The sequence below is a fragment of the Ostrea edulis genome, chromosome 1 (assembly GCF_947568905.1).
Source record: "Ostrea edulis chromosome 1, xbOstEdul1.1, whole genome shotgun sequence".
NCBI lineage: Eukaryota > Metazoa > Mollusca > Bivalvia > Ostreida > Ostreidae > Ostrea > Ostrea edulis.
This window is the reverse complement of record NC_079164.1, coordinates 67105576-67161925: the sequence shown is the minus strand read 5'-3', so window position 1 is coordinate 67161925 and position 56350 is coordinate 67105576. Positions and strand designations below refer to the sequence as shown.

At 36.7% G+C, this 56350-nt stretch overlaps 1 protein-coding gene and 1 pseudogene across 3 annotated transcripts; both read left to right on the top strand.

Annotated features, from left to right (window-relative positions):
• The first annotated feature begins 421 nt into the window (after nucleotides 1-421).
• Nucleotides 422-1771, top strand: LOC125646570 (uncharacterized; annotated as a pseudogene).
• Nucleotides 1772-11115: 9344 nt separating this feature from the next.
• On the top strand, nucleotides 11116-52411 carry LOC125646516 (condensin complex subunit 1-like). 3 transcript variants are annotated; one of them, XM_048872861.2, is made up of 33 exons: nucleotides 11116-11242; nucleotides 15126-15264; nucleotides 15476-15551; nucleotides 16078-16136; nucleotides 18075-18250; nucleotides 20402-20550; nucleotides 22239-22366; nucleotides 23808-24079; nucleotides 25211-25333; nucleotides 25556-25630; nucleotides 26244-26378; nucleotides 26706-26796; nucleotides 27035-27185; nucleotides 27641-27769; nucleotides 28038-28114; nucleotides 28302-28411; nucleotides 28573-28826; nucleotides 30797-30881; nucleotides 31296-31432; nucleotides 32758-32975; nucleotides 33137-33301; nucleotides 33418-33698; nucleotides 34880-34994; nucleotides 35375-35498; nucleotides 35687-35842; nucleotides 36200-36377; nucleotides 37140-37234; nucleotides 39588-39668; nucleotides 39825-40008; nucleotides 41494-41659; nucleotides 42824-43021; nucleotides 43162-43186; nucleotides 51913-52047. In XM_048872861.2, exons 2-32 carry the CDS (start codon nucleotides 15147-15149, stop codon nucleotides 43182-43184), a joined length of 4329 nt encoding a protein of 1442 aa, XP_048728818.2. In that variant the 5' UTR covers nucleotides 11116-11242; nucleotides 15126-15146; the 3' UTR covers nucleotides 43185-43186; nucleotides 51913-52047. The 3 variants fall into 3 exon arrangements, with proteins under 3 accessions (XP_048728818.2, XP_048728809.2, XP_048728823.2); XM_048872852.2 differs by lacking the exon at nucleotides 43162-43186 and having other exon boundaries at nucleotides 51913-52411; XM_048872866.2 differs by lacking the exon at nucleotides 43162-43186 and having other exon boundaries at nucleotides 42824-43025; nucleotides 51913-52204.
• Nucleotides 52412-56350: the final 3939 nt, after the last annotated feature.

The following is a 56350-nucleotide window of genomic DNA, read 5'->3' as shown; positions in this document are numbered from 1 at the left end:
ACAATAACGATATTATTTTTATTACTTTAGGTCAGGCAAAAGGCTAAAGAAACCGTCTTTGGCCAACCCTCGTCATCCATTGTAAACGCTGCTATCAGAACTCATTCGGATCCAGAAGCTCCACCTGGCAGCAGATCGAACCCAGGATATCTCGTTCGAACGGCCTACCGTATCCGTCAACTGGATCGGCCGCAAGACCCATCTCACCTACAAGATGAAGTATGAATTCAATTTAAATAAAATACAAGATATCCGCATGTCATATCACTCGAGTTTAAACTCGGTCGATACTTTTTATAGTCATTAAATGGTACTTATTATATGCTATTGATGAAATCATGAATACTATGAGTAGACGTTAAATCAATATGATTTTGTTCAACATTCGCGAATTAAACTTTTTGTTTACTGTAATTGTTTTTAATTGTTCATATGGATATATATGACTTGATGCAAGAAAACTGTAAATTTCGTTCAATTAACATGTTAATCGTTCGAAAGAATTTATGACTAACCATTTAGAATTGTTTGGCAGTTGGACCAGGGTTTTTGCGCAGGTATTTAGAGGTGGATAACAAACGCCACCTCATATTCTACACGGACAGGCAGCTTCGTCTCCTATCAAGAGCAAAGACCTGGTATATGGACGGTACATTCCGCTGCGTTAACAATCCATGGAAGCAGCTGTTTTCCATCCATGGATTTGTTAAATCTGGAGACAGAATGAAGCAGATTCCCTTGGTGTTTGTTATCATGTCGGGAAAGAGAAAAGAGGATTATTACCAGGTGTGATATCATACCTGTTAATGAAACAATCTTGAGTATTCATATTCAATGTATTTTACACATTGTCAGTTGTCGTTCTGATAACTACTTGAGCAGCTATTTTGACTTGTGCATTGTGTATCTTTCAGGTCTTGAGGTTCATAGAAGTTTACCAGAGCGCATCTCTCTGGAAGACTTTGTAGCCGACTTTGAAGCCGCACTGTGGCAGGCCAATCCAGGGCTGTGCATTTCACTGGACACAAGCCGTGTTCAGGAAGGTCCAAGAGCATGGACTGCAGGTAACCTTTTTTTTTTTTTTTTTTTTTTTATAAAGTATAGTTAACAAAGACGTATATTATAAAGTATATATATTGTAAGTATGTATAATATTTTTGTGTATAATACACATTTATGTATAATACTTTTACAGACAGCTTACAACCAGAAGGACAAGGTCTTCAAATTTGTCAGACAACTCCTTGCCTTGCCATTCCTCCCGCCAGAGCACATCGAAGACGCGTTCCGCCATCTGGATGGCCGTGCTCCAGAATTATTGGCTCCAGTTATGGATTACATATACAGAACATGGATTCGTAGTCCCATATTTGAGATCCATCACTGTAGTGTCTTTATGACAGCCATCCGGACGTGGAGGGGTGGCACAACCGACTGAACACCAGTGTGGCAAGCAGGGGGCCCGTTCCATTTTACCACCTTGTATCCATGCTGTATCTTGAAGGAACGGACATTAGCTTTCAGGTGAAGATGGTGTCCGAAGGCAAGATGCAGCGGTACCAACGGAAGAGGACCCGTCAAGTAGAGGGGCGTGTCTTTAATTTATGGCACCAGTACTGTGACAGGGAGATCACGGCAACCAGCTCCTACAGGGATGTGCCAACATCTACGGTCCTCCTGCACAGTGATGCGTCTACCGGACGTCTTTATCATGCAAGTATTTTCCCTTCTTCAGAACTGCAGTGCCCTCTATTTGTAGCTGATATTCATATACCGTATATACTCGCCTATAAGTCGTATTTTGAGAAATTTTGGTCTTAATCTCTAGGTCCGACTTACAATCGAATTATAAAAAACTTGTATTTATTTTACAAACTACGATGACTATCATGATTATAGTTCACAAAAGTCTTCTCATATTATGTATCATTTATGAACAAAAATCGAATACTGTCGTCCTTTCTTAAAACAGAATTTGAAACAGAGGTAAAACAATAGAGCTTTGATTTGAAATTGTCGACAAATTCTGACAAAAAAAATTGTACCGACTTATATATACTTGGGGCAATGGCAAATTCTTCCTAAATTACCTTACAAAATACAACAGACTTATAGTCGGATCGATTTGTAGTGGAGTATATACGGTGATTGCAAAGTCACACCAAAATATGATTCCTTTCAATGAGCTTCCGTTATATGCATTGCAGGCTGATATTTTCAGTTACTTGTATTGGTCGGATGCTCACTAACTTTCATCAAGAGTTTCCGTTATATACATTGCAGGCTGATGTATTCCAATAATATACTTGAAGCTGTCTTTGTCCGACATTATTAGGCGTTCGATTCTCAAAACAGCAGTGCCCACTATATGTTTCCGATATTCATAAAGTTGCCAGGCCAGATAGTATATTCCGATAATATACTTGAATCTGTCATATACTACAGAAATTCATACAAACGTTTTCGGAAGCACTAAGTTCCAACAATACCTAAAAGTGTCGGATCCACAACGTGGATACAAGGTCATGATAAAAAAAAAACCAACCATACAAAGCACCAAAAATGACCAACAACACGGACAACCAGATTGTCAAATTTTTGGGACGACCTGTCCCTTCTTCAGGACAAACGAAAAGAATTACACAATGTGGCCAATATTAACAGATAATAATAACAAAACAAAAACTACATATAAATACACACACCCTAACTACACTATTTACACCGCAGACTATATGGGTTTTTTGTTTTGTTTTTAGGCTTGCCAATCAATGTTAAAAGGCGGAACGAATTAGGACATGTCCTATTCGTCCAAAGAGCTGATCCACAATGTACAAGTAGTAAAATCCCAGGAGGAACGAGTTAACCATATTACGTTGATAAATAGTAAAGTTAACTCGTACCTAGAGAGATTCTATTTTAACTATGCATTAAGAATAATTTACAGGGGAGTCATCTTCGACGAACATATGACATTCAAAGCTCACGTCGGAAAACTCAAAATTAAATGCTGCAAAATACTCAATCGTTCTGTTTCAGGCACAAATTTCGGTGCTGACAAACAAGCTCTTCTAATTGCTATACAAATCTGTTCTTAGATCAACATTTGACTATGGTTGCCAGGCTTACAACTCAGGTTGCAAGACCTATCTTCAAAGTCTGGACAGGATCCAAGCGTCGGCACTCCGAATTGCACTTAGAGCTCACCACAAAACAGACAAAAGCACAGTCCTACTGGAATCGGGAGAACTACCACTTAACTTACGCAGACACCAACTTTCTCTAAGGTACTGGGTTAGGGTCTCCTCTGACAAAACAAATCCTACAAATACATTATTGCAAGCACCACATACATACGCATACACTGACACCAAATCCAGTGAAATGTGGGGAGAGGATAGGAGAAATGGACCATTTGGCTACCAAATATGGAAATATACAAACACTTATGGGCTACCTGAGCCACCAACCAAACAATTGCTGTCAATGGCTCCATGGACTTTTCCTCCTCCTACAGTTTGCACCAATATCGGCAGTGCAATCACCAAAAAGCACAGTAACCCATTACAAATCAAAGCAATTGCACTGCAACACATAGACTACCAAGGGTTCCAAAAAATCTACACTGATGAAAGCAAAGAACCCACCACAGACAAAACGGGTGCACCAGCCATCTATGACCCCAGTGGTCCCTTAGAGGAGGGGTATAGATGCATGGACAACATCTCTGTCTACTCGACGGAGATGGTTGCTCTAATTGCTGCACTCAAAACACATTCACAATAAGGGATATCGGAGAACAGGAATTCTCAGTGACTCCCTTAGTGCACTACAAACATTTCAAACTAGTAAGCCAGCTCTTCTCAACACCATCCTCACCCTCTTGCATCATTCCACACAATACAATTAACACATGTCGGCATTCAAGGAAACGAGACTGTCGACAACACTGCAAACAAGCACTAGGTCATAACAAGGTTACATATGACATATCACTAGGGGTCAGAGAAATTTACAGCTCCATACATCGCACTATAATCGGCATCTACTAACAACAGCTAAACTCAAACACTAAACTCATAGCTAAAATCAAATCCAACCCATGCTCAAAACCTCTCAAATATCACTCTAACATTCACTACGACAAATTCATTACACGCTTGAGGGTGGGAAAAACCAATTTATTGGGCGATTTAGGTCAGTACACCAGGCACACAAACAACAAATGTACACACTGCCAGATCCCAGAAACAATCGCCCATTATCTTTTACACTGTCCACTTCACAACCACTACAGAACAAACCTCATACAAACACTACACGCAGCAGGAGTCTCTACCTTTGACCTTCACACTCTGCTAACCATATCCACCTGCAATATTAACACCATCGTACCAGCAATATCAAACTTTATCACATCCACAGGATATACTAAATATATCTAAGTGTGACTAATTGCTCTTGGCTTGAACTCCGTATCTTATTGTAGAGATGCCCCAGTTGGGGTAGGATTCGACCATTTGCTTTTGGTTGCATCTTCTCTCACTCTCACCATCCTCTTTCACCGTAGCGGTCTGTGTGGCGTTGGCACTATGTCAGGTCAGAATTCGTCTGCTGGCAGTGGTCGGGGCTTAACCCTGGGCCGGTGTTAAATGCCTCATAGATACGCTGCGTCACATCCATCCATACTCAATACACGCCCATCCCAACATCATTTATTTACACCCTCAACTGTCTGACACTCCTGAAGTAACACCTCTGATGACAGGAGTGGCTGACAGTTATACATTTTAACCTTTAAGTGCTACTGCAGGTATCAGTCACTTCTGCTAACTGTATTTTCCCGGCTATAACACATGCCCACCGCCATTAAAATTTATACACCAAACATATCACTTACCCATGGCAGTTTACGCTCATACCTTCACCCAAATAGCATACCCTTCTCAACTAATTATTTTTATATAGTGTTATAAAAAATATGTATTAAAAAATAATGATAATAATAAAATAATAATAATAAAAAAAATAAAAATACTAACATGCATGTCTTTCCTTAAAATAACACAAATTACAACCAACACTCAAACACTAAATCTTAAGTCCTTAATATTAAACTTCCCATTTAGGTCTATTATTAATTGATCTTAATATATCCAGGCATATCCTGGATTAAATATAGGATTCAGAATCCTATTCCCTGTATTATCAATAAGCGTATGCTCCTTAATAGGGTATAAAGCTCTCTGTATTATAGTTTAAATTAGACACACATACACTTAAATTTATCAAGTAAATCTTTATACAATAACGCATCGGTACTAGAGGCCAACTATCTATTAAAGACAGTGGTCTAACGCGTCTTCTATGGCTTTCTCATAAAGTCATGGACGTGCGAGCTTGGTCAACTCCATGTTAAACACTTTCGGCCATAAATACATTTGCACACACACACAGCTATCCTTCTGCTTTCGGCCAGTAACTAAGGAAATGTAGGCGACTATCTAAATTATTTAGACAAACTCGAGCACAGAGCTGGTGGGTTTCTGCACTGGATCCGATGGGGTGCTCCCTCCGTACCTCCTTTGCTGCGTCCTCAACACAACCTTCAAGAAGACCGTCTCCCCGATTTTACTGAGGGAGATCCGAGGGTCGTTCGACCACAGATGAAGAATAGCAAGTTATCTTCAAGAAGCCCTTCCCCGACTATACTGTTGGGATCCGTGGGCGATCGACTCTAGGAAGAGGAGATGGACCCATCCACCACCTTCTGGAGGACCTAACCATCCCCGGATCTTCATGAAGACCCGTCCCCGTTTCCAGGGGATCCGAGGGTCGACCACCATCGTCGCCTCGCCGCAACAAACCTAGTGTTGCAGGGCCCCTACTGGGCAGTCTGCACTATAAATCTACACCATCGTCAAATAATTTATAAGTAGTAAAAAAAAACTAATAATAAAAATAATATATGTATATAAATGAACACTATAAAAATAAAGTATATAATAAGAAATAAACAAACATTTAAAAAAAGAACAAGTTTAAATAAATGATTGATTGATTGAATATTGTTTTACGTCCCTCTCGAGAATATTTCACTCCGGTGAAGGGCTGCAAAATTTAGGCCTATGCTCGGCGCTTATGGCCATTGAGCAGGGAGGGCTCTTTATCGTGCCACACCTGCTGTGACACGGAGCCTCGGTTTTTGCGGTCTCATCCGAAGAACCGCCCCAATTAGTCGCCTCTTACGACAAGCAAGGGGGTACTGAGGACCTATTCTAACCGGGATCCCCACGGGATTAAATAAATAATGTGGACCAACTAAAAAAAAAAAATAAAAAAAAAATAAGCAGCCTAGGAAATCGAATCAGACATTCCCGTACTGATCATGTCTAGGGTAGACGTGTAAAAAAAAAAAACCACACCATAGAATCAAGGAAACTGATAAATGGGTTTACATATAAGCAATCGGTCTTGAAGGTCATACATATATGTGTGTGTGTGATTCTGTAAACAGAGAATTAAAAAAAATGTTTTAAATGGTCATAGTACCACTGTTAGGGACATGCATGATCAGACGAGTAGGTCTAGATGAAGCTTTAAATCTGGTAAGGGTTTAACCCGTATTCATCCTGGTGAGGTCAGTAGGTTTGTTGATACCATGCGGTTCAAATGACTTCAATCTGTGCATCCAGAATTTTTCCTTCTGCTTTCTTTCTGTATCTGACCACTTGGGTCATGATCAATAACCACTACTGTCATGTCCTCCCATCGGTGGTTATTGACATTGAAATGTGTAGCTACTGGCAAATTTTTATTGGTTCTGATAGAGGACCGGTGGTTGTTAACCCGTCTGCGAAGGTCTGTTGCTTCTCTTACGTATTACTTCTAACAGACATCGCAACTGATGAGATAAATGCAGTTATTGGTTTTGCAGGAAACGTTTCCCAATATTTTACAACGGCGACCTGTGACAGGACTGCTAAAACCCTCAGTGTCTGAGCTATATATTTGCATAATTGACATCTGAGGTCTGAGCATGTTTTGAAACCTTCATTGGGTAAAGGGTTATCCAGTTTAGTCCTTACTATCATGTCCTTCAGGTTTCTGGGGCGTCTTATGGATGCCATCGGTGGTTCCTTAAAAACACCAGTTTGTTGGCATACAGAATGGGCAGGTGTTTTCTCAGAATACCGTTGATGTTCTTGAGGGCGGGATGATACGTAGTGCTTAATGGAACCCTGTCATTTTGAGGTTTTTCTTTATACTGGAGGAAGGACTGTCGGCCCTGTCGTGACATCTCATTAATCGCGGACTATACCTTGCAAGGATCATATCCTCTGTTAGTGAGATGAGTTTTGAGGATTGTTCCTTGTTCTTGGAAAATGGTAGGAGTAGAGCAGATGCGCGTAGCCACACCCTTAGACACACCTTTGAAAGTGTGGGGTGGATGACAACTGGATTGAGGAAGAGGTGTTTTTAAAACACATATGCCTCCATGGTGCAAAATTGAAAAGGGTTATACACACACATCATTTAATTGAGAGTAGTATCATCAATTCAAAATATTGAGCAGACAATAGCTTCCTATGTCAAGAGTGGATTGACCATGTGACCTAAAAATCAATAGGGGTCATCAAACTCCTGAAGATGTACCAGTGTACCAAGTTTGATGTCTGTCAAGCAAAGGGTTCTAAAGATATTGAATGTACAGTATATTCCTATGTCCAGTTTGACCTTTGACCATGTGATCTGAAAATCAATAGGGGTCGTCTTCTCCTGAAGATGTACCAGTGTACCAAGTTTGATGTCTGTCAAGCTAAGGGTTCTCAAGATATTGAGCGGACAGTATAGTCCTATGTCCAGTTCGACCCTTGACCTTTGACTATGTGACCTCAAAATCAATAGATGTCATCTTCTGATGATGTACCAGTGTACCAAGTTTGATATCTGTCAAGCAAAGGGTTCTCAAGATATTGAACGGACAGTATATTTCTAAGTCCAGTTTGACCCTTGACCTTTGACTACATGACCTCAAAATCAATAGGTGTCATCTTCTCCTGATGATGCACCAGTGTACCAAGTTTGATGTCTGTCAAGCAAATGGTTCTCAAGATATTGAACAGACAGTATATTCCTATGTCCAGTTTGACCTTTGACCATGTGACCTCAAATTCAATAGGGGTCATCTTCTTCTAAAGATGTACCAGTGTACCAAGTTTGATTTCTGTCAAGCAAAGGATTCTCGAGACATTGAGTGGTCAATATATTCCTATGTCCAGTTTGACCTTTGACCATGTGACCTCAAAATCTATAGGGGTCAGTTACTCCTTAAGATGTACCAGTGTACCAAGTTTGATGTCTGTCAAGCAAAGGGTTCTCAAGATATTGAGCGGACAGTATATTCCTATGTCCAGAGTAGATTGACCCTTGACCTTTAACCTTTTGACCTGAAAAACAAAAGGGGTCCTCTTCATTTCATAACCAACCCACATATGAAATATCATTACGATCAAATGAATGGTTCTCAAGATATTGAGCGGACATGTGGTCTACCGACCGACCGACCGACAGGTGCAAACCAATATGCCCCTCTTCTTTGAAGGGGGGCATACTAAGATACAAATGAAAGTCATTGGATTTAGTGTGGATATTAAACTCAATTTCCCCCTTTCTAAATGTGGCTATGATATCCAAAAAGGTGTTATTTGAGGTGGAAATTCCCACAGTAAACTTGATGGAATTATGGAAAGTTTGCCATCTCGATATCATCTATGAAACGTAGCTAACTAAGGGGTTAACTGGTGAATAATTTATAAGTCTACGTTCCAGTCTCCCCATAAAGATGTTGGCATACGATGGCGCCATTTTTTGTTCCCATAGCTGTGCCACTAATTTGCAAGTACTGTTCACCATTGAACATGAAGTTATAGAACTTGAGGACATGTTCAAGAAGCTGAATGAGTGATTCGGTTGAAGGACATTTAATTACCCTATTGTTCCAAATATGACGGTAAATCTACCCCTTGCTTGTCGTAAGAGGCGACTAAACGGGGCGGTCCTTCGGACGAGACCGCAAAAAAATCGGGGTCCCGTGTCACAGCAGGTGTGGCATGATAAAGATCCCTCCCTGTTCAAAGGCCATAAGCGCCGAGCATAGGTCGAAATTTTGCAGCCCTTCACCGGCAGTGATGACGTCTCCATATGAGTGAAATATTCTCGAGAGGGACGTAAAACAATATTGAATCAATCAATTAATCTACATGTTGACGGAGATGTAAATCAATGAATTCAGAGATTTTCTCCGTGGGATGTCCGATGGCGCTGACTATAGGACGGCCTGGCATGTCTTTTTTTGTGAATTTTAGGCAGTAGATAGAATAGTCCTGGTCTACAGTTGTTATAGGACAAAGCGCTCCCAAAACATTGTCACCGATCTCGCCCTTGTTGTACATTTGCTGGAGGGTTTCGGTGATCTTGGTAGAGAACACTTAGTTTGGTTGGGGGTCAGACCGTCACTTTTTGTAAAAGCGTTCGTCTGAGAGCTGGCGATGAACCTCTTTTAAGTACTTGTCTTTAAAAATAAATCGCAAAATCAATGATGTATCTATTGGTCAAAACAATTTCTCAAAAATAACATCAAACCTATATAAGAGTTTGTTGAAAAAAAATAAGGGGGAGGGGGTGTCTTCGCCAGCAGAATGGCGGCTATTGAAGATGTTATCAATACCATTTATTGTTCATTTTGCACTGATTAAAACGTAGCATTCCACATTTCTCTCCAAATCTCACATTTCTTATATCTTCTAATCATTCTGATAAGGACAAGAAGAAGAAAAAAGAATACTATAGTGTATTTACCGGTTTAGCGGATTGAGTTATTGTGGTGACAATTTTAACAATCCACTGAAACTAAGAAGTAAAAAAAAAATATGGGTAGTTAAGTTTTGTCCACAATGTACGTGCACACCATCCTCTCCCTCTTGACATTATATAGTATTCCATGAAAATGAACCTGTGAATTTCGGGCGTTCTCTTGTCACGTTTGATTGGGATTATTCCAATGGATGCAGTGGACAGCAATATAGAAGTACAGAAAATAGCTGAATATACATTGTTAATTATATAACCTATATTTGAAATCCATAGTAAGTTGACCAAATCTATACCCTGTACCATACATTCATAAGATGTACTAGAGCAGGATTGCACGCGGTTAGGGGGCGCAACTTTTTGAGGCAGGGGGGCCGCCTTAAGGCCCCCAGCGGGTCCAGGGCGAAGCCCTGGTGGAGGGCCCCTCCCCCGGAAGCTCCTGGATTTTACAGATTTTATAGGGCTTGAAATATGTCTCATATGCAGTCATTTTGACTATTTTCTGTCATTTTTGATAAGGTGTTCAAAATTAATAAAATGACGCAAATTTGAAGGGTTTTTGGAATAAAATGTAAGTTCTCGCAATAAATTAACAGTAATTCAATGAATTAAAAAGATTTTGTCATTTATTTCTCCGAGAGTGGAAGAAATTATTGCTTCTTTTATCGTTTATATTTTTCTAAACAAAAGACCACAATTTACCTTAAATTTGGAAATTTTATGGGAGGGCGCCGACTACACCCCCCTTAAATCCGCCACTGTACTAGAGACACATGCATATATATGTCCTTGTAACGTTTCTGGATGTGCAAACATATCAAATTATATAGGAAATTCAACATTCTGTATTGAAATGTCAATACATGTATAATATTTACATTAAAAGGTGAAATATTTCAAACTTAGAATCTTAAGGATGAAGTTGCGTATATTTGGCTTATTAAAAAAAAAAAAGGTTAAAAAAAGCAAAAGCAGAATGTGTCAGGTTACGTGCATCGTCGCAAACCACGGGTTATTGTTTCATTGTGAAACATTGAATAACCCGTGTTTGTAAAATAGTATGACGACGTGTAGCACAGTTATACCACGGACACCTGAATTTCTATCAATAAGTCGCTCAATAAAGCCAAAGAATGAAAAATCCTACCCCCTCTATATATAAAGAGAGGGGGTAGGATTTTTAATCTTTGGCTTTATTGAGCGACTTATTGATAGAAATTCGGGGTACCTGTGGTTATACGAACGAATTATTGAAGTTACAGTACTTCCGGTTGGCGCATGCGCAAGAAATTTTAAGCGCAATATTTTGAAAGATGTCAATAATGTTTTGATGTCATGATTTTGTGTGGATCTGTTGACTGCATGAAAGGTAAACAAGAGTCCGGGTACTGTGATTATAACCCGTACAGTCTGTGTTGATATATATTCATAGAAAAAAACGTAATGGTATATTCAAACACACTTTATACGTACGCACATCCTCACTTGCAAATCTCGATGCAATATAGGCCTACTGATCACAACACTGTCAACAGCAATGAACATTCAACAGATCAGTAATGCGGTATACAATTAATGTCATTAGTTTTTGGTGAAACAGTTTATCGCATTAAAGACGACAATGTATCAATTATTGATGAGGTAGATTCCGGCCCAAAATGTTAAACTGTTAAAGAAAAAGTAGAATTTTCATAGTTTGACCACATAGATACAATTGTATGAAGATTCAGTTCCACATATTTTGTATTGACAATGGATACATTTTTATTGCATCATATAGAAATATTTGGTCGTGATATACCTGTTTTTCTGGATGAAGCTATACATGTATGTGTGTTTTGATATAGTAACATCGGTACATAAAATCACCGAAATTACCGAAGAAATGACCAAAATTTCCAATAAAGGGGCCGAAATTACCTTAGTGTATGTTCATCTATATACCATCTAGTCACACATCAAATTTCATGAAGATTGATAACAATTTGAAAGAGTTATTGTCATTAAACCGCTTAATGTGAAGTGTAAATACGAGTTATTTCCCATGTATTAAATATATTGTATTCATGGTATTGATTTATACAATAAAGTGTAATAAATAAATGAAATAAAATACTTGTCCTGAATTTTATATTGCCATTTGGAACTTACTGGTTAGGCCCTATTTATAATTCACTTACTGAGTATCTGTCAGTAAAGGGAAGTAACTCAGATTCACACGTCACAATAATCGGTTTTATGGAAACAATTCCTTCAAATCGTTACCAATCTTCATGAAATTTGATGTGTGACTAGATGGTATATAGATTAACAGATACTGGGGTAATTTTGACCCCTTTATTGGTAATTTCAGTCATTTCTTTGGTAATTTCGGTGATTCTATGCACCCTAGTAATATCACTTGAGCAGAATGATCAGTAGGGGTGCATCTTTTTACCCCATTGAACCCCCCAAAAAACCATAGAAACCTCATAAATATCCCCATAGAACCCAACAGAACCCCAATTTGAAAAAAAGTAAATCAAACTAACCCTAATTTATATAAAAGCTGAGAATTCTGCATTTTTTAAAATAATAAACAGCAGGGATCGAAATGAAAATCCACAGGCTAAAATGAAAACCTACAAGCTAAAATAAAAAAAATTTTCATGCTTTTTTAAAATCAATTATTTTCCCCCTCATTACTGAGCTTAGTGGGTCAACAGGCATCGTTTGGACAAGGCACTAAGTTACGCAAGTCATATGGTGCAATGTTTAGGTCTCTTAACCATCGTACCTCTAATCCACAACCTGTTTAACGCAGACCTGTCTAAATCCAATGTCTTCCTATTTCACGCCATGTCAGGGGTGTCACGAGTGATTTTTCAAAGCGAATCCCAGACTCATGGTTTATAAGCAACACGATCACGAGTGTCATGAACTTTTTTGATAATCGTCTACGCGGTGAGAAGTGCACCCGTGTCATCACTACAACCCGAGAATGAATTAATGTAGATAGGGCATTCTGATAAAATTGACTACTGGAAGACTTTATAAAATATAGACTCCGATTTCTTTTTAGATAAATGAATAACAAAAACTTCAAATTTGGAATTCAATTTAATCTCCCCTCTAAGTGAACAAGACTCGTAGCATATGTCTATATTTTTCATCATAACGCGATGTCCGACCTCTAAAGCATTTGTTTGATGCCGAGTTTCTTAAAAAATCATAAAAGAAAAATCCGGATAGAAACGGTTGTTGAAATCGGTCGTTTATGTAAGTATTTGTATGATTCTGGGTGCAAGTTAAGGAAAAGCAAATAGCGCATCACAGTATAAAACAGATACGATACCATCATGTTTTGTAAATCACCACTCGCTAAGATTTTCGAGTGCCCACTATTTTTACTTGCTATTTTCTAAATGTACTCACAATTTGCGAGTATTTCACGCTAATTTCGAGCCCTGAAACAGTATATTTATAGTACATGTATTATCTTGATGTCAAATTTTAAGGTATTTGATGTATAACAAAAGGATGATAAACAGTTTTGAATTATTTAAATCGACATGAATGTTAATTGTTAGATATGATGAAAGTAAAGAAAATCACAGACATTTACTAAACAGATGGATAATGTGATTCCAATGCCCCCTCCCCCCTCCAAAACTCAACCTTCATGTTTCGTTAGTGGGAGGGGATGGTGTGTTATAGAGAAAGCGAAAAAGATTACACTGAAATTTTTTTTAAAAAGAAGTCAAACCAAAACAGGGGAGAACACTTCTTCCCCCCCACCCCCCCACCCCCCACCCCCCCCGTATAAATCTAATTCCAATAAGAAAAATATTTTATGAGTTCTTTGGGGTTTCTATGACGTACTGGATCAGTATACATTTTGTAGAATTTTGTCACAATAACTATGGTTATTTTTGATATGATATGTTTTTATTAAAGATGGTAATAGGTACAAATGTCAAGGGGTGCTTGTTTTTTTAAATTATTTTTATTTCACATAAGTTAATTTCCCAACTCAATAGCATCATAAACTGTGTAAACTTAATTGTAATCATAAATGGAAATTAGTGATTGACTAGGAGGTATTGTAAACAAATTGACTAGAGTAACTATTGAATTGCATGTGAATTGATTCTTTGAATCCATCAATATTTTTAAAAAGTTCACAAAAAATATCTGGAATAATATTGGACTTTAAAAATATGATTTTCAATTTCTGGAAACAACACTGCTCTCTGTGCATTCACTTGTCTCCTGCAGTGGAGAACACTTGCTCAGATGTGTCATGGATTCCCAGATAATATTTGCCATCTTGTGGTCTTTTAAACTTCTGTACATAGTATGATACTCATTGTGTGCGTTGGCCATTATTGTTTGACATGTTATATGGATGAAAAGTGGAGGATATGTACAACAGTATTTTGGAATCTTTCAAATTTACTTTATTTGGTCAAAAAATGCAGTTTTAGTAGAAAGTAATCTAAACAAAACAAATTAACACCCCTGTGGACTCGAACCCACAATCTACAGTTCAGCAGTTGACATGCTAACCTACTGAGCTACTCAGCTAGTAGTGTTAAATCTAGGATCTAGAGAGGGCACACATATCATATGTTCATAAGGGCACTTTTCGTCATGGCAAGAAAATTTTGGGGCACTTTCATTGTATCATACTATGATAGTAATAGAATAATCATTTAGCCTCTTTAAAAGTTGATACCTGCTGCCTTGATTTTAAACTTTTCAATCAACCTTGTGAAATAAAGAACAATTGTTTATATTAACAAATATTTAAAAAAAAAATTATAGAGAAAAAAGAGCATGGAGCAATTAAAAAGGGCATGGTGCGGTGCCATGCTAGTTTGCTATAGATTTAACACTAGCTAGGTAATTAAATCTTAACAGAAGAGACAGATATTGCTGATGAAAGTGTCATGTAAGTCTCTCTAGACTTTTCCTGCTTTGTTGCTGAAATACATTCACCCTTCTAGCAGTGGCCATTCAGCTTATATACCCATGTTCTATTTAAAAATAATTCCATATAGACCTCTGTTCAACTTATTTCCTGGTTGATTGTTACAAAATGACTTGGATATTATGTACAAACTTTACTTTTTTTGTGTGTCATTGTGTGAGTTGATCTGGTTAAAACTTGACTATAATTCTTAACAGAAAGAACAAGATCACCTTAAATGAATGTCAGTAATTCAACATCAAAGATGCTTTAAAATGATTAAGTTTCTTGATTTTTTCAGAAGTTTAGTTAAGAACTAAAGATGAGTTTTGAGTTCATTATACCTGCAACCAAAGATGATCTTCTCAATAAGACAGAGATCAATCAGTTTGTGGTTGATGAGATCCTGTCATTTAGAGAAATTCCGGGTGCTCTACAAGGTATTGGTCATTTAATCATTTTCAAAGGATGTCTTTTACTGATATCTTAGTTTCTTATATTTTGAGCAACATATTGCTAAATTTATGATAATATATAGCTGAGTTATAAATAATTTAAAATCTTAAAGATAAATGTATGAAAACTGTTTCTTATCAGGTATATTTTACACGTGTCTACTTATTACGTTTTTTCTTCTTTTTTTCATCACAGCAATGAAAAGCAGTTTTCGCAGCACTGGAGCTAAATGTTTGCTGGAAAATTTTGATGTTTTGTTCAGCATACTTTGGTAAACAGTTAAGATACTTGTTACAATAACATTTTGATATGAATGAAAAAAAAAAGACAAAGCAGAGTTAAATTTGCTACAATATATATCGTGACCACATTCAAGATGGCTGGGAGGAGACTGTTTCACATATACACTGCACTTTCTGTTTCTACTTTCATGCTGTGCATTCTGTTTCTATTTTAATATAGAACTTTTAATACTATCCTATTGAAAATAAGTGTATATCCCCATAAATTTAATACATATTGGATTACTAGGGTGTACATCACTTCAGTCCCATTGATAAGATTGCCAAAAACAGACTTGACATTTAATCAATGTACCACCATAGATGTTAGCTTTCACTTTGTTCTAAGATTCATGCACTGATTTCCTTATGGCTACTTTTTACATCTCTGTTAAATTAACATGCCTCTGATCTGCTACCAAACTTTGTAAAAGTTCAGATCGTGTTTTATTGTATAAGCATGTATACACGTAGTAAAGATTGGAAATGGTACTGTATAAAATTTTTGTTTTACAGTTTACGGAAAGATGTGCAACCTGATTTAAAGGAGGGTGCTTGGGAACTGATTCTGAAAGGTAAAACAAATATTTCCTAAATAAAAGAGAGAAAAAAAGTTCTATGATCTGCCGCAATTATCAATTAACTTCATCAAATTTTGTAAGGTGAACAATGATTATGAGAAGCAACACAAATTTATTCATTGCAACAAATTAAGTTTTTAAATGAACACAAAGAAAGATATTTCATAGTTTCTCTATTCATATTTCAGGTGAAGTAAAATTTTAAATAAAATACTTTACCTGGGAAAACAAAATTGATTTTTTTACCACCTTCTCATGTTATATTTGGTTAGTGTAGAATAGAGAACCAGTTGATGGAGGTCTCAATTTCCAAACTCTGAAATTTTATTGTGGCCCAGTGGACTTTGCGTTTTCTTGAGTCACCTGTATGTAAATGTGTAGAAATACACAGCAAAGTTTATACATGTATTGCCTGAAATATTTGGAATATGACAAATTTTTGTGTACAGATGAATAAAGAAAATTTCACTATCTGTCCTATAAAGACAGTGAAGAATGCAATCTTACATAGCAGTTTCATACCAATTATTAAAAAATTGTATGAGACATTGTCACATAGTGCAAATCTTTGATGTATTGATCTTTTTTATTGCATGAGTTTTATATTACCCACAATCGAAGTTTAGGGGGGTGTGTTCTGGAATCACCTTGTCTGTCTGTCTGTAGACATGATTTATTCAGAGTATATCTTTAACACAGATGAACAGATTTGATTAAAACTTTGTGTATATTTGATATGAATAGTGAAGTTGTGCACCTGCTATTTTGATTTGAGTTTTTTTAACGTTTAAGTGAGTTGAGTTATGAATATTTTTTTCATTTTAAAGGGGGGATGTTATGTTGTACATTTTAACATCCATTTATTCTTCAATGAGCACAGATTCACTATTCCCCACCATCCAATGGGCCCTGTCCATGGGGTTTTTGGTCCTGTTAAGGCAGTTCTAGTTTTGTCATAAGCTATATTGTTTTACCCCTTTTTTAAGTTTTATTGGCCAACATTCAATATGTTTACAATCTATGTTACAGAAACGGTACCCCATTGCCAATATAATGGCCATCATTCCCTAAAAGAACATAATACGAAATATGAGGCGATCCCAAATTGGGTATATAGATTATAGATGAAATAAATTTATTGTAGTTTTACATATTATATGAATTGTATTTAATATGATCTGGTATAATTTACCGAGTGTTTTACTACCCTGAGATTGTGGAACTTGTTATCCCCGAATTCCGCACCGGTAATTTGTATTTATTGATATTATCTGTATATCAGTAGTTAGCAATCCCATCATAAAACCCATAATAAAAACTATGGGCAATCTCCACTCTCCAAGCAATGACAAATGGCTATACTTGCGCACATAGCACCTAACTAGGTTATGGTGTACTGAAAATGGTTTACATGTTGCACATGACATCAACAATCGAGCCGGGCATAGATAGGCTGATCAGCTGTCTGCTATCTGCTAAAAGAAAACTGGACAGGTTCATCTATTGCCAGCATGTCTGGGAAACAGATGAATAGATGGGTAAATAATGGGAATCGTTGATGTTTGTTTGGTATATTATGAAATAATTAATTCATATTCTTAATACTAGAGTCATCTATTTTGAAGGGTTAAAGATGTTAAGAGGCAGGAAGAAAATAACTTGCATATAATATACATATTTATTAGATTCATGCTTTTCCCATCATTATTGGGAGAAGTTCTGATGATCCTCAGATTTAACCTTTAGTAATAAACTTTTTATAATAATTCCTGACATATCCTTTTGCACAATGTACAGACTTGGGAAAACCCCACAGTTGCACAGGGGGTGCAGTATCCCCCCCCCCCCTTAAACGCAACACCTACTTGATGAATAAACACAGTTTAAGGTACATGTATGACTGAGATGTGTATAGAAATTAATGTGTTTCAGTTGGAAAGTCTCTGGCCACAGATGTAGCAAGTGCATTAGAGGACACGTCTCTAGAGCCGGGATTTCGTCTGTCTCACCTGAACCAGGTGAAGATGCTGTGTTACCTTCTCTGTCAGTACATGGAAATGTTTGAAGATGATAGCAAGGAGAAGTCTGACGTCATCACTACAGGAAAGGTGAGCACAGGAGTGGTCACTTTTATACGCCAGTCTAAGATGGGACATATTGTATGTTCATGTCCGTTCATCTGTCTGTTAGCTTTTTCGTATCCAGCTCATACACAGTAACTTTAAGTACTATGAGGCCTAGTGTTATCAAATTTTGTCAGCTGATGCATCTTGGAGAGAAGATTTGTTGCACTTTAGAGTTATAATCATTGTGTCATGATATGACCAAATATGGCAAAACCCTATCTGACTCATAACTGAACAATTATTTAGCCTTGAAGTATCAAACTTGTGTGTGTGCTTTATGCATCTTGGGCGGAAGGTATGTGACATCCTACGTTAAGGTCACGGTGACCTTTAATTAAGATGATAAAGCCATATACATGTATGTCTTAACCCTGTTTAGTTTGAGTTCTAGAATCAACAAACTTTTGTCAATTGGTGCATTTGTAGAGAAATGTGAATTGCAGCTTAAAACCAGGTTCATTAAAACGTAAAAATGAAAATTAAAAAACTATGCTTGAAGAGAGGTAATCTCTGAAAATATAAGAGTTCTGCAGTAATCTTATTCATAAATGATTACATAAAGAAATACACATTTTGTCATCAAGTACAGCTATATCAATATGAACAATTATTTTGTTTCTAACATAAATGAGATAGATATGCAATATTGTACTACAAAAATGGAAATTGAGTAATATACATTTATTGCATGATAGTGAGGGAGATATGAAGATTTGTTCACCCAAGAAAAATCATATTTCCCGAGGGCAATGCCCGAGGGGAATATGAATTTTCTTGGATAAATAAATCTTCATATCTCCGGAACATTCATGCAATAAATTGTTTATTATACCGAAACGAAGCAAGACTACAAAAATGTATTTGAAATTGGAGTCCGCTCATCTATACATTGTACGTACCTGAGATCGCCCTCACGGTAACACTGCGCCGTTAACGTATTAGAAGGTACAAACAACGATATACAGTGAAATGATAACCAGTTTTTGTATATCTATTCTTGAATGCTGATTGCTTGTTTTTGTATCAACCAAAACCAGGCGATTTGACTGTGTATCAGAGACCTGCATATTTTGTGCCTTACAAACTATGTAAGTACAATGACTCATAATTATTGTTTTCGTCACAATAAACTTCATCTACCTTGACGTTAAATTCATGGAAAATGTCAGAGACTGCCCAATGGGTGAAATACGATGGGGAAATATGATGTTTGAGAGGGAGATATGAAGTTTTGTCATTCCTGGCACGTGACTGACTTAACCAATCAGATTATGTGTTGCATAGTATTCTCATACTGGTGTTTTAAGGTTAGGGAGTTTAATTGGACATGCAAAGATCATTTTGATAAGAGTCAAAATTGTATATGTTGAGTTAAAGATTAATTAAATTAATGAGTATAATGTAAAAAGGCCATGGAAATGATTTGTCATTCCAATTATGGGGCATTTCTTTGTACAACCTAAACTTGTTAAGTAGTTCATATAATGTGAAAGGATAATCTAAGTACATGTAATAAAATGAAATATGTTTTGAAATGTAATTTCTGTAGTTATTTGAACATTTCTAGAAATATATTGTCAATTCAATTGCCACAGTCATCTAGAGACACTTAGATAAATAATCTTGAATGTTTCAGAATCTCAATTGCCGTAGTCATCTAGAGACACTTAGATAAATAATCTTGAATGTTTCAGAATCTCAATTGCTGTAGTCATCTAGAGACACTTAGATAAATAATCTTGAATGTTTCAGAATCTCATTTGGTAAGCATTATTATTGGTTAGTAGTAAAAGTTTACTTTGTAAGGAGTCAAATTCTTAAGCAGATTATTTTGTATTTGTGTATCAGGCTGTAAAAGAAATAGGTGAAATCTTTGTACCAAGGTTGACATGATTTTGTCCCATGCACACTGATGTGTTTATGATAAGTAAACATCTGACTGGTGTATCATGTGCCATGACCTTGTCCTTTATTAAGATAGAAATTACTTGTACAAGGCCAAAATAAATATATACATATATTGGTTTCAACTGCATTGGCAACTTTCTCCTTGGATTTTTTTTATTTTAGAAATAATGCTGTAATTATGCTCCCACATATTTGAGGGTTTACAGATGATGTTTCTCCTTTTAGGGCCGGAGTAAGAGCGCCAAGAAATCAACGGACATGGTCATTGATTGGGAGGTGGAGAGAGAAAATGGTGTCAAGGCCCTGCTTCATTTAGTGTCTCTGAACATTGTGAGACTTTGGGATCCACCCATAGCAGAAGTGGAGTTTGTCAAGTAGGTTTCTGAATCCGACATCTAGGGTGTTCTGTTATGGCCATTGGTTCTTTTGTTTCATCACATATAGGGTGAAGAAGTAGAGCTGGGAGGACAGAAAAGTGAAGATGGTGAAGCGAAACTGATATTGCTCCTATGTCTTTACATTTCCGTTTTTACTATTCCATTGTCATAGCTCTGTACATGAGGAAGTGAGTGACCCCAACAGACACCATAAATATGTGTGTATGTTAAAATCAAATGCATAGCAATGTGTCACAACATTTTCAGAAAATTTATCAAGTGCATGTATAGTTCATTATTTATAATTATATGCAAACATACAGTTGATTGGACTACCATATCAGGGCTTAACATTAACTTTAAAAAGAAATAGACTAGACCTGACGTTATTTATCAGCGGTTTTTTTCCCCCCTTATATAATTGGTACTGATAAACGGTACCATTCCCAATGCCAAAAATGGTTGCTTTTCCCAATTTTGAGACTAAAAATTCCCAATTCAATTGCCGAAAAATAGACTGCTGACATCGTAATTTACTTAGTCTGAAACATTGTACGAGTTAACTAAAATGTTCACTTCCGGTATTAAATCGAAAGTACAAATCATGGCAGTGCGCAGGTTGTAGAGCTTCGATTATTCTAAAAACGAGCTTACGACGATTCCTTATATCTCACAACAGGAAATATTACCGTAAAAAAGTTTGTAAAGAGATGAATACTTCTTGTTTTGTTCTTCCCCCCCCTTTCTTTTAGTTGAAATCATTTGCTGATACATTGGTAGAAAATTCCCAATTGGTTCGATTTTGACACTATTTTTCCCAATTGAATCGGTACCAGTGGGTACAAAAAAAGCCGATGTTTATGTCATTCTTTTCTCTTTCAATGCCATAAATAACACATTCTATATTGATCAATTATTATGTAAGTGTTGTCATCAGAATAAGGATAATGCCTGTATCTTTAAAGAATGAATATGTGATTACTTTCAGAATAAAACAGGTCTATCATATTAAAATGCCTTATCCAGTATTCATTTTGATTGTTGCACATATTTTGTTCCTTCGCTTATAATTGCCTTTATTCATCCAGAATTACATAGATTAGCATAACGTTTCTTTGCGATCCTGCGTAAAAACATGTTCTTCATTGTGATTTCTTTGTTTTTACAAATCAGTATCAGGAATTGGTAGAGATGTAAAACTAATAATACCAGTATATTTTCTATCAATTTCTTTATATTCAATCGGAAAGGAAGCCAATATAAAACATTTGTTCATAAAACTAAAAAAATTACCACAACAGTTGTCGTAAAGAAAATGATTTTCAATATGCCACCAAAGGGCATATTACATCTGAGTAGTAGACCATCGAAATTTATTGAAAACAAAAGCAAAACATGGTACGCGATAACTATTGTAAGTTAAAAAGTTACCGTGAACGTGAATGTCATCCTAGAAATTTCAATTATGTACTTTATATATGTTTTATAATTAAAGATTTGATATTTTGACACGACCAGTTGGGTTACCTTTACACAAAATAATCTAGATCAAGCTTTTTACTAGATTGAGTGGGTCGGATGTGTCTTATTGTTGAGCCCTGTATATGCTGGTAAAACCTATCCTAAATACAGAAGGTGACTTGTTATTTATGTGTTTATGAAGGAATTAATGTTCTGAATTTCAGCATGGTAACAAACCTGGTGTACAAACTTTTAGAGAATCCAATCATTGTTTATGTGAAGGCAAAAGAAACGAGGACTGCTATTTTTAACATTGTAGGAGTTATGGTCAAGCGCTATAACCATGGACTCAGTAAGTCGATATTTATAAATCAGTGACATAAAGTGTATATATTTAATATTGACAATTAGATTGTTCATGCATGTAGTGAGCAGAACATTGGACTTTACACACTCCTATGCCAAGTGAAAATGAAAAAAATAAATTCTTGGCATATTACAGTATATCGAAACCTGGGCAGGTACATGGACTGATAAACAGACATGAATTTCAGAAAACAAAACAAATGTAAATATTTTGTACATTTGTGTGAAATAGGCACACTTCAAAGAGGTCTATGCTTGCAACAACAAGTGCTTCACATGCACTCATATATACCATGTAATTGATCACTGAAGCTGTTCAGGTTGATTGATCTGTAGGACGTGTGGTGTGTCCCTGTTGGTTTTTTATGCTCTGAAATTTTATAGGGCCCCCCAAACAACCATGGAACTAGAAAAATGTACATGCATTGCAAAAGGGGCTGACAAATATTTTTTATTCACTTGCTCTACTAAAACAATGAAATACAAGAAAACAACACACTCAGTGTAAAACACATTGTTGTTTTGTGTGTGATAGCAGTAGTAGGGGATTCTCAGCAGAATCTGTTGTAGATCATGTTTTATATTGTAACAATTTACTCATGGCTGTGTTTCTTCCTAGTTTGACAATTCTTTTCCCACTTGTTTTATCGTACTTCTCTTTATGTTTGGACTCGGAAGTCGGCTCTTGTTCTGCACAGCTATTGTTTCGGTCATGAACATCAGTAATGAACTGTTTGAGCTTAATGTTAATGGTACAAAGTTTTTCTGTGGTCTTCCTTTCATTCAACTATGATCACTGTCTACTTAGTGCTTAACAGGGTTTATGTGTCATATTTCAGAAAGAGTCGTTTTGATGCAGATTAAACTGGTCCGGACTAGTATCAATTTATAATCATCAGAAAGATAACAGTTACTTAGAACTACTTTCTTTTACAATCAATATTTTTGCATGATTTTTTTTAGCTGTTTACTATCTTAAAATAATTGAAGTCTCTTGCCCATGGACAAGTGGTTATAAAAAATTTACATGTCCTACTCAAATATTTACTTGCCCTAGGTGTCGGGCAATGGTATTTGTTGGCCCCTGTAGAAGATGCTATATTCAATTTTGTTCTCATTTTGTGTGCCAACCTGCTTCATTAATTACATTGGGATCAGGATACAGTTATTACTGATGAAAATAAATTATGCCAGCTACTGAATTAATGCAGTTTAATGTCCTATTACAGTGCAGACATTTGTGATCATTTTCCAAGCTTCTAACGTAAGGGAAGGGGGATTCAATACAGATTTATCTTTAAATTGTCTTGTATGGGACCCACGAAAATCTACCCTTTAAGTCCCACATTCTGACAGTTTTGAACCTATTGGAACTTGTAATATTTTTTATAAACCGGAATATCTGATCAAACACTTGTGTGTGACAGGTGCGAGCCTGAAGATCCTGCAGCAGCTACAGCACTTTGAACACCTGGTCTCTCCTCTAGCTGAGCTGACTAATATAATCACTACGGACTACAGTAACAAGGGTGTGGTGGCAGAGATCATGAGGGAGATAGGGAGGAAGGATCCAAAGGACCTGGTCCGAGATAACACAGGGACAAAGTCATTTGCCACTTTTCTGGTGGAGCTGTCTGAAAAAGTACCAGGGGTGATGATGTCAAATATTAGTGTGGTGCTCTGTCATTTGGAGGGAGAGGTATGATTGAAATTGTCACCTGATCAAATATAAAAAATGAGAGGATATAGGGCTGAAATGATAAACTTCTTCCATATCGTAGAGTTTTGTTTCAATACATTTATGATACACATTCAAGTTTATTAAACATTGTGAAAGGAACAAATGTGGGGTCCATGGTGTTTTATTTTTATAGTCCATGACTTAAATTATTTCAACTCAATAACAACATAGACTCCGTAAACTTATGGAAATTGATATGATTGACTAAAATATATTGAAAGCAAGTTGAAAAGAATGGGAATATAAACTCTGTAAACTTCATTGTCATGGAAACTGAGAAGAATAAATTGAATTACGTGTAAATTGCTTCTATTTTGAATCCAGTAATATTTTTTAAAACAAATTTCACTAAAATTGTCTAGAACAATTATATTGGACTTTACGAATATAATCAAGAGAGTCAATATTTTTAATTTCTGGAGACAACACTGCTCTCTGTGTGTTCACTATGTCTCCAGCATTGGAGAGCACACACTCAGATGCAACAGATGTAGTTTAGATGCCCAGATAACATTTTGCCATCGTGGAAAGTATTGGTCTGTACACATTTTTGTTTTGTGTTGGTCATTTTGTTTACATGTGTTTATTTCTGATTTTGTACAGACTATTACTTGATTACTGATCCCGATAAATAAAAATGTTATGATCCGAAAATACAAGTTTTGTACTGGGTATTGAACCGATAGAATATACTGCGATGAATTGATACCGCGCTGAACTGTTTCATACCTACATGTAACTGCAACTTTACGTGATGTTAGATTTTTCTGCAGCGTTTGATATGATCAATCACAAAATTCTTTTACACATTGACTGGAATTCTTATTTAGTATAGAGAACTCTGCATTGTCATGGATAACACTTGGCATTGTCATGGATAACAAATCTTGAAGATGTCATGGCATAGATTTATTGCTGACAAAACTTCGATAAATATAGTTTGAAGGGATTATATGTAATTTTACAGCAGATTAGTATTGATACATAAAATGATCAACTGTTAAGATATCCATTGATTATGATTGACTTTTATGGTGGTGAGACTTAGTCCTATATCTGTGTATACACTGTATATATATTTGTTGTTAGTCATACACAATGAGGAATGGTGTCCTGGGGGTGATGGGGGAAATCTTGCTAAAGGTCCTTAGTAAAGAAGACTTAGAGGACAAACTAAAGGACACTCGAGATCAATTCTTAGAGAAACTGGAGGTAACAATTTATCATATTTGATATATGCTATTATATATATACATGTACTTGTATTCTGCATGATTCACAGTATGTAGTAAATATACAATATACATAGTATATACGTGTATTATGTTTTTGCATTGACTTATGATAAGTGTTCCGTGCATGTTTTGGTCTTATATTCATATTTTTAATTACTTGGTATGCTTATGATGTGAATTTTAACTTTTTATTACACAGGAGCATATCCATGATGTGAATGCATTTGTCAGAAGTAGAGTACTTCACATTTGGTTCAATCTTGTGAATGAAAAGGTAAACCAACTTCCCATCAGTTATACATTGAAATATGCAATTACACTAGGAAGTGTTTGTGTACAATATTTTTTTGCATTGCAAATCAATAATCAATTTATTTGATTTATGCATTATAGGAAAATAAATTTTGTTGGAGTCTTCTCTGATAGTTATTGTAAAATATCTTGTTAAACATAAAGTATTTCAAAAGTTATATATTTGAATAATCAATGATATGTTTCAAAATATTGAATTCAAGGGCAAAAACTCTGTTTTCATTGATTCTTAATCAAGTCTAATATGCAATAGATTTCCTTTATTTTTCACAGACATTTTGTATATTTTTAAAAATAAACAGTTTCATGAAACTGTTATAAATACTATTATATCGTCATAACCAGTCTTTATGAAATTTTGATAACGCTGTTTAAGGAAAATTGTAATTTTCTGACGGTGATATACGATTCTGTTTATGAATATCTCGCATCTTAGAAAAGTGTGATGACCTATACATCCCATCTGATAATTCATTAGTTTTAACACAAATAAATACACTTTTTATACTTTAATGAGATAGTAATGCCAGTATGGAGTTACTTTAAACTTGTGTATTTGTCTGTGATGCTTCCAGTGTCTGCCTCTCCCACGACACGAGCACCTGCTAGGACTCTGTATAGGTCGATTACAGGACAAGTCATCACAAGTCAGAAAGCAGGCCATACAACTGGTCACTGCCTTCATCAAGTCCAATCCATTTGCTGCCAAGGTTTGACCTATATGTACTTACATATGTAGTGGCTCAGAATTCTCACGGTTTTCAACTTATTCAAAAATTTTTTATTAGTCTTTGATTTTCAGAGCTACAGTAAAACACGATTACAGCAAACACACTTACATGTACATTCACACTTACAACGAAATGATTTTTATTCCCTGTAGTCTTGAACCATATTATACACTTAATGGATATAATGACTTGTGTTTATAATGAATGAAAATTGTTCGTTCCCAGCGCTTTGCTTTAAGCGTGTTTTAGTTCAGAGTAGTATCCATGGTGTATGATAATTGATTTGATTGATTATGCCTATCACAGTTGTCATTGGAGGATCTTCAAGCAAACTATGAAAAAGAAAAGGAGAAACTGGAAAGCATGGCTCCCGAGGAACAACCCAGCGTGTTGGAAGGTGCTTAATAAATAGGAATGATTTAAACAGCGTTTTAACATGTTAAGTAATATAGTCAAGTGTTTAACCTTGTGTGAATATCTCATATTGTCTTCATGTCCGTCTTTCTGAAAGATTTTATGAAGTAACATTAATATTACTGTACCTCATGTGAGTAAAATCTTGGGATACTTATCGAGGGTTAAATTCCCTGAATTTTCCTGTTTGATATTGGTTGTGTTTTATTTTCCATCCACAGACTCCTTGATGGTAAAGATTGATGAGGAGTGGAAACCGCTAGAGAAGAAGCTAAAGAGAGCTCTTAAGAAAACCGAGGAAGAAGAGGAGGAGGAGAAGATGGAGGAGGATGGCAATGAAGATCTGATTCAGGATGAAGAATTAGCTAACAGGTAGGGGCTGTATCAAAACTCTGAAGTGGTCAAAATGATGTATCTAAAGTGAAATACAGTAAGACAGGGCTATTGTGAACCTTTAGGGCCAGTGAAACACAGTTCATTATAACCAAACTGCGCTATATCCAATACAATTTTCATAATTTTCCTCTCATAGGGTGAATATATATTACTTTACATGCTTTTCTGATGAGGTGTAGGATTACACCTCAGCTATTTATTCATGAAAAGCGTATCAGGGACACCATATACCATTTGTTGGTCACATGGATGAGGATATTGATTTCATACATGTAAAAAGACAGGAGGTCCGTAAAGGGGATATGAATTTCATGCATGAACAGGTCACAAAAAAAATATATATACAGATTTGAATGAACTCGGGGGTAATGGTTATTTTCTGTATATACAGATTTGAATAAACTCAGAGTAATGATTATTTTCTGTTTCAGTGTGATGGACAGGATATATAACCTGCTGACAGAGGAGAAGTTCACAGAAGCTAAAGCCTTACTGGTGGCTTTCAAGGATGCCTTCCCCGACAACTCCTTCATGCAGGAAATGGCAAAAGAAAATCAAAGGTTTTGTGTCAGCAGATCAAGGCTTGCTCTTGAAGTTTGCTGGGCTTTCTTCTCCAGTTTCTTTGATTCTTTCTGTGTTTTGTTACAGTGAGAAGTTTGCTGGGCGCTTTTCTCCAGTCCCTTTGATTCTTTCTGTGTTTTGTTACAGTGAGAAGTTTGCTGGGCTTTTTTCTCCAGTCTCTTTAATGCTTTGTGTGTTTTGTTACAATGAGAAGTTTGCTGGGCGTTTTTCTCCAGTCTCTTTAATTCTTTCTGTGTTTTGTTACAGTGAGACAGACGTGGAAGCTTCACAGGATTCTACAGATGTCACTTCGGATGTAACGTACCTCAAGATGATATTCTACGGTACACAGATGAAATGAATTTTTTTTTTTAGAATTTACATGTAGATATTAGACAATCATAGGTTAAGATTAATGGGTAATATACTATATTGAGGGTACATTGCAAGTGCATTTATTGTGTCGCAATGCTCAAGTGTGTAGATACAATACTAAGTCACAGCAGCTTAATTATGATTACACACTTATAGGTCACAAGAAGCAAAGTCTCGCAATAGTGTCGGGTATAGAGGAAGAGAAAGAAAAGGACCCTATTGTTAATGAGGTTTCCAAACAACAAGTGCTTGTACAGTATCTGAAGGTAAAGTATGCTTTGTATTGGTGAATAGGACTCTCAAACTGCATGGAAAAAAGACTTGTTTTGCTAACGATGAAGATTGGAGATGGTCTACACACTTTTAACAACACTTTTGACAGGTATATTTTCTAATACGTGCATGTATCAAAACTCTTGCATTCCAGGACTGCTGTGCATTTGCCACTCAGATCCAGGCTGCAGTTCCTGTGATCTGTCAGCTGTTGGGATCCAAGACTGTTACAGACATATTAGAAGCCATTGATTTTTTTGTGACTGGGTTTGAGTTCGGAGTCGCACTCACAATGATTGGGATACGTCGTATGTTGCATCTGATCTGGTCGCGTGAGACCAGCGTAAAGGAGGCAGTAGTGTCAGCCTACAGACGGCTGTATCTCAACCCACAAGGAGGAAACCAGAGGTAATAATTCTGTGTCTCATTTGTATTGTATAAAGTAAAGCAGCCAATCTAAATGAGCTAGTGATTGACTGTGCGTGTCTCCTGATGTTAGTGAGAATCGTGGTGGTTTAGTAAGCTCGCCTAAGCAGATTCAAGCTTTTCTGATAACATTTGTCCATACATCTGTCATTGTTGTTGATATTATAAATTTTTCCTCATTTTTGTTGTTGTTGACTTTTTGACTATATGGGCAATTTCAACCAAACTTGGCACAAGGTACTAGATACATTTTCTTAGATAAATTTCAACATCAGTTCTTGTTATAGTGGAAGAATATGTTTCCGCCTTAGCCTTTCTACATGTACATGTATATTATATGTTCAGCTTACTGTAAAAGAACTTATTTTCATGGGGTCAAGAGAAAAATTAGAATAGCATAAAAGTTGTTATTCTTTACTGTAGTTCAGTTCCATTTTTTGTGAGGATTTATATTTTCGGCTATTATGATAATGAGAAAGAAAAAATACCAAAATGAAGGATTTGACAGTACCTATATGTACATGTACATAATGTAGTTAACTATTATTGTTTTACAATTTTTTTTGTCCCCGTGATCAGATTGGGGCATATTCAGTACTAGCTGCAATAATGTAGCCCTATCCAATTTTTTTTTATTCTGACGTTTTCGGGATAGGGCTACAATTCCATAGGATCTCCGTAATGGTGCAAAATAATTTTATGAATAACCGATAATAAACTCTGTGTATTAGTCCCAAATGTTGTTTACACCAAAAGGAGTACCAACTTTGTGCTCGGGCATGTCTAATAAAGGTGTTTTTCATTAAATATAATGTACAGCATGCAAAATTCTTCGTCTGCTCCGCCATGCTTGTTATCGCGAGATCTCGTAGGTGGATCTAATGAAAGCCTAAACATTGACAATCAGCGCGAAAATGTAGTTACTCGAGCCACTTCGACAAAGAAAGGAAAATCATATTGTTGCAGAAAGAATTTACACTCTGCTGTTCGGTTTTTAACTTGATATTAAATTCAAACCTTTTCAATACCGACGAAATAGCTTTCGCCTCCATACTTGTCCATTGATGTAAATACTACCTTATATGGCATATGCAAATGACTTGACAATCGGAAGTTGAAACTTCAGTACATCAAACATGGCGGACAAATATGAATCGAGAAATTGGAATTTATCGAAATTGTTGAAAACGGTAGAATAGAGCCTCACAAATCTAAAGTTGAAGGTTGTAAATTTATATATTGACTAAGAAACATAGAATATCATTTTATTTACGTAAAGAAAGTCAGGAAATGTTTAGAATGAGCGCAAATGTTGCGGGAGTGAATCACTCCCGCATTTGCACCATTACGGAGATCCTAAGGAGTTGTAGCCCTCTCCCTAAAAAAAAAAAAAAAAAAAAAAATCAGAGAGGGCTACATTATTGCAGCTAATTCAGTACATGTAGCTTTAGGTCAGTTTGTCTGCAAAACCTTTGATAAGGTCAAGCTTTTCTGATAAATCTGTCATCATTGTTGTTGTTATAACAATAACGATGACAGATGTATGGACAAATTTGATCAGAAAAGCTTAAACGGTTAGTGCTAGAGTTTTCATATTTCACATGTGTAGTCCTTGTGACAAGACCTTCAATATTTCACATGTGTAGTCCTTGTGACAAGACCTTCAATATTTCACATGTGTAGTCCTTGTGACAAGACCTTCAATATTTCACATGTGTAGTCCTTGTGACAAGACCTTCAATATTTCACATGTGTAGTCCTTGTGACAAGACCTTCAATATTTCACATGTGTAGTCCTTGTGACAAGACCTTCAATATTTCACATGTGTAGTCCTTGTGACAAGACCTTCAATATTTCACACGTGTAGTCCTTGTGACAAGACCTTCATTTGGGTACCATAATTACTTTGCTGTCATACCAGGGCATCAATGTTTTTTTTTGTCTATTTTAGATCAAAAGCATTCTCAGTTGTCAAGAATCTCACAGCTCTGTTGTCAGGAGCCAGTCTAGGAGATCTGACATCTTTAGAAGGATTGGTATGACCTTGAATTTCTGCTTGATGGCTCAAACTACAACCTTTCAAAGTTCTAGATCTGTCATAGTAATCTCCTGGCCATGATTTTTCTCCCTGTATCATTAAGCAAATTTACTTTAGAAGCAAAATTTAAGTCTTGGTATATACATGTAAATCTGTTCTCATCATCTGAAAGTGCTAATTATTTGCTTAAACCATCTCTAATGAGCACCTTGTGGACCTTACCAGAAAGAATCCTTTGGGATTAGTGATTGTGAAAAATTCTGCACCCTGATATTTTTTGCTTATTTTTGAAAAGCATGAAGAACAAACCCCATGTTAATTTGTACCATTAGCGATTACAAATTTGTCAAGATTTTTTTTTTCCTTTAGCCATTGGACAGTATGTTATGTTTATTTGTGACTTAATTTTTAGATGATAGAGCTTATGAAGTCAGGGGAGATAGACCAGAGTGTTATACAGATGTTGTGGGAGAGGTTCGCTATGAAGGTTCCCAACACCACAGTGGAGGACAGCCGTGCGGCAGTGACGCTGCTCTACATGATTGCAGGGTAAGGGGCATGTCTGATGTGTTATCTCTAGCAGGACAGCAGTGACACTGCGCTACATGATTGCAGGGTAAGGGGCATGTCTGATGTGCTATCTCTGTAACAGGACAGTGACACTGTGCTAAATGATTGCAGGGTAAGGGGCATGTCTGATGTGCTATCTCTGTAACAGGACAGTGACACTGTGCTACATGATTGCAGGGTAAGGGGCATGTCTGATGTGCTATCTCTGTAACAGGACAGTGACACTTTGCTACATGATTGCAGGGTAAGGGGCATGTGCTATCTCTGTAACAGGACAGTGACACTGCGCTACATGATTGTAGGGTAAGGGGCATGTGCTATCTCTATAACAGGACAGTGACACTTTGCTACATGATTGCAGGGTAAGGGGCATGTCTGATGTGCTATCTCTGTAACAGGACAGTGACACTGTGCTACATGATTGCAGGGTAAGGGGCATGTCTGATGTGCTATCTCTATAACAGGACAGTGACACTGTGCTACATGATTGCAGGGTAAGGGGCATGTCTGATGTGCTATCTCTGTAACAGGACAGTGACACTGTGCTACATGATTGCAGGGTAAGGGGCATGTCTGATGTGCTATCTCTGTAACAGGACAGTGACACTGTGCTACATGATTGCAGGGTAAGGGGCATGTGCTATCTCTGTAACAGGACAGTGACACTGCGCTACATGATTGCAGGGTAAGGGGCATGTGCTATCTCTGTAACAGGACAGTGACACTTTGCTACATGATTGCAGGGTAAGGGGCATGTGCTATCTCTGTAACAGGACAGTGACACTGCGCTACATGATTGTAGGGTAAGGGGCATGTGCTATCTCTGTAACAGGACAATGACACTGTGCTAGATGATTGCAGGGTAAGGGGCATGTGCTATCTCTGTATTAGGACAGTGACACTGCACTACATGATTGTAGGGTAAGGGGCATGTGCTATCTCTGTAACAGGACAGTGACACTGCGCTACATGATTGCAGGGTAAGGGGCATGTGCTCTCTCTGTAACAGGACAGTGACACTGCGCTACATGATTGCAGGGTAAGGGGCGTGTGTTATCTCTGTAACAGGACAGTGACACTGCGCTACATGATTGCAGGGTAAGGGGTGTGTGTTATCTCTGTAACAGGACAGTGACACTGTGCTACATGATTGCAGGGTAAGGGGCATGTGCTCTCTCTGATGCAATAATTGATTTATTTTACTGGATTTTGAAACCTGTATATACACTGTAGCTACATTTTTAGAGTGTTTCAGGCTAGACATGGATTTTGAAAATGTAATGTGAACTTTAATTGGCTTTTAGGGCAGATATGGGTGTGGTTAAAAGTAACATAGATGTCCTGGTGAAGGAGGGACTCGGAGAGAGAGCAGACTCTGACCTCGTTCTAGCCAGGGACACCTGTCTGGCTCTTTTGAAGATTGGGCCACCTAAGAAGGTCCAGGGACAGTTACAGGCAGAACCACTGCGCTTCTGCCAGAACCATCAAATGTTTAATCGACTTCAAACGCTGCTCATCAATGGTAAAAATTTATGAGGATAATTTGTAAAAATACATGTATGAAACCTTCCATAGAAACTACACACATACAGTATGTGTGTTTTTTGTTTAAAATCACCCCCAAAAAATATGATGTCGTCTGTTTAAAACGCAATGGGAATGATGGCTTTGACATTTTTATAGGGGTTCAAATGTTGGATAACCCATATTGGATTCCATTTGGAGAGCAAGCTGTTAATGTTATTTACAAGTTGGCAGAACATCCGGACATTATCTGTGGTGATATCATCAAGGCCTTGGCGAAAGAAGTCATTAAAGCTGAGAAATTGAACCAGACTCTGAGTGAAGGTAAAGTTAAACAGTAAATATTTTTAATTAGATATGGGCAGGAAAGGTAATTCAAAATGAGAGAAATTTTCATTGAAAAGATGCAATGAAGAAATTCACTCATACGATATTGGTAGAAAATTTGATGGAAGAGGAGCCAACAGAAAGTCCACCAGAGGGCGATCTGGAAGCAGACAAGCAAGAGAGCAGGCCACCGAGTAGTCAGCCAAGTAGTCAGCCAACCTCCTCTGCTACGGTGATCCTCACTAGATTGATCTCAGTGGCAGGTCATGTGGCCTTCCGACAGATGGTTCATTTGGATACATTTGTGTTTGGAGAACTCAAACGACGACGTGCAATACAGGAACAAAACAAGGAGATGAAGACACCTAAGTCTGACAGACGAGGAAGCAGAGTGGTAGGACAATATAGACAATAATGAATTTTTAGTTATCAAGACCTACTGCAATCTTTCTCTACATGTAGCTTTGACTTTCAATTATGCGTCTCACGTGGTGTAAACAATTTTTCATGTCAAGACCTTTCAAACAGTATGTCGCAATTCCATCTTTTATGAGTGAATTTTGACCTGCCCCACCCACACCGTGGGTTTGACTTCACCCTACCCTACCCACACCCTGGGTTTGACCTTGCCTCGCCCCACTCACTCCGTTGGATGACCATTTTTGAACTCTAATTGTCAAGACCTTTAGAAAAATATCATAATACCATCTTCTTATCTTTGAATTTTAGCCATGCCCAGTCCCAAACACACCCTTTAATGATCATCACCAAGCTCTAATTGTCAAGTCTTTTCCATTGATATGTCACCCTGCCATGTTTCTAAAAGTTTAGGCCACATACATGTAATTAATTCTTTGGTTCCCGGGTCAATTTTCTCGAATATACACCTGTGCATGAAGATGAGGGCGGGGGGCTTTTTTCTTCTGTCTTATTGGCAATGATATACATGTAGATGAGGGAGGTATTTCTTAAGAATATCTTGACATTTGATACAACATGGAAATAACTTTAGAAACGAGCAACCATCTGAAAAGTCATTATTTTATGGTCCAAGAAGCAACAGAATTGTTTCATGGTGAATGATGACTGAAACTATGGACATTTTTATCACATTCTTTACTAACCACATTTTTTTTCTTCTAAGCCCAAGAAATGACTAGTATGATTCTTGCTCATGACTAGAGAGACTAAAAATGAAAGTGAAGTATATGTGAATATTTTTTCTTCTGGATAGGTCATTGAATTACAAACATTTTTTTTTATTGGATTTATAAAATTTGCTATGGGGACACCTGAACTGATGCACATGCGCCTGAAAACCGTAATTTCAGTTTTATTTGACTTGGATTTTGACCGCACCTGGCTCCACTCACAACCATGTGATGACCATTCTATCAACTATGACATGACATGACCTTTCCATTGATAGATGTACCTACTCAACTACATGAAACTTTCTCAATAATGTGACAAACAATGATTGCATTATTGAAAATATTAAACCATAAATGCTGTACTCCATAGAACATAAATTTATATCAATTAGTGATACATAGATAAAAAAATGATTTTCAGGACAAAACCACCACAGCAGAGGCCATTGAGGATGAGCTGGGTCTGGCCGGGGCCGCTGAAGAGGATGCTGACGCTGAGTACATCCGAAAAGTGTGTGACGTGGAAATCGTCACAGGTAAGTTGTGTGACATGGAAATCATCACAGGTAAGTTGTGTGATGTGGAAATCGTCACAGGTAAGTTGTGTGATGTGGAAATCGTCACAGGTAAGTTGTGTGACGTGGAAATCGTCACAGGTAAGTTGTGTGACGTGGAAATCGTCACAGGTAAGTTGTGTGACGTGGAAATCGTCACAGGTAAGTTGTGTGATGTAGGAGTTTACAAGAAATATTGTTAAAAGAAATTCTCTGATGGAAATGGGCAGTATAAAGACAATCAAACAGTAAAAATGTACTATGTTCTGTGTTTGTGTGGTATCAAAAATAAAATAATTTATAGCTGTACAGAAATTCATTGAGCACCATCCTAACATGTATATATGAAAACTTTTGAGCAGGGGACACTTTGTTGGGTAGTATTGGTCCACTACTGGTGACAGTGTGTACAAACCAAAGCAAATACTCGGATCCACACCTCAGGACAGCCGCCACACTGGCTTTAGCCAAATTCATGCTGGTCAGGTAGGAGCTTCAGTTATATGGTTTTAAAAATTGCATTTCTGTATGCCATAAATTGTAATGGTATCTTCAGAAAATATTTGTATGGAATCTTGAAACAAAATCAGATGAACAATTATTGAAAATTTTGTGTTGATGAATTTCCTGTAATATACATGTACATTTGAATGTCTGTGGAACATCTCTTCCAGTTCTGACTTCTGTGAAAGTAATCTACAATTGTTGTTTACTGTTTTGGAGAAATCTCCATATTCCACCATACGAGCCAACACAATCATCGCCCTGGGCGATCTGACCGTACGATTTCCAAATCTGATAGAACCATGGACCTCGCATATGTATGCCAGGTAAGGAGTTGTAAATTGCACTGGAAGACTAAGGAATGAGGGAAAATGAGACTGTACCCTATGGCAAGCAAATTTGAGAGAAAATTCTTGAAATTTTTTTCACAAGTGCCTTGTTTTCACACCAAGGCAACCATGTGAACATAAGACTTCAAAAGTTCTCCCAATTTAAGTGATTTCTATATCAGTACGTAAGTGTGCCTTATCACCCAGGTGATTTGTCTTACGGCCACAAATGGATGTTTTATTGTTGCTGAAATTGACTAAACAATTCTAGATGAATTAGATAGACTTATGGTTTAAGATGTTTAAGATCTTATGACAAAAACAACATGTATAGTGTTGTTACTTGGTGTTCAGATTACGAGACGATTCTCAGACAGTAAGGAAGAACACCCTCCAGGTCCTGACTCACCTTATCCTGAACGACATGGTCAAAGTGAAGGGTCAGATCAGTGAAGTGGCCACATGTGTAGTGGACCATGACGAGAGGATCTCCAGCTTGGCCAAGCTCTTCTTCCTTGAACTCTCTCATAAGGCAAGTCATCAATTTCCTGGGACTAGTAAACAGGATTAAAATTATTTGTACATGTAGTAAATCATCATAGCCAGATGTCAACTGTGGGTAATAGATCATTTTTCTGTGTATTAACATATATATACACTACACTGTAATTTCAGCCCAGGCAAATGCAGGTAATGCTGAGATCAATGTATGAATGGATTAATTGCAATTGTATTTTGGATTGAAATTTATATGGCTCATGCACAAACATGAGGACAAATCAAATTTACTGATAAAGTTAATTGAAAATACTATGACTCTCTGTGAGAATCTTTGATATCTTCTTCTTTTTCTGTTAATGAGAAAAACATATTTCATTAACTCTCAATTACACAAGTGTTACTGGTATTCCAAACAAGAGTATGTGCATATATTGCTGATTGTACCTTGTGTTTTCAGAGGAGTATTGTCAACACCCCCCCCCCCCCCCCCCCCCCCCCCCAATAAAACAAAAACAAACTGCCTCTTGATTTAATATTATAGATTCACATTTGTAATTGTATGTGATTTATTCTGTCTCATGATTTTTGGGGTCTAATTTTAGGTCTAATATATTGTTACTGAAAGGCAAAATAAATCCAGATTTTGAGACATTTTTAATGCAGTATCAATATCTGGCTTACAAGAGAAGTTCTTCAAACTTTTTGTTGTTGTTGATTTTGACGTAGGGTTATTTGATTTGGAGGAACCTCTCCGCTGTGAATTAATTCCTGTGTTTTTGTACATGTATTTCAGGGCAATGCTATCTACAACATCATGCCAGATGTGATCAGCCGTCTCTCTGATCCTGATGTTGGAGTAGATGAGGAAAACTTCAGGACCATTATGAAGTGAGTATAGCCGAGTGCTACCAGGTCAGATTTATAGGCATTATGAAGTGAGTATAGGCGAGTGCTACCAGGTCAGATTTATAGGCATTATGAAGTGAGTATAGCCGAGTGCTACCAGGTCAGATTTATAGGCATTATGAAGTGAGTATAGGCGAGTGCTACCAGGTCAGATTTATAGGCATTATGAAGTGAGTATAGCCGAGTGCTACCAGGTCAGATTTATAGACTGTCTTTTAGGATACACAATTTCTGAGATTTCAGCTCTTGCATATTGGGGGAATGTGAGTAACCCTAGTGGACACAGAGCATATATGTACATAATATATTATAGACTGGTAATGAAAAATACAATAAAATATGAGAAAGGCATATTTGTTTTTATGGGTAGGTGAAGAATTTTTTAAGGTTCTAAAAGTAAATAAAGGTTGGTGGTGCACATTTTTAATACCCCACCATCTAAAATGTTTTCTTCTTAAACCACTACTTCATATTAACAAATTCATCCAACCAAAAGAAATAATTAAGTGAAGTACTATAAACATGGTTATTTATGCCGTTTTTCCACGTCCAATATTACACGTGGGAGAAAATTACGCAATAACTGATTATGATATATATATATCAAATATTCATAACTACATGTATATGCGTGGGAGAAATTTATGTGGTTATTATGTGACCACGTAATTAGTGTAAATTTCCCCCACGTGTAACTTTTACAGTACATGGAGATATTTTTTCTTCACATTTGATAATGATAATATACTGTATTCGATTCGATGTGTATATTTTGGTTTCTTTGCAATAAAAACCCCAACAGATGGTCAAACATGACAGATCTCTTGTAGCTCGCTCAGGTACGATGTTTTGGTCTCCAAACCAGACCCAGATGACTGATGTCTGGACATATGTATATACAGTACAGTATATGTATTTTAGTCTAAACACCAGTTAGGAATGATAAAATAAACTGATTGTCAAAATGGAAAAAGCATCTTCGAATTGCAACTATTCATTATGTATGGTGCTGCCATTTCTGTCGGAGATTCTCGTTTATAGAGTTATTTCCCTTCTCCAGTGCGATCTAAATGGCGATGTTTGAGCTATGGCAGAGGGATTACATTGGTGATAGAAAATGAGACTATGACTCACCAAACTGATAAAACTCGCACTTTTAACTTTAGTTTATCTTTCATTCACTGTTGAATCTGTAAAAAGGCTCACACTTTGCTGGTATGTGAGCATTGCTTTTAGTTGGCGTTGGACGAGTTTATGTGAGACAAATTGTTGGGCACTGCACAGGATATTTGGTGACTGTCTGTTGTCATCTCCATGATGGTGTGATTTGGGGAAGCAGAGAAGCCAAATGCAGATTCGCGTTCAGTTGGGCACAGTAAATCAGAAATTAAGTCCAAAAGGAAAGTTAAGATTCTCCACCATGTAATAATACGTACGTGTGTAACTCTATAAAGAAAGGCAACTATTAAAATTCCAAAATGATTAAAGTCCCAATATTCCGAATATCAACAGATTTTATACACATGAATTTCACAAAGACATGTTTTAGTATATCTGAATTTAACAAAGATCAAAATGAAAAAGTTCACAAACAAAAAAGTTAAGAAACTTAATTTTACAAAGAATTTTGGTAGAATACTCTCATGCAATCTCACACGTTTCAACTTTGATAGATCTGCCTACTTGGATATAAGTTGACCAATGAAATAAACTACAGAAACCTGGAAAATCAGGTCTTTTACTGACAAAACTTTGGTAAATGTATTGAACTATGTATAGTACATGTATGTTACCAAAACAATAGTGTACACTGCTTCAGGTAGAGAGCCAGGTGTGCCATCTGCTAAGCTTTCATTTCTCTTCATAAAGTTTGATCTTTTATGTCTCTCTAGATAAAGTTTGATCTTTTGTGTCTCTCTAGATAAAGTTTTATCTTTTGTGTCTCTCTAGATAAAGTTTCATCTTTTGTGTCTCTCTAGATAAAGTTTTATCTTTTATGTCTCTCTAGATAAAGTTTTATCTTTTGTATCTCTCTAGATAAAGTTTTATCTTTTGTGTCTCTCTAGATAAAATTTTATCTTTTATGTCTCTCTAGATAAAGTTTTATCTTTTGTGTCTCTCTAGATAAAGTTTTATCTTTTATGTCTCTCTAGATAAAGTTTGATCTTTTGTGTCTCTCTAGATAAAGTTTTATCTTTTGTGTCTCTCTAGATAAAGTTTTATCTTTTATGTCTCTCTAGATAAAGTTTTATCTTTTGTGTCTCTCTAGATAAAGTTTTATCTTTTATGTCTCCTTTGATAAAATGTTATCTTGCTGTCTCCTTTTTTTCCCCAGATACCTGTTCTCCTTTATCCAGAAGGATCGACAGTGCGAAAGTCTAGTAGAGAAACTCTGCCATCGATTCAGGGCCACCAAGTACGATCTATACTGCAGCTTTATTGGGTTGGGGGGAAATGTTGACAGCAGTCATAGCTTTGAAAATTAATTTTCCTTGAAATATTTTGCATGAATTTTTTCGGTACTAAAACCTACTTTATACATTTTACGAACACAGTCTGTATTTTATAACAGGACTGACAGGCAGTGGAGAGATTTGTCTTTTTGTCTGTCCATGATGTCATACAGTGAGAAATCAATACGTAAACTCCAGGAGAACTTCGCCTGTTTTGGGGACAAGTTATCAGATGAGGAGGTCTACAGCTGTTTCTGTACCATTATCAGCAAATCTAGATCTTTTGCTAAACCAACAGCAAAGGTAATTTTATTATTCCATCTAAACATTGATGAAGCAAGACTAATTGGGGTCACTTATTTTGTGGGGTCAGATTTTTGTGGATTGAGAAGAATCTCATTTTAGAGACTAGATTTCATGGTTGAAGATTCATTATTCTTTATCATACTTCAGTTTTTCTTCAACATGAAAGGTTAAAATGTTGGATTTGTCATTACCAAATATATAATAAACCTCCAAAGAAAGTTTGATTAATTTACAGTATCTTGCCTATGTTTTTTTTTTATCCCCCCCCCCCTTTTTTTTTTTATATATTTTATATTACAACATTTATCACATGATAACAGTCAGGGTTTTAACACACCCTTATAAACCCACCTGACTAGGGGGTACTAAGTGTTTTATTTACCATTTACTCATACATTCACTCCTAGCTGCAATAATGTAGCCCTATCCAACTTTTTTTAAATTCTGACGTTTTCGGGATAGGGCTACAATTCCATAGGATCTCCGTAATGGTGCAAAATAATTTTATGAATAATCGATAATAAACTCTGTGTATTAGTCTCAAATGTTGTTTACACCAAAAGGAGTACCAACTTTGTGCTCGGGCATGTCTAATAAAGGTGTTTTTCATTAAATACAATGTACAGCATGCAAAATTCTTCGTCTGCTCCGCCATGCTTGTTATCGCGAGATCTCGTAGGTGGATCTAATGAAAAACCTAAACATTGACAATCAGCACGAAAATGTAGTTACTCGAGCCACTTCGACAAAGAAAGGAAAATCATATTGTTGCAGAAAGAATTTACACTCTGCTGTTCGGTTTTTAACTTGATATTAAATTCAAACCTTTTCAATACCGACGAAATAGCTTTCGCCTCCATACTTGTCCATTGATGTAAATACTACCTTATATGGCATATGCAAATGACTTGACAATCGGAAGTTGAAACTTCAGTACATCAAACATGGCGGACAAATATGAATCGAGAAATTGGAATTTATCGAAATTGTTGAAAACGGTAGAATAGAGCCTCACAAATCTTAAGTTGTAGGTTGTAAATTTATATATTGACAAAGGAACATAGAATATCATTTTATTTACGTAAAGAAAGTCAGGAAATGTTTAGAATGAACGCAAATGTTGCGGGAGTGAATCACTCCCGCATTTGCACCATTACGGAGATCCTAAGGAGTTGTAGCCCTCTCCCTAAAAAAAAAACCAAAAAACCAGAGAGGGCTACATTATTGCAGCTAATTCACTCCAGTAGGCACTCATTTAAAGAGGAGAAAGAGGGTTAGAAAGGAATGAAATAATCTGGCTTATCGTGTAATAGGTTGTTAAATTTGGCATGCAATGTATGTTATGTGTACTGCTATGATATTGATAACAACTTAAAGGATATGAAAGGTGTACTGTTGTAATATCAATAAATGAATGACTTATATTACCGTATACAATGGTTACTAATGTATGATAGATTTGATTGTGGTTGTTGTTTTCAGACACTAATTGACGAGTTAGAGCAGAGGGTGCAGCAGTGTCACACTAAAGGTCTGGAGGAAGGAGAAATCGCAGTGAAAGCCAGTCAGGCTTCACAGGCAGTCAGTCAGACCAAGGGGAAATCGAGGACCAAAATGTCCAAAACTCCCGCCAAAGGAAATACATTAGGTAAGGTCAAAGGGAAATCGAGGACCAAAATGTCCAAAACTCCCGCCAAAGGAAATACACTAGGTAAAGTCAAAGGGAAATCGAGGACCAAAACTCCCGCCATAGGAAATACATAAGGTAAGGTCAAAGGGAAATCTAGGACCAAAATATCCAAAACTCCTGCCAAAGGAAATACATAAGGTAAGGTCAAAGGGAAATCTAGGACCAAAATATTCAAAACTTTGGCCAAAGGAAATGCATTAGGTACAGTAAGGTCAAAGGGAAATCTAGGACCAAAATATCCAAAACTTTGGCCAAAGGAAATGCATTAGGTAAGGTCAAAGGGAAATCTAGGACCAAAATATCCAAAACTTCGGCCAAAGAAAATGCATTAGGTAAGGTCAAAGGGAAATCTAGGACCAAAATATCCAAAACTTCGGTCAAAGAAAATGCATTAGGTAAGGTCAAATCGATCAAATTGTATAAAACAATCACCAAATGGAAAACATCAGGTAAAACCAAGGAGACAGCAAGGACCGAATCATCCAAAAACCCCGCCAAAGGGAAATCAACAGGTAAGGCCAAGGGCAGACCTAGCACCAAATCAATGAAATATTCCTCCCAAATGGAAAACACCAGGTAAAGCCAAGGGCAGAACTAGCACCAAATCAATGAAATATTCCTCCCAAACGGAAAACACCAATGTTAAACTTGAACACCTGAAAAAATCCACAATTGAAAACTTTGGTATATTTTAAATATTTAAGGTTACACGACAGCATGTGCAATTGTTTTACATTGATTTCTATTTTAGATTAGGTGGGCTTTATTATACAGCCCTCAGTACTGGAAGCAATCTGTCTTTAGTCAGATTGTTTTCTGAATCTTGGGTGAGTTCCCTTTTCATCTTGAGTAGCCATACTTCACACACAGGCTCACCAAGGGATGTAGACGATGCCTATTGATTTTGGGGTCATGTGAATGGACACTAACTAGATACAGGGAAATGGTTTCCGGCCTGAAATGATTTCTCTTTTCACCCGAATTCGCTATACTTCACACATGTGCCAGTCTGACTTGGATGGTTTTAGTTGTTTGTTGTTGATTGTTGGCAAACACATAATGTGTTGATTGGTAGATAATACATACACTTATGTATTGCATTTATAGCATTGTATTTTACAGCTCGGGGTAAGTGTGGTGGGCGGCGACAGATTGACAGCAGCAGTGATGATGATTGCGTGGATGGTGATGAGAACATCACACCTCCTGCCCAGAAACAGCGCACCCAGAGGCGACAGAAACAACAGAAACCCAAAGTTTCCTTTGATTCGGACTCCGACAGTGAAATAGAGCTGTTTGACCTCGATAAATCTTCCCAAGGTATGTGAGTATCACTCTGTTACATCCACCAAACACTGAATCTTCTGGTTGTGCAATGATGCAGTATATATGAGACTGTGCTTTAAATGTTCAAGATTTGTCCGTATAATGGAGATTAATGTGGTTTCTTTTGTAAGCAGACTGTTTACACAATAATACATAAAGGTAAAGCTTCTGTATGTGTTACCACTATCACCTTCAAAGTAGTTTTAATTTGCCTGCTGAAATAGTATTTGAAAGTCCTAGACAGGATTGGGGTGATGAAAATGTAAAGGTGATTAATTGCAGTTCTCTGTGCTGAAACACTTTACAAATGAAAAGTCAACCACTATAGCTGTGTGGAGTGGAGTGTCCATCAGTGTTAAGACCTACTCCAATTAAAACACCACCTCCTCTACTGCTTGTAAAAAGGTCACTGTCAGTAATCAAATGTTCAGTAACAATATTATGGATTCTATATGTATTTCAAGAGTCCCATTTCAAACTTCAGTCTCATACAGGTGGTTTAAGAGAGGAAGATGTCTATTTATTTCTGGGTTAAAAAGTCATTGGTCATGCTTCATCAGCAATTGCATGATGGATATCAATGCATTTTATGCTGGGTACAGAGATGGCTAGATCGGGAGTGAAAATTTAATTAATATCGTACAAGATTCGAAATTAATGTTCAGTAGTCAGCAAAGCATTTCACTAGTCCGTCCACTGTTATCATATGATAAACATAAATTCATTTTTTATTCAATGGTACACGTTTTAATCAAACTAAACAATTCACGGTTGCAAACAAATTTTCTAACACCTACACCATACTTTTTAAAATTTTCTTTAATAGAAGCATACAATAACTTCTAAGAGACTTGTGTAACCCTTTTATAACCACCAATGTTTGGAAGGTCAGCTTGTCATTATCACGTAAATGCTTAACCATGCAGGTATTCAACCATAATTTCAAACATCTAAGAGACTTGGATCTTAACCAGTTCAAGATTGATATCCAGATTTTTGCTAGTCCATGCAGACTAATGTCATAGAGAGTTTACTAGTTTGACATGTTTTTAGCATTTCTGATGAGAACTTTCCATTGTGTTGTTGGCATCATTGTAAACTTTCTACATTTTCATCTTCTTCTTCAAAACCACTTAGCCAATTTCAACCAAACTTATAACAAATCATCCTTGGGTGAAGGGGATTAAAGTTTGTTCAAATGAAGGGCTATGCCCCCTTCCAAGGGGTGATAATCACCAGAATGCAAAAATAGGGTGGAATCATTTAAAAATCTTCAGAACCACTCGGCCAGAAAAGTTAAAAATTTACATGTTATCTTCCTGACATAGTGCAAATTCAAGTTTGTTAAAATCATGGGCCCCAGGGGTAGGATGGAGCCACAATAGGGAATCAAAGTTTTGCATGCGAATATATAGGGAAAATCTTTGAATGTGGGCCAAGGTTGCTCAAGTGAGGGATGTGGCCCATGGGCCTCTTGTTTACTAATCTCGGACTTGCAGACATTAGGTAATTTCCAACCCTGTCAGACATGTATATCATGTAGTTTGTAATTGGCATAGTTATGGACACAGTATTGAAAATACACTTTGAGTTCTCAACCTCAGAATTGCAACTGAGAAAAAAATGGGGAAGGAGCATTTTGATTTAAAATGAAAGGTTAAGGTCATCATAGTAACTGATAATGTCTTACAATATTAGTGTTATAATAATACTAGTTTTCACTGAATGATACCCTGTGGTGTGGTTATACTTCAGTTTGTGTACCCCTTCTTTGATTTATATTGGGTAGGGATTTATAACGGTTTTGATGCAGGTTGTTTCCTTTTTCTGTAAAGAATTTTTCATATCTAGAGAATTTTTTGTTGTTGTATTTGTGGCCAATCACATATACCTTTCCCGGACACAGTTATTGGCTGATTTATATCTAGATTATTTAATTGCATCACTTCAGTACTGCATGTAAGTTTGATGTCACTGCTTGTAAATTCCCCAGAGTTGCACTACATTGATTTGATTAACTCTTTTAAACTTCCAACAACTTTATAAACATTGCAAGTATACAAAAATACGTTAAAGTGAAACTTTCTTCTGTCAAGTTCATAAATACTACATTTTGTACATGTATACAACTTTGAAAAAAAAAAAATTCCTTCAAGTTCATATGCATTGCATTTACATGTATATAATCTAAAAGTAAAAATTTCTGTCAGGTTCATAGACGCTACATGTATACAGTCTTAGGGGAAAGCAGGCAATTAAATGCATAGTCATTGTGAGTTTTACTTCAAACTCATTACATAAAACCTGTAGTAATTTAAGGTAGTTCCACCCTCATATGATTTATCGATATTAATGGTTGAAAGTGGAAAAACTATAATTTCTACTCAATTTAGTTTAATTAATAACCAAAGAAAATGTGTATGTTTCCACCTTTTTTTAAGATATCAGATGTTCAAAAACCGAACATGAAAAATCACACATTTATGTTAAACAGAATTATAAAAATATTTAAAAACTTGTCAAACTGACAGATTTTTAATGTCAACAGTTTAGAAAAACTGCTAATTTATAAATATGTATAAATTGATTGTGGATATTAGGGAAAATATTGTATAATAGAGGAAATACCAGCATAGGAGTTATTGCCCTTGACAACATATGAATATTTGATTATCTAAGGAAAATATAAACTTTTTCAACGTGAATATCGATTTTCAATGTCAATAGTTTACCAATTTTTATCCCTCGCACAACTATTTGCGAAGGGGATATAGCATTGCTTCTGTTCGTATAGGTGAGTGTTACAGCTTAGGGTGATAAGAGGAGGAGAAGGGGGTGATGAGAGGAGGAGGAGGGGGAGAGGGTGATGAGAGAGAGAGACGGGGGAGAGGGTGATGAGAGAAGGGGAGGGGATGATGAGAGGAGGAGGAGGGGGTGATGCGAGCAGAGACGGGGGAGAGGGTGATGAGAGCAGAGAGATGGGGGAGAGGGTGATGAGAGGAGGAGGAGGGGGTGATGAGAGAAGGGGAGGGGGTGATGAGAGATAGATACAGAGGAAGGGGTGATGGGAGAGAGAGATGGAGGAGGGGGTGATGAGAGCAGAGAGATGGGGGAGAGGGTGATGAGAGAGAGAGACGGGGAAGGGGTGATGAGAGAGAGACGGGGAGGGGGTGATGAGAGCAGAGAGACGGGGGAGAGGGTGATGAGAGAGAGAGACGGGGAGGGGGTGATGAGAGAGAGAGACGGGGAAGGGGTGATGAGAGAGAGAGATGGGGAGGGGGTGATGAGAGAGAGACAGGGGATGGGGGTGATGAGAGAGACAGGGGAGGGGGTGATGAGAGAGAGAGACGAGGGAGGGGGTGATGAAAGAAAGAGACAGGGGAGGGGGTGATGAGAGAGAGAGGCAAGGATGGGATAGAGGAGATAATATGAATTGAAAGTAGTTTCTTCATGATAATTACTTCGTATTTACTCTCATCAAAATACATGTGTGTGTGTGTGTGTGTGTAGGAAGTGTTATGGTCATGCCAAAGTGCGATGGTTTGTTAACGTTACGGATGCTAAAGTGCAATGGTCATGCCAAAGTCCGATGGTACGGGGTTCAGTAACGTTTGTGACGTCATTCTTAACATCTTTCAAACTGAAACCCAAGAAATGTAACGTCAGTTTGGACTAACGAAAGTTCTTTCTGCTGCAGTGCTGACACCAACTTCTTCGGGATATATTGGAGGAAGGCAGGGGTGATTGGCAAAGTACATTTGTTGTCGAAATGTCTACTTCGCCCAAACATTCTTTAATTCATGATTATTTATTACTTGTGATGTACATGTAATAAATTCCGGGGAGTATTGCTATAATGCAAAACATTCTATATGATTTCACGTTGGAAAATTTGTATTGAAATAAGCTCTTATCCTTATTTCTTGTGCATGGATTTTGCACTGATATTTTGGTGAAACAACACACGGTTGGTACAGCTTGTACCATAACATTGCGTTGTTTACAAACCAACGGACTTTGGCGTGTCACTCCATAGCACTTTGGTGCACTAGTATGCACCATCGGACTTTATGGTGTCGACACTATCGCACTATATCGCATTTGTATCACACCATCACACTTTGGCACATGAGTGTGAACCTGTTCTTATCTAGTCGTCATTACACAGGGTTCAAAATTAACTTTTTCAAGCACTAATCTGTACGGACTAGTGACTATTGATGTTTACTAGTCCGCAAAGCATTTCACTAGTCCGTCCAGTATATCATATTAAATGATCTTCATTTTATTCAATAGTATTTAATCAAACCAAACACATCACAGTTCCAGCAATTCAGTTTATGACACCTACAGAAGAAAAATGACCACCATACTTTATTGTGCATTCAAGATCTTCAGAAATATACAGTAACCTCTTGAGTTAATCCTTTTATAAACGTCCATAAGTGCGTTCGAGATCGACATTCCCATTGTTTTTGTGCTCAGTTCTTAGAGTCACAGGAGTTCGAAATTTTATCAATTAAGTCAATAAAATTCACTTGATTGACCAAACGAGCTGTAGTGTTACAAACTCCTGTGTTGGAGTCACGAATGACGAGATCATGTGCGCACAAACGTGCATGTTCTTTGACCACACTACTTGCAGTTCTTGCACATCGAACCCGTTCTCGTGATGTGTACTCGGCATTCGGAAACGGCTGAAATTTGTGCTCATGCGAAGAATGGCGGTATCGAACGCACTCCATGTGTTTGGAAGAACAGGAGTCATTGTCACGCAAACACTTAACCATGCAGTTTATTGACCATAAGTTCAAACATCTAAGGGACTCGGACAAATCTTGCTAAACTCTTAACCAATTCAAGATTGATTTCCGTATTTTCACTAGTCCGCACGGACTAGTGCTATAGAGAGTTTACTAGTCCGACACGTTTTTTACTAGTCTCGGACTTACGGACATGAGGTAATTTCGAACCCTGTTACAAGTCCCGACAAGCCCTTGGCTCAGCCATCAGTCGGTGCCTCAGAGGTCTACCTAAATCAGTGTACCATGACGCATTTCAAAAATGGATTCAGAGTTTGAAATTATGTATTTCAAACCACGGAGAATACTTCGAAGGGATTTAATGTTCATTTCACTATTTTAGTCGAATGCTTTTGAGATATCATACAATACACATTACATATCGCACAGCCCTCATATTATTGCCTTGTAATTTTGAAACGAACTTGAATTTACACTAGGTGAGCAAGTTTACAAATCAATTTGACAAATTGTATACTTTTGATTCTTTAATAAAAAATCTGTGTAAAATTTTAAACACTTACTGTGACCCTGCTCAAGCTTTAGAACTCGTAGAATTGATTTGGCATTAATCGTATGATATTACACGGGGGTGGGGGGTACTCTATATAAATCCCCACCACCAGCACTAAAGTGAAACGTAGTGTGTTTATGGGAATATGATATATTAAATCATCTTTGTCAAATTCAGTATTTGACTTCATTGTTAATTTCTGTACTCATGCCTGTGCTAGGCCAGGTCAATATATAATGAAAGGTAATTTAGATTTATCCTGAATACTTATTTTTAAAAAGTTTGTGTCAGAGAGAAGTTATGGTTTATCAACTTTGTGGTTAATTCATGAAAATTGAGATTTTATGAGAAAACACAGCTGTCTCCATATTCCAGAACTGTGTGATTTTATGCCTGCAGCATCAGTTCTGGTGTAAACAAAAAAAACACCCACCATGATTTGATTTTTTTTTATGTTTTACAAAGTCTTGCTGAAATAAGCTTGCTTTGTATAACACAGTTTTCATATTTTATGATGTTAGATTTATGCTTAGATTGGTGCAATATGGTATGATATCACATTTCCTATCTTATTTAACAACTTGAAATAATCTTGCTTTGTTATCAGGTAGATAACAAAACCAATCAACGTTAAAAAAAAAAAATTAAAAAAAATCTCACCTTGAGAATGCACAATAGCAATGACATTTTCCATATTGATAATTCAATAACTCTAATTCGTACAGTTCCTAAGAATAAAAAATTCAATGTTAAAGGACACCAGATAAACATTTTTTTTTATCAAAGTGAATTTGTGAACCTAAAGTTGGGGGGGGGGGGTGTATAATAAAAATGATAAAGATTTTAATAATTGCCATCTGCTACTACAAATCAGATAGCCATCTGCTACTACAAAGTTTATTCAGAGACTGTTTTAACCCATTAGAAGTGTTTGATGAGGATGAAGTATTTAATAAGCAAATTTCACACTTGACAATGTACTTTATTCTCAGTCTAGTTTGTTGTAGCTCAAGGTTCTTTTGTTTCTAGTCAAAGAATTAATCAAATTTAGGTGATTCGCTGTTCACTCTTTGAATTTTTATAAAGTAAATGGAATCTGTTATAGTCAAGCAGTGAGTGAGGTAGAAGGTGTAACACTGATGGGAATATGTCGACATCATTTATTCTTGGTTCATTCTAAACCCCTGAGATGGAAGATTTGGGGGGGGGGGGGGGGGGGTACTGTTTTTGTCCTGTCTGGCACTTTATTTCCATCATTATATGTGAAACTTTAACCTTTCTAATAACTTTTGAACTAAAGAACTTTTTGAAGTTTGAGAATTAATACTTAGCAAACTGATGAAAATATATGAGAGCCTTAATATTTTCTTTCATCAAACTGTTCACTTTCAACCAATTTTGTAGAAAAACATTAAGTTTAATACTTAAATTTTAATGGATCAAGATATGTACATGTAATAACATTTCATCTGTATCAATGAATCATTTACTAAATCTCCTTCTATTCAATGTCTTCTCAACTGTCTACTTAGTATCGTTACAAATGCTCACTCTTGGGAGAATCTGTGTTTATCAAACAGTTCAACACGTATATTCCTGGATATCCTGGACATTGACAAAACACAAAATCCTCAAATTCAAATCAAAATGTTCCCTTATTCAATCTCAGTATGTCCTACTTCAAGTCAATATCCGAGATGTCCATCATATCATTTAAATTAGATTCATTTCGATTTCATCACACACCTATGTTAACATGAAAGTCCTTAGTTGATCAAAAGTCTACATTATGTTTACAAATCCCCAATGTCTATTATTGGGAACTCGTGCTCACACATCCTCTCTCAGCAAGATTCAGGGAATTTGTACGCTTCTTACTAGTAATGTGGTGGGAGACAAGGAAAGGTAACGTCAACTGACAAAAATTAGATGTTTCATTGGGGGTAATAAAAAAAATTGCAATGACCACAACAATAATTCTATTTTTTAATTGGTCAGGATACAAGTAAGTTAATGAATATTTATTTTTATGCATTTTGATTTATTTAGATAAAGGGTGGAGACTCATGCTGTGTACTTGTTACTAGCCTTCATCCAAATACAGAAATAACTAATGAATACAATAACTATTATTTTGTACAGCTTGACTTGGTATGGGGACACACCCTCTGAACAAACTATTCAGACAATTTTTATCCTTTCCCTAGTATCTTAAAACTTCAAACATTTATGGCACAATATATTCAATGAAGGAAAATTGATATAATGAAAAAAGAGAACATGTAGCGCTAGAGAGTTTGATAAAATCCAGCATGGCCACATTGTCCTGTAATTGTAATGTACTTGTCTTTTCATCAATTCTATGAATTGAAACACAACGTGTAAGAGTTTTGGAATTTATTGTTTGACAGATATTGGCCACAGTGGTCAGAAACAACATACATGTATATACAACCTTATAAACTATGGGGTTGCCAAACATTAGGGCTCACCCCAACAACATATATGTTGTTCATAATGAAAAGTAGCATGCTGGGTTAATCGCAATCATGCTACCAACACAAAATATGTTGTATTCAGAACTGTATCTAACTTTTAACCCTAGGTCTTTAAATTGTCTATTTGAAATGAAAATTAGTAAATCAACATCCACGTATAAACAGTCAACATCACAATTCTACATCTAACTTGAGGGTAGCGATATTTCACCTTGCACCATTCCACCGTGACTCCAAATTAAATACCGCTGTGACAAGTTGTGCAGGTATGCTGACAGCTAATGATATCTGAAAAGAAAAAACAACTTGACAACAGAAAAACTAAACTTACAGAAAAGGGGGAGGGTATATCAAATTTTTTGTTCTGAAATATTAACCAACCTTCTTGAATACCTGCAAAAATGGAAAAGGGGTGTGAGGCAGCAGTAATTCTAGTGATGTGTGTGGTGCCAAAAAACTAGTGAGAGAATATAAAACTTATAATTATAATATTTGATAAAATTCAATTTTTTTTTTAAACCTCTGCTTTGAAAATGATAAGTTAAAAAAAACCCCAAAAATAAATAAAAAAAACAAACAATTAATCATATTATCCAAGTTATTAATAGAATGCAGGAACATTAAATGTGTGTTCCAGACAAAACCACATTCACCTTCCAATAGTTAGAAAAAACAGAGAGGACTGTGAAGAATATTCACATGTGTCAGAATGAGACTATAGATACAGGTGTTCACTAAATGTTTACTAAACATGGATGTTATTAACTGAATGAATTATGTGTGTGTGTGTTGTATTTTGTCTTGCATAATTAGCAAACTGAATGCATGGTAGAATCAAGTACAATGTATTGCATTTGAGATTATATAAAGGGATGAAAACAAAATAATAATTACTCTGATTGATATTTATGCCTACAGTACTCATTTCCATTATCAGTAATTTACCCAAATGTCTCTAATTTACATGTATGTTGCAAATGATTAATGAACTGTTATGCATTATCAAAAATTGAATATTTCACTGTTGTCAGAAAAGCTGTCATTCCAGTCATTGAAATCTGTTTTTGGCAGGTACTCAGGGAACAGGTGAGGGTGAAGAATCGGATGATTCGGACATTATACCCACTAAGCGCACCGGGAGGCGTGTCCTTAATTCTCCGCGCCGAATTATACCCCTCCAGGACCTCAATGGTGACGTATGACAGGAGTCACAACGTAAGCTGCCCATCGACTGAATAATGGGCAGTGGAAATAGTGAAGGAGATTCTCGTGAACTTTCACATCATCCTATTCATCATTAGGCACCAAACATACTGTGTTATTTAACTTTAGTAAAGACAGCAATAAAACTATTTAAAAAAAATGATAGTTTTCCTGAGTATCAATTAAAGAATGAAGTGTGATGATTACTGTAGAGTCCTTATTTGATGTGAGTATGTAATATTGTGAAGTGACTCGTAGACATGAAATCACAACAACATGAATTTGCGAGTGGTCTCTTGATTTAGAGTTTTTACATGTATTTTGGCAACATAAAAGTGAAAGAGAATATAAATTTTATTTTGCAAGTGATGCTTCTTGTGAAATTATGCGATAATAAATTCCCCTCGTATATTTATTAATCTAAAGTATCTGAGTTTTATATACCTACAGTATCTGAGTTTTATATACCGGTAATGTGTATCAATTAAAGAATGAAGTGAGATGATTATTTGGGTTTCAGGTGTAGGTGATATAATTATCTGGGTTTCAGGTGTAAGTGAATTGAAATGATTATCTGGGTTTCAGGTGTAAGTGAATTGAAATGATTATCTAGGTTTCAGGTGTAGTTGATGTGAAGTGAGATGATTATCTTGGTTTCAGGTGCAGGTAATGTGAAGTGAGATGATTATCTTGGTTTCAGGTGCAGGTGATGTGAAGTGAGATGATTATCTAGGTTTCAGGTGTTGGTAATGTGAAGTGAGATGATTATCTAGGTTTCAGGTGTAGGTAATGTGAAGTGAAATGATTATCTTGGTTTCAGGTGCAGGTGATGTGAAGTGAGATGATTATCTTGGTTTCAGGTGCAGGTAATGTGAAGTGAGATGATTATCTTGGTTTCAGGTGCAGGTGATGTGAAGTGAGATGATTATCTAGGTTTCAGGTGCAGGTGATGTGAAGTGAGATGATTATCTTGGTTTCAGGTGTGGGTAATGTGAAGTGAGATAATTATCTTGGTTTCAGGTGTAGGTGATGTGAAGTGAGATGATTATCTTGGTTTCAGGTGTTGGTAATGTGAAGTGAGATGATTATCTAGGTTTCAGGTGTAGGTAATGTGAAGTGAAATGATTATCTTGGTTTCAGGTGCAGGTGATGTGAAGTGAGATGATTATCTAGGTTTTAAGTGTAGGTAATGTGAAGTGAGATGATTATCTTGGTTTCAGGTGTGGGTGATGTGAAGTGAGATGATTATCTAGGTTTCAGGTGTAGGTAATGTGAAGTGAAATGATTATCTTGGTTTCAGGTGCAGGTGATGTGAAGTGAGATGATTATCTAGGTTTCAGGTGTAGGTAATGTGAAGTGAGATAATTATCTTGGTTTCAGGTGTAGGTAATGTGAAGTGAGATGATTATCTGGGTTTCAGGTGTGGGTAATGTGAAGTGAGATAATTATCTAGGTTTCAGGTGTAGTTGATGTGAAGTGAGATGATTATCTAGGTTTCAGGTGTGGATGATGGAAAGTGAGATGATTATCTGAGTTTCAGGTGTGGGTAATGTGCAGTAAGATGATTATCTAGGTTTCAGGTGTAGTTGATGTGAAGTGAGATGATTATCTTGGTTTTAAGTGTAGGTAATGTGAAGTGAGATGATTATCTGGGTTTCAGGTGTGGGTAATGTGCAGTAAGATGATTATCTAGGTTTCAGGTGTAGGTAATGTGAAGTGAGATGATTATCTTGGTTTTAAGTGTAGGTAATGTGAAGTGAGATGATTATTTGGATTTCAGGTGTGGGTGATGTGAAGTGAGATGATTATCTAGGTTTCAGGTGTAGGTAATGTGAAGTGAGATGATTATCTAGGTTTCAGGTGTAGGTAATGTGAAGTGAGATGATTATCTGGGTTTCAGGTGTAGGTAATGTGAAGTGAGATGATTATCTGGGTTTCAGGTGTAGGTGATGTGAAGTGAGGTGATTATGTGTGTTTCAGGTGTAGGTAATGTAAAACATTTTAAATGAGATTTATGAGAACCAAAACGGTCTCCAATATCCAGATTAGTTTTATTAGCTTTGATTTTTGGTTAAGATTTTGATATTTTTTTGCCCCCATTTGAAAAAAAAGGTGGTATATTGTTTTGCACTTGCCAATTAGTCTGTAGACCAAGTCTTGTTTGCTCATTATCTTGGAACTCTTTGGTTGACAGACATCAAACTTTGTACACTGATACATTTTATTAAGGGAGTAGATTACCCCTATTGATTTTCACCTCACATGTCAAGGGTCAATCCACTCTGGACATAGGATTGATTGAATATTGTTTTACGTCCCTCTCGAGAATATTTCGCTCATATGGAGACTGCCTGTGAAGGACTGCAAAATTTAGGCCTATGCTCGGCAATGGCCATTGAGCAGGGAGGGGTCTTTATCGTGCCACACCTGCTGTGAAACGGGACCATGGTTTTTGCGGTCTCATCCGAAAGACTGCCCCATTTAGTCGCCTCTTACGACAAGCAAGGGTTACTGAGGACCTATTCTAACCCGGATCCCCACAGGAGCTGGACATAGGAAGATATTGTCCACTCAATATCTTGACATAGGAAGAGATTGTCCACTCAATATCTTGACATAGGAAGAGATTGTCCACTCAATATCTTGAGAACCCTTTCCTTGACAGACATGGAACACATTAAACAATATCCAACCAACCTTAACAAACATACATGATAAGGAGTAGATGAATCTTATTGATTTTGGGTTCACATGGAAATATAATGTCTTCTTTCTGGACAAATACTCCAGAAGATATTGTCTGCTCAATATTTAGGAATTGTTTTGGCACTACTATGAATTAAATGATGCATGTATATATAACCCTTTTCAATTTTTCACCACAGGGGGCATCCATGTTTCTGAAAGATTTCTTGTTCACAAATGACATTTTGTGACATAACACAGGGTACATGGTTTGTTCGAGTTTTCAAGCTAGGAGTTGGGTGTTAATGTCAAGATCAGTGTCAGAAATTATGGAATTTGCCAAAATTGCAATTGTAAAACCAGTTTTCAAAGGTTTTCTATTGCCATAAACACTTTTTTCTTTTAAAACAATACAACTACAGGTGACTTTATGTTGTAGTTCACCTGAGTCAAATGCTGGAGCTTATATGGATGGAGTGTAGTAGTGTGTGTAAACATTTTGGAATAAGGACCATATCTTGAAAAAAAAAACAACTTTGGCCATGATTGTTTTGAAATATTGGCCACTGTATGATTGGGCTAAGGGCTTTCTCATGAAACGAACAGCTGCCCTTAACCAAACTGATAAATTGTGAAAAAAGTAGTGGTTGCTAAAAATCTTTAACCTGATTTTGACTAAACTGATATAGAAACATTCACAGTACTGTAGATTCTTAAATATATTCACGGAATTTAATATCACGTATTCAGCGAGGAGCACCACTCGCGAAATAGAAATGTCTTTAGAGAATACGCAGGTCAAATATTTAAATGATCCGGTCGGATAAATTTTGACAGCGTTTGGGCGGGGACATTTGTGTCGCTCTGACACATCTGTTTCATTTCATATTCCGTGGAACAAGGTGGTTTCTCCATTGTTATCTTATGTTTCCCGACATCAAGTAATTAGGAATTACCAAGTCTATCTGTAGACACTGTTTCAGTCGCGTTTAGATTCTACAACTGACAAGACATGTAGCGGCTCTGGATAAGGTTAATGTTTAATGAGTAGAAATTACTTTAGAAAGATATGTATTTATACGCAGCCCGGGGTTGAACCCGTGACTAACGGAGCCAACTGCTAGCTTTTAGACAAGCTGCTTTCGGTCATGATGAAATTCTCGCTACGATTTCGCACGCAACACGGTCTTTGAGAAAGGAGTTCCAGTGCTGGATTTACAGGGGGTGTTGCACCCACTTCCCTTGTTTGAACTCTTGACAGATATGTAGGAGGTGGGGGTGTCAGTTCCCCCTTTTCTGGGTGGAAATGGTACGAAGTTGGTTTGAACTCCCTTAAATTTTCTGGATTCGCGCTCCTGGTTCAATTGTATTGGGCGTAAATTGAAGAGGATAGTGCAGGATACACACAACATTTGAATTTTTTAATAATACACAGAGACTTCACTACACATAACAATAATACACAGAGACTTCACTACACATAACAATAATACACAGAGACTTCACTACACATAACAATAATACACAGAGACTTCACTACACATAACAATAATACACAGAGACTTCACTACACATAACAATAATACACAGAGACTTCACTACACATAACAATAATACACAG

Bases quoted from the DNA above. Each gene is read 5' to 3' on its own strand.
- LOC125646516 (XM_048872852.2), top strand. From the start codon at position 15,147: ATGAGTTTTGAGTTCATTATACCTGCAACCAAAGATGATCTTCTCAAT. The intron at 39,669-39,824 runs GTACGATCTATA...ATTTTATAACAG, and splicing joins CATCGATTCAGGGCCACCAA to GACTGACAGGCAGTGGAGAG. The intron at 41,660-42,823 runs GTAAGGTCAAAG...TGTATTTTACAG, and splicing joins CGCCAAAGGAAATACATTAG to CTCGGGGTAAGTGTGGTGGG.